This window comes from Capricornis sumatraensis, chromosome 3 (assembly GCF_032405125.1).
Source record: "Capricornis sumatraensis isolate serow.1 chromosome 3, serow.2, whole genome shotgun sequence".
Classification (NCBI taxonomy): domain Eukaryota; kingdom Metazoa; phylum Chordata; class Mammalia; order Artiodactyla; family Bovidae; genus Capricornis; species Capricornis sumatraensis.
Window position 1 is genome coordinate 117812285 of NC_091071.1, and position 71833 is coordinate 117884117.

A 71833-nucleotide genomic window follows, 5' to 3' on the forward strand; every position below is an offset into this window, starting at 1 on the left:
ACCTAGAGGGTAGCCTCTGCTCACTGCAATGAGAAAAAATCTTGCATAGCAACAAAGACCCAGCACAGCCAAAAATTAATAAATAAAATCATTAAAAAAAAACCAAACAACTTTCATGGCAGAGCAAAATCTTCAGAGGTAGTATATGGGGTAGACTGAGCCCACCATCTCTAGATTGCCTGCATTCCAATTAAAGGCAATTTTCCTTTCTACCTACATTTGGCTCTCTCTTAAACATTTATTTATTCTTTTTATGGCTGCACAGCTTCAGGATCTTAGTTTCCTGACCAGAGATTGAACCCATGCCCTCAGCAGCGAAAGGACAGAGTCCTAACCACTGATCCCCAGGGGATTCCCTCAGTCATTGATTTTTGAGCAGCAGCAGCCAGACTTGAATTCAGGAACATCTCCAGGCAGTCTGATGGGCACCTCTGACTTCCACCTGGCATGTAGCTGCTGGTCCCCGACCTTCCTTGAAGCACCTTCTCACAGGTTTCCTCATCTCAGTCAGTGCAGCTCTTTTCTTCCAGATACTGTGGCCAAAACAGTTGGCGTCGAACTCGACTCCTTTTTTCCCTTTCACACAATGTCAACATCAGCAAATCTCTCTGTCCATCTTTGAACCATCTCCGAAAGTCGAGCACCCCTCGCCTCCTTCATTGTATCACCCTGGTCCAGCCCACTATGGATGCCCGCTGGATGAAGGCCTGGGCATCAACTTCCTCTTGGTGGTTTTTCAGTCTGTTTCAGTATAGCAGGGATCCTTTGAAAATGTAAACCCAACCAGGGATTCCCTGGAAGTCCAGTGGTTAGGAGTCAGCACTTCTACTGCCTTGGCCAGGGTTCAATCCCTGGCTTGGGAGCTAAGATCCTCCAAGCTGTGCCACACAGCCACCCCCCCCCCCACCCAACCCCCTACTAAATGTAAATTCACCAGTGCTCTGAGGACCTGCCCCATCTGGCATCACTTTCCTCCCCCCTCATTCCTCCCACTGCCCTCTTCTGTCAACTCTGTGCTACACTGAGACCAGTGTAGCTGGTCTCTTTTTAAAATTTAATTATTTAGGGCTACACTGGGTCTTCATGCTTTGTGCAGGCTTTCTCTAGTTGTGACAGTGGGGACTATCTCATTGAGTTAATGAAACAAATATGATGTACCAGCATTGTTTCAATCACTGGGGTATAACCATTACTAGGACAAAGCTCCTACCCTTAGGAATACTGGTACTTGGGATGGGCTGTTGAAGCTGAAGCTCCAGTACTTTGGTCACTTGATGCCAAGAGTCGACTCACTGGAAAAGATCCTGATGCTGGGAAAGATTGAGGGCAGGAGAAGGGGGCGACAGAGGATGAGGTGGTTGGATGGCATCACCAACTCTATGGACATGAGTTTGAGCAAGCTCTGGGAGATGGTGAAGGACAGGGAAGCCTGGAGTGCTACAGTCCATGCAGTTGCAAAGAAATGACTTAGCAACTAAACAACAACGAACAGACAACAAAGAGGAAACAAACAAGGCTTCTTTTTTCCAGAAACTGGGCAGCTTCCTGGGGAGGCAGCACCCCAAGAGGACGAGGGAGGAGCACTTCTCCAGCTGAGGGATATGGCTGGTGGGGTGGAGCCCAGCGAGCAATTGAACAGGATGGTACAGATTGATGTTTCACTCGGAACAATTCGAACTTCTGTACCTTTGGCATGTAGTACCTATTCAGACAATAACTTAAATTGAAAAAAATAAAAGGAAAAAGTCACCAGAAAACCTTAAATAATGAGCTAGGTAACATGCCTTTATATGGCTGATTCTACATTAACATTAAATCAGATAACTAGCTATGAATAAATATGCAAGGTAGGAAACACTTCTACAATTTGCATTTACTAAACAACTTGCTTGCATTTTTTATTGTACCAGACATGCATTGGCAGTCTTTTTGTAAAGCTAATTAGAAAAAAGCCACAATATTTATCATCTAGCTAAGTGTTAAAGCAGAAATAGAAGAAAAATTGACACCTTCCTTCAGAAGAAAAAAATCATCAGTGATGATCCTGTATCCCTGCCAAAAACTATCTGAATAGTTTCTCTTGGACGGACAATTCAGGTTGTTCCCTTGGTTTCTCGCGCAAAAGCTGTGCTTCTTCTCTTGAGCCAAGGCCACAGCTCTTCCCTCTGGTGCTCGTCATAGGAGAACCTGTGAATGGAGCCACCAGAGACCAGCATCGTCGCTCAGGGCACATCTGTTGTGGCAACTATGTTTGGCAAGTATCAAATGTCTGAACTTCTTTTCCTGGGCAGCGTAGGGGTTGACAGAGCTTATTCATAATGGGAAATTCTAAACTTGGCCACTTATGAGCACAAAAATGTAACTTCCATAACACAGAACACATTTCCTTCTGTCAGCACACACACAGAGGCAGAGCAGGCCACCCAGATACTTGGTGAGCAATTTGTTTCTAAAACTGATTGCTTCCTGAGTCAGGAGAAATTTGTAGATAAGCATGTGAAATATTCTCTGGATCAATGGAGCAGTAACTGAAACCCTGACTTCCCAAACAATTATGTTTTGTTTCTGTTTTTGTTCCTAAGAGGAAAATGGCCAGAAATATAATACCTAGATAGAACTTGAAAATAATTTCAACATGTTGAGATTCACTAATTGAAATAGAAAAATGTCCCAGGGAATTTCCTGGTGGTCCAGTGGTTAAGACTCAGAGCTTTCACTGCCAAGGGCCTGTAAAATAGGGTTCAATTCCTGTTTGAAAAATTAAGACCCTGTAAGCTGCATGGTGCGAAAAAAAGCCCCAATCTGAATATTTTGTGCTTTTAATTTGGGCCTCATGAATAAAAAACCTAAATGAGCACAGAGTGTGGACAATAGGAAGTACTCTGAATAGAATGGGCTAAAGATTGTGTTTACAGTGATGACAACAGTAAAGCTAAGTTCTCTTATATGAACTTTTCTTGTTAAATACAGCCACCAAATTCTAATACACACTGGGGAACACCAAATCATAAAACCATTTTCCCATATTTATTGTCCAATAACCCTAAGCTATGCTTATTCATAACTATATGCAATTTTATAAGCTAGAAACTATCATGCTTCATTTCATCAGTATGTTGTATTACTGGTTATCTGACATCCTTTTGCAAGTATGTTTTTAACAATAACCAATTACCCAAAGAATGTTACTAAGCACCCAGTTGCTTGAGTCATTTCATAGTGGCAGTTTCTATCTTTAGTTGTCTAGAAATTGGTGCTGTGTGGGGGGAGGGGTGTAAAAAGATGCTTCTCAGGGAGGTCATTTCTTTTAAATTGAAATGTAGTTGATTTACAATGTTGTGTTAATTCCATCCATACAACAGTGACTCAGTTATACATATGTATTTTTAACATTAATTTCCATTAAGGTTTATCAGGATATTGAATACAGTTTCCAGTACTATTCAGTAGGACCTTGTTGTTAACCCATTCTATAGTTTTTAGAATAATAGTTTCTCTCAGGGAAGTCTTGTTTAAAAAATAATTAGGGTATAAACCCCTTTAATAATTTTGCATTTTGCTAGCCCCTTAAATGGAGAGGATTGTAGATCTAAAGTGCCTGGGATCTACTGCCATCTAGTGTTAGGTTGCTGACAGCTACTTCAAAACAGCTCCGAAGAATGGAACTTCTCGCCTCCTCCCACGCCTGCCCCAGTGCCCCACTTCTGCCTTCGTTCCAGAGTCACCAGCTCATGTCAGCACAAGGCTTTTGCGTCTTTCCTTTTTTCCACTGTCACTAACAATCTAGCTTTCATGCCGATCTTGTTGGAAGGATGTCAAAAGAAGTCAATTGAATTGGCTCACCATATGCTATTTCTGGGCAAGTTCTTTAAGCTCTCTGGGCTTCAGTCTCATCATTCGGACAGGAACAGAAGTGTCTAACTTCATAGGTTGTCCTGATTAAATGAACTAATACACATGCAAGGATTTAATAAATGTTCACTATCATCACACATCTATCATGCATGAGTCCTTAATGGAAATACAAGTATTGAAAATAGTCTGGGGAATTCCCTGGAGGTCCAGTTAAGTTAGGACTCAGCACTTTCACTGCAGCAGCCGAGTCCAACCCCTGGTAGGGGAAATAAGATGCCACAGAACTGAAAAAAGGAAACAGCTTGTATTACTTTTCATTTTATTATCAGAAGGCAGAAATTTGGTTCCATAAGACAATTCAGGCTGCTTGTTTTTCAGAGGTCCATTCTGGATAAAAAGTTCTTTGCAAATATTTGCACCCAGGCTATAGCTTCTCCTCTTCAAAACTCTGCAGCGGGTTGGATTGGGCAGCAGGATAACTGGTCGCTTTGAGGGCCACAGGCTGACCCATGATGTAGTTAGGTTTGGGCCTTGTGATTTTTTTCTGCCTATCAGTTCAGTTCAGTTCAGTCGCTCAGTCGTGTCTGACTCTCCATGAATCGCAGCACACCAGGACTCCCTGTCCATCACCAACTCCCGGAGTTCACTCAGACTCACATCCATTGAGTCAGTGATGCCATCCAGCCATCTCATCCTCTGTCGTCCCCTTCTCCTCCTGCCTTCAATCCCTCCCAGCATCAGTCTTTTCCAATGAGTCAACTCAAGAGGTGGCCAAAGTACTGGCGTTTCAGCCTCAGCATCAGTCCTTCCAATAACACCCAGGACTGGTCTTCTTTAGGATGGACTGGTTGGATCTCCTTGCAGTCCAAGGGACTCGCAAGAGTCTTCTCCAGGACCACAGTTCAAAAGCATCAAATTACTTGTATACACTCATCACACTTGTGGGCTGAGAGCAGCCACGGGCATCACTGCACAGGGGACAGAAGCCCTGCTGTGCCTACCTGTGTCAGTCTTTGAACAGCTTTTGCCGTATTGCAGTCAGAGACTCATGATCCATCAGCCACGGTTATAAATTCCAGATTCTTGATTTTCTCCCTACAAAATCTGAGGATCAACCCCACACTACTTTGGCAAATGCTCCTAATATAGTCCCCGAGAAAATGTTAACTTCAACTCTCTCTCTGCCATGATATATGCTAAAAATCACTCTCCCCATTCAGCTCCAGGGTACATCAAAAAACTCCTCACACATCAAGTGATGATGATCAGTACCATGCTGGAAGAGGAGTGTCTGGGCAGTAGGTCAGGAAACGGAAATGATAAAAATCTGTCAGGCTGCACTGATAAGCTTATCTGGTGCTTTCCCAGAAAAGGAAACCAGATGGATTTCAACCACCACAAATTCAGACATGGTTCAAAGAGGTAGGCAGTTCTGTTACTCATTCAATTTAATTAAACACAATGAACATAGTCTGTATAGGGACTAATCTAGAGCTAAGATGTTCTTTGGATGGTTTTGGGTGCGCTGTGGCTTTGTTGGTACCTATGGGCTTTCTCTCGTTGCAGTGAGCAGGGGGCTGGTCTCAGGTTGCGGGGCACAGGCTTCTCACTGCAGTGGCTTCTCTTGTTGCGGACAATGGGCTCTAGGGGCGCAGGTTTAGTTGCTCTGTGGCATGTAGAATCTTGGGGACCAGGGATAAACCTGTGTCCCTTGCACTGACTGGCAAATTCTTAACCACTGGACCACCAGGAAAGTCCCTATGCTCTCTGTGTATTAAAACTGATTCACCTAGGTCAGTATTATCATCATAATATTAAACAAATATTACATGAAAAAATGTTTGGTGGTAATGAATCCTTTTAATGAAACTGAATTAGCTGATCCCTTGTAGCTCAGCTGGTAATGAATCCACCTGCAATGCAGGAGACCTGGGTTCGATCCCTGGGTTGGGAAGATCTCCTGGAGAAGAGAAAGGCCACCTGCTCCAGTATTCTGTCCTGGAGAATTCCATGGACTGTATTGTATTAGTCGTTGGGGTCACAAAGAGTCGGATACGACTCAAGAGACTTTTACTTCACTTCAAAAGGGAAAACCCAACAATTTTTTATTTCAGGATATCCAAGTTCCCCTTGCATACAAAAAAACCAGAAAAAGTTTATCTGGTGGTCACTACATGAATCTTGAAACCAAATTCCTGATTGATGATACTGATACAAGATGGTAGTTATTAATTAATCCATGCCAGCCCACCACAAACTAATAATTTAATATTGGTAAAAATGACTGTATATACATAAATGAATCTCTTAGTACTGACACCTCCTTCTCATTCCCCATAGAATCCGACTTCTAGTTTCAGCCATTTGATGGGTTAAATGTGCTTGGTCTAACAGAGAACTATTTTGATGGTCAAGCAAGATTTTCTTTATTTGATGGTAACAACAAAGGTTACAGTTTAGTGCTTAAATCAGCAGTTAATAGTGATCTTCTCTCCAGGCAGAGTAACTAAAAGCAGCTGTGGAAACTGCTAAGAAAACTAGAGACAGGACAAGAGGCAGTGGAAGCCTGGCTGCTGTAAACTGGTGTGCACCTCTGCACCTCAGCAAGGGCAGGGAAGCCAGAATCACCGACTGCTTTCCTCAGTGACTTGAATTGACAGTTTTTTCCCAACTATCTTGTTACTGGTTGCATTCCACTATATCTAGTTAAAAACACAGAATTAGTCTTCATAATAAAATCTTTTCAGAAGAACTATACACAATACATAAAAAAAAAAAATCACTGATTGTGTTTTCTTCGTCTTTTTTTCTTTGAACTTGCAGGTGGTTGAGTCTCCTGTGTTTCTTCTTTTACACCAGATACGGGATGTTTGAAAACTATTTCATTATCTTTATCATCATCATTCATTTTAGCCACTTCAGATTTTCGTTTCTCCAAAAATGTTGGTGTACAAACTGGTGTGGGACCCTGGGTTCAAGTGAAAGATTATAACATATAAATGTGGGAAGATATTAGGAATGACCCTCTCCCACCACCTCTCCTCTATTTTTATAAGTTATGCGTATTATTTTAGGCCTGTTTCCATCATTTGATGATATAGCTGCACATGATCAAGCGCTTAGGTGCTTATCACACTTCGTCACAAGACTGAGCAAGCAAAGTGACAGTAGCAGCAACTGCCTGTCCTCCTTTAAACTGTCATACCGGATTCCCAGAGTACTGAAGACAATCTTACCTGGCTATCCACAGCCTTCTCAGGAGTCTTAGGAGTGACTGAAGCGGCTTTCTTCTTCTTACGTAAAGCCTTCAATAAATTTTAAGAGACTACATCAATCTGCGTGTTGACTAGACATAGTAGTCCTGGATGGACTTCCCCATTTATCTTTCTCTAATATCAAGTAGGTAATATGATAAGTGAAAGTTTTACCTGGTGCTTTCTGGAATTTCGAGGACCAGTGTTTGAAGCATTTTCCTCATTTTTATGTAATACCTTAACCTAAACAAGCATAAAGAAGTAATAGAAAAAGAAGCTGTAAAACTAGCTGTCTCACTTATGTATATTTTAAAAGTTACCATTAGATTATTATACATATACTTATTAGTTAATTCTGACATAAACTTTTAGGACTATTGCCAATTTAAAAGGACCATGAAACAAAATTTTAACTAAAATGGCATAAAAAGGATGGTCACTTTACAGTCTTGGTATTTACTGGTAACATACAATAAACCAAACATTTAATCCTGGCAATGACACCTTTATTAGTAATCTATAAGCATTATGGTTTTCGGTCAAGTAAGGTTTCACTGATTCAATCATCTAAAACTGTTAAATCAGGTACGGGTTGCAAATTGGTTGAATCCCTTTCAGGATTTCCTCCCCTGTGTAGTGTAACAGGAAATACCAGGACAGCTTGACAAACCTACAAAGACAAGCCTACAATGACTGCAGTTTCAAAAAACCAGTCAAAACCTCGTAGGGGGAGATACTGGGTTAGACATTTTATACAAAGGAATACTCACCAATGAAGGGAAATCATAATCAATCCCCTTTTTAGCCAATCTCTTTCTGAGTAATTTTTCCTTCTTTTTAAACCGCTCCTCCATCCGTAGCTTTTGAACAAGTGACCGATCCTGATTGTACCGTTTCACTGCTGGATATGATGGCCTTTTAAATGGCATATGCCACTCTCTAAAAAGTTCTTCATGTACCTTTTCAGGTGGTATAAGATGACCTACAATTAAAAAAAGAAAAAAAAAGTTCTCAACCGAGTAGGAGGGAAAGGCTTTTAATGAGAACTTCAGATTGTCCCGTGTCACCTTGTGTCACTTGTAGCATAATCAAATTGATGTGTCCCCCACTTACATGGAGCAGCCTGAAAGAATAAAGCAGGTCCCCAAGGGCAAGTCAGACAGCCCACAATTATCTCCCACTCACTCACTGTGTGCCAACAACAACTCCAGGACTAGAGATACACGAGTGAATAAGACGAGTGCACAGAGGAGAGTGTGGTAATTAAGTCTTAGGGTTCCCGAAGCTAAAAGGACTCCCACTTTTAGACTGTGTGACTCACAACAGCAGAAGCTCTTACCTTCCAGCTCATATCCTCCAGGCACCTGCCCAGGACTAAGGCAGCTCACTGCTTATTTGTATCTCTCTGCTTAGGGATGCATACTGGGCCCCTTATGCAGGGAAGCCAAAATCCCTAGGATCTACCCTCCACCACTGATATATGGTACACAAATATCCCAGTTTCTGTGCTTGTCAGCTGGGATAATTCTGTTTCCCAAGGTGGCCAGCAGGAAGGAGCCCAAATGCCTAAATAACCTGCTTGCTAACATACCCTTTACTGACTTCCTTCCTCCCTGTCAAATCTCCACTCCTTACAAGTATTTCCCCGGGATCACCTCCAAGACAAAAAAAAAAGGTGGGGAAGTGGCTAACACCTCATATCAGAGTTCGGAACTGTTTGTGTCATCCTTCAGAAGTCAGGTGGAGCACAGCAGGGATCTCATACACGTGGTCACCCAATCACCCACTTTGTCCTGGCAACAGCCACAGTTTTCATGTGCAAATAACACCCAGGATCTCAGGGGGCTCCTGACCCCTCTCACAGCAATAGGAACTAAGATGAAGAGGTGTGACCTGGGTGCTGGCTCCGGATGGGCTGCTCTGGGGAGGCGGGTAGGTGGGAGCTCCATCTCCTGCCGGATGAACGTCTGCTACTGTCACCCTTGCCCTTCCGATGGTTTCTCTGCAGAGGAGCTGCAGCCAAGGCCATGAAGACTGGCTGACACGTGACTCCTCACCCTGAACATCATCCTGTCCAGGACCATTAGTGGTTTCCGCTGTCCTCAGCATGTACTCTAAACTGTGCTTTACATGGCTTCTGGTAACCTGACCTCACTCGCCTATTTCTCCTCCCTCATCTCTTGCTATGCTCCTTGCAGGCAATTACGTTTGTCACTGGTTTGGCGTTTGCTGTCCCCCCACCAAATTCTCAGTTCCACCCCTTCACCTGGCGGTTATTTAACCTTCAGGTTCCAACTTTAATGACTTCCTCAGGGAAGCCTCCCATACCCCACCAGGAAGCCCTTCTGTTCCAACTCCGTCTCAGCAGAAAACAGCTCTCACTCTGGAAATCTTAAAATTCCAGTTCAAATCTATCTTGAAAATGTACTTAAACTGTTGCACCACTGCTTAGGAGACTCATCCCAGGGACGAGGTGGGACGTCCAAACAGCTAAGCACCTCCCACCACAGCCACTGTCAGCAGGAGCATTCCTGAAATCCCACAGGCTAAGAATTGGGTACTTACACTTCAAGAGTCTTTCACCAAAAAGGTAGTTGTTCATTGTTTCAGCAGCTATTTTGGCAACATCTTCAGATGCAAACTCCACAAAGCCGTAGCCTTTGCTATTTCCAGTCTGCAATGACAAATCCACCACAAAAAGCAGAACAATTACATTCTAATGTGCCATCAAACTCCTAAAATGTCATTAAATAATGTACATTAGCTGTGTCTGACTCCTGCGACACCATGGACTGTAGCCTGCCAGGCTCCTCTGTTCATGGGATTTTCCAGGCAAGAATGCTAGAGTGGGTTGCCATTTCCTTCTTCAGGGGATCTTCCCAATCCAGGGATTGAACCTGGGTGTCCTGCACTGCAGGCAGATACCGACTGAGCTACCAGGGAATTCCCAGTAGGAACAGCATTAAGGAATAACATTAAGACACCTTTAATTTTCAACTTCAAATCACATAGTGTGCAGAGTGTTACAGGGAAAGAAAAGATCCAAAACAGTCTAAATTTGCCACTGGTTTTGAAGATTTCCTGGGATTTTGATTACATATGATAAATGATTACAGTTGGAATTTATTCAGCAGCAACAGCCAACATAAAGGAATCTGGTAGGTCCCATAGTCCTTTACTCATTGATCTCGTATTATCACATTATCCATCTACTTGGGAGATGGAATAAATGAGTCACAAAAAATACAGGTAATGTAATTCCCATTTATATGAAAAAAACGAAAAGAAATTAAGCCAGTGTCTCTCAGCCCATCAATAAAACATCGCATTCACTGTCATGTTTAACAACGACCGATCATCTCCACAGCTGAGGGCACAGGACCAGGGGCCACTCTCTCAGAGACACACATGCTGGGTTCTGGCCTCCACACCATAACAAACTGAGCTTGCTAACAAGAGTTCTAAAATCCAAATGCTCAGGTTTGGATCTGAGCTCTGACACTCAGATAAGCAATGTTTAAGCTTCAGTTTTTCCTTCTAGAAAATGAGGACAAAATAAACACTCTCATAGAGTTGCCATGAAAACACAAAATAACTTGCAAGTGCTCCACACTTTTGTCAAGTATTTAATACATGTTACTTTAGGGTGGCAGGGTATGCCTACCCCACATCTGCTCCTTTGGCAAATAATTATTCTGAGCTGAAGGTACTGAGAAATAGAACAAGAAACTCTGCCCTCCCCTTATTCACCTAAAAACAGGACACAAATTTAGAAAGGTGTCCTCTCCCCTCTATCAGAAAGATGTTAGAGGAATCCACACAACAAACTTTACTAAGCAGATTTTATCACTGACATCCAAACCTGGGCATTTGGACTTTAGAGTTAGCCTCCTGCATATCTGCCTCCCCACAACTGGCAACCATATAAACTCAAAGCACTGTTCTCTCATCTTGTCACTCCTCAAAGTCAAAGTTCTAACAACCCTTTGAGCATTCCCATGAGTAAGCATACATTTCAGTCTTTTTAATCTCTCAGTTTTTCAGTCCAATTTATAGGGTCTCAGCCTAGGGCAGTAGAAAAAGAACTTTTCCTCCTCTACAGTTCCAATTCTTAGTGACAACTAGGAAAACTTTACAATCTTGCATTAAACAAATTATTTTCGGATATGGCTCAAAACTGGGCATGTGATCCTGGAAATAAGAAACCATTCACAGGCTGTGTGGCTTAACAGGAGTTGGGAGCCAGGAGGCTGACTCCTAGCTGTGCTAGTGGCTAACAATCAGGACACAGCCACCACCTAGAGTCTCAGGTTAGTTATCTGCAACAGGATGATTCTGGTAAAACTTTAAATGTCTGACAATCCTCCTACCATCCCAACTCTCACTCAGGAGGCGAACGATGGTGGGGTGTAAGACACTATAATAAATCTTTTGAAATCTGATGTGAAAATACATGTCAAGTGTCCCCAAAACTAAACACTCAAAAGCCAAAACCTTGACATAGTAATCCAAGAAAGTTAGAAATACCAAGCAGATAGTCAAAACTGGGGTGGGTAGCTTTGTAATATGCAACAAAGCTGGAAATGTTACATTTCAGTGCACCGCATCAAGGAGCAGACTTTCTAAGACAACCGGCCTCAACTCTTTAAAAGAGCCAATGTCAAGAAAAACCAAACAAGCAAAACAGGGATAGAGAGACTCCTACATATGGTGAAGAGCTAAACGATCAGGTGCAACGCATAAACCCTAACTGGATCCCAGAATGGCAGGGACAATTGGGGATATTTGAAGAGGGGTAGTAAATGAGATTATCATACTGTAATTACGTAGCAGTATTATGTCTTTATTCTTAGATTTATGATGATGTATTTATATTAAAGTATTACAACTGTCACTTTCTTCAAAAGGTTAAAAAACCCAAAAAGGTATGTAGGTTTTTATAGATACGACAACAGATGAAGCTACTGTGTCAGGACATTAACAATGAGTGAATTCAGGGGAGGATGTTCATTACACTTTCCTTTCTACTTCCCTGTCAACATTTTCAAAACACAAAGCTGGTGAACACAACTGCACTTCATTATGGAAAAACACTTACAAAATAACCACCCACAAAAGGCAGAAAAAAGTCTGAGGCGGATTCTTGTTGATGTATGGCAGAACCAATACAGTACTGTGAAGTAATTAACCTCCAATTAAAATAAATTTATATTAAAAAAAATAAAACAGAAAGTTGACCTTAGTAAAAAACAAAGATATAATAAACCAAAAAAAAAAAAAAAAAAGTCTTTGAAAAAGACAACAATAAGGACAAAAACATGAATAAGAGTTTCACAGAACACCAAAGGCTGATAGACAAATAATGATACTCAATCTCACTACTGCACTCATCTCACAGGCTAGTAAAGTAATGCTTAAAATTCTCCAAGCCAGGCTTCAGCAATACATGAACCGTGAACTTCCCGATGTTCAAGCTGGTTTTAAAAAAGGCAGAGGAACAAGAGATCAAACTGCCAACATCCACTGGATCATGGAAAAAGCAAGACAGAAAAACATCTATTTCTGCTTTATTGACTATGCCAAAGCCTTTGACTGTGTGGATCACAATAAACTGGGGAAAATTCTGAAAGAGATGGGGATACCAGACCACCTGACCTGTCTCTTGAGAAACCTATACGGAGGTCAGGAAGCAACAGTTAGAACCGGACATGGAACAGACTGGTTCCCAATAGGAAAAGGAGTACGTCAAGGCTGTATATTGTCACCCTGCTTATTTAACTTATATGCAGAATACATCATGAGAAACGCTGAGCTGGAAGAAGCACAAGCTGGAATCAAGACTGCCGGGAGAAATATCAATAACCTCAGATATGCAGATGACACCACCCTTATGGCAGAAAGTGAAGAAGAACTAAAGAGCCTCTTGATGAAAGTGAAAGAGGAGAGTGAAAAAGTTGGCTTAAAGCTTAACATTCAGAAAACGAAGATCACGGCATCTGGTCCCATCACTTCATGGGAAATAAATGGGGAAACAGTGGAAACAGTGGCTGACTTTATTTTTCTGGGCTCTAAACTCACTGCAGATGGTGATTGCAGCCATGAAATTAAAAGGCGCTTACTCCTTGGAAGAAAAGTTATGACCAACCTAGATAGCGTATTCAAAAGCAGAGACATTACTTTGTCAACAAAGACTAATCAAGGCTATGGTTTTTCCAGTGGTCATATATGGATGTGAGAGTTGGACTGTGAAGAAAGCTGAGCATCGAAGAGTTGATGCTTTTGCACTATGGTGTTGGAGAAGACTCTTGAGAGTCCCTTGGACTGCAAGGAGATCCAACCAGTCCATCCGAAAGGAAATCAGTCCTGAATATTCATTGGAAGGACTGATACTGAAGCTGAAACTCCAATACTTTGGCCACCTGATGTGAAGAGCTGACTCACTGGAAAAGGCCCTGATGCTGGGAAAGATTGAGGGCAGGAGGAGAAGGGGATGACAGAAGATGAGATGGTTGGATGGCATCACCGACTCAATGGATATGGGTTTGGGTGGACTCCGGAGTTGGTGATGGACGGGGAGGCCTGGCGTGATGTGATTCATGGGGTCACAAAAAGTTGGACGCGACTGAACTGACTGAATCTCATTAAAAATGAGGCAGATCATTCTATACTCATCCAGAGGATATGCTATAAAGTGCTATTTTTCAAACTCAGAGTTTGAAAAGTTTAAAAGTTACCCTTTTAAAGGGCAGCAGAATCAATTTATTATGTCAGAAATGTATTTTTAAATAAACTGAATGGGAAAGTTAAGTATCATCTTCCTAGACTTTTATTTCTGTTAATGTTTATGTACAGGTCCATGTGTGCTGGCTTGTGCTGTAAAACTTCTTATTATGGATTCAAGGTCTGAAAAATACTATTCAAGAGAAAGTCACCTATACCTGCACAAAGAATGTTCCCAGCAGTTTCATCGACAAGACTGGAAAAAAGCTAACGTTCAACAAGAGAATGGATAAACAAACTGCAGCATATTCAGGCAGTGACAACAGAGCAGGGACAAAAAATAGTTAACTCTGTTCTGTTGTAACTTAAGTGGTAAAATGTGAACAAACTGTATCAAGAAAAAAAGAGATTCCAATAACAAGAATTCTGTGGTTACAACCAATAGAAGTATGTGTATATAGGAAAAAAATAAAGTTGGCCACACCCTATTACTGAAAGAAACCACACAAATCTTTATTAGGAGGTAGATATGATACAGTGACATTTTTACAGTACTTTGTGTATCAGGCATTGTTCTAAGAATCTTATACTCATTACCTCATTTAAGCTTTGATTCAATACTCCTGAGAGGCTGGTGCAATTTTGCTCACATTTTATAAATCAGAAAACAAGCATGCAGGTTATAGAATTTGTCCAAAGTCACACAACCAATAAGGTGTAGAGTCCAGCCTCACACTTTAGTTCATGAACCCCTGGCTTAGTAGTTACAGGATAAAAAGAACTCACTAGGATTGCCAATTTAATTTGAGGGCTTGAGGCAATTACCTTAAAAAAAAAAAAAAGTAAAATACACATTCACAGGAATACTAATCTTGTTCTCCATCTGCTTCAGGTTCTAGACCTAAACCAATCCTCTTCTGGAATGAAGTGTGTGATAAGCAATAACATGCAAACATGCTCCAAAACCTGTCAAGGATGATATGCTTTTGGAAAATAAAACAATCTAATTCAAATCAAAAACCTTACCTTTTTACTCCTGGACAGTCTGAATCTTGTAACAGTGCCAAATTGGGAAAAATATGCTCGGATCTGGGTTTCATAAAGGGACGGTGGTAAGTGGCCCACATAGATTACTCCAGGAGTAGGTTTTCGTTTCTCCTGTTGCTGAAAACATAAAGACCAGGGAAACATATATATATATATATTTTTTTTTTAATTAAAAAAAAATCACACTGCAACAAAACTTGTGAAACCCTGCTCTTAGATTAAGACAAGAGATCAAGAACCTACCCTGTATTTCCACTTACCACAACAGAAACGAATTAGCTGTTTAGATATAGTGAAGAGACTTACGGTTGTCAAGAGGGAGGCGGGGTGGGCGGTGGTGGTGGTGGGAGTTTGGGTTTAGCAGATGCAAACTATTATATAGAAAATGGATAAACAATAAGGTCCTACTGTATAGCACAGGGAACTATATTCAACACCCCAGGAGAGATTAACACAACACTGTAAATCAACTATACTTCAATGAAGAAAAAAAAAAAAGGGTGTCCCCACGAGACAATCGCCAAGCAGTAGCCTGTCTTCTCAGCTTCCCTCTCTGAGCACGAATACACGCTGAATTAATAGATTAAAATCTTCTGGCCTAAGAACTCTAACAAACATACCCTTCAATATTGTTTGCAGATCACCGTTTACTCGCACCCAATAAAGAAACAATTTTAAGACGTCAGTAAACCTTCACGAAGCCTACTAACCTTTTAGTATCTCTGCCCTCGAACCCCTGCCTTCGGTAATACAGACTTTTAAGCTTTCCCATGTACATTTTATGATAAAATCTTGGGCAAATATTATTGAACTTGATATCAGGGCCCCCAAACAGCAAATAGAACTTGGGTAATACAGTCTTTTACGAATTCCAAAACCACTAACCAGGCAAACAAACCTCCCCAGTTTGGGAGCCCAGCCGAAGTAGGACTGGAGCTGATCCGCGGGACGAGGGCCGACCCAACAGCTGGCTCTCCTCTCTTTAAGTATCCCCGCGATACCCACTCCTTACCTTACCTCCATAAGGACCCTAAGGCCCGCGCGGCCCAAAGCCGTCACTTCTCGGTCCTCCCGAGAAAACCTCGGCCCGCAAGCTCCTAAGGTCGGGGTCCGAGCTGGGTGACGCCGGACGAAGCACAGGCTTGGGGAGGCCGAGGCGCGCGGGCGGGACCCTCAGACCCGGTCCGCGACCTCCCCTCGCGATCGGGTTCGCGCCGGCCGCTCACCTTGGTCGCACGCCGACGAACCTGAGCCACCTCCTTTTTAAATTTGGCATCCTCCTGCGGGTTTAGGGACAGGAGCGGCTTTGCCGGGCCATCGAACGCCGCCATTCCGCCAACTCTTAAGAAGACGAGACCCACGCGGTACACCCGGAAACGCCAGACCCTCTGCTTCCCCAAACCGGAAGGGAGGGCGGGGCCTGTGGCACGGCTCCGGGGCGGAGCCTGGGTGGACGGCGCGGGGGCGGAGCCTGGGCGACAGCTCAGCGCGGGGGCGAGGCATAGGGCGTGGCGCAGCGCGGTGAAAGGGCTCAAGGGGCTTCTCGACTGGTAAATGTCTTTTGGCACGTTCAGAGTTGCTTCCGTTTGGAGCTGCTCATTCGCCTGGCTGCTCAATATTTAAATATCCTGCCTGACAGTGATTCTACCTGCCAACGAGGTCAGCTCTGTGTCCAGGAGCTCCCCTTGGGAGGGCTTTTCTAAGGTGATCTGATGCTTTAGCAAGGGCGTCGTCTTCTGTTGCCTGCAGGAGATGGCTTTCACTCCTTGCATTGTTGCAGGGCTGGCCTCTTGGCTGTTCTCAAAATTAGATGTTTGATGTATGAGTCAGATACTGGTCTAGGATACAGAGCAGGTTCTACGGTTCCCTGAGGGTCCCTTCCGTGTGTGTGTGTGAACAGCCCCCTCTATTCCTGACTTATCTCTCAGTTCCTATGGGGAGGGAAAAGGAGGAGCAGAGACGGGAAGACGGCAAACTGACAGTTTTCTTCTGGGAGATCCCCTCTCAGATTTCCCCAACCCGTTCCAGGAATTCCTAGCCTCTAAAGGATCAAGTGGTGACCCAAGTCTTATCAAAATTGATTGAGCGTGTGGATTGCCAATTCTGATTCCTAGGTGGGGGCAGGGCCTCGGGTTCTGTGTTTCTAACAAGCTCCCAGGTGAGGCTGATGCTCTGTGGATTACGCTTTGATTATCAGGAGTAGAGACATGGGGAACTGATCACTGAACTGTTGAATTGCTGTCCCCTCAAAAGATATGTTTCACCTCAACACCTGTGATGCAGACAGGATCTTTGCTGATGTAATCACGTTCAGATGAGGTTGTTATGGAATAAGGTGGGCCCTAATCCAATGATTAATGTCCTTATAATAAGGAAATTTGGACACACACAGACGGAGAATGCCACTTGATGACGGAGGCAGAGATTGGAGAGATGTCATAAACTGAGGAACACCGGGAATTGCTGGAAGAGGTAAGGGACTCGTCTTCCCTAGAATCTTCGAGAATGGCCCTGCCAAAATCTGGGACTTGGATTTTTAGCCTCCAGAACTGTGGGAGAAAACATTTCTATTGTTTCCAGCCACCCAGTTTGTGGTCATTTGTAATGGAAGCCTTGGGAAACAGATACAGTTACCACTTTGGTGCAGCCTGAAATGATGTTCTGAGGAAAACACTTTGATTAATCTTGGGGCTGACTTGACACCTTACAGCGAGGTAGTGGAGGAACTCTTGGATGTTCACAGAAAGCTACCAGGACACCCTCCCCTTGGCCTTTACCTGACCATAGAAGTCTGCCCTTAACTGGGGACAGAGTCTCAGCCCTTGAATCCTCACTGCATCCCAGACCTGTTTCATTTTCCCCTTTTTGAGCTTGAGTCAGTCACAGCGCCTTCAGTGACGTATGCTCTGGCCCTGCCAGGGACCATCTCGTTCTCTGCCTTTGCTGCCTAGAGCCCAGGGATCATTGGAGTTGTGCCCTTCTGGTCAGAGAATCCAGAAACCCACTAGACCCTTGGCCATGTGCCTGGGGGAAAATCCTCCTCCTCTCAGGCGGTACCTCTCAGCCGTAAATAAGATTTTGGGTGAGATGATTGGTAAGTTTCCTGGATGGAGGTGGGGGAGTCTGTACTGTTTAGTGGCAGCAGCAACAGTACTAATGATCAGAATGGCAACTGGCCTTCCACATGCCCAGGTAATAGACTTGAGCTGCCTATATTTGTTTTTTCCTTCCTTCTCTCCTTCTTAACTTCTTTCCCTGTTTTCCTCCCTCTCTTCCTTCCTCCTGATTTGCATGTAGAATGGGGAGGCTACTTGGGTGAGATGGTTCTCACTGAGTTGGACTGTCCCATACACACTGCCTTGGCACCTGTCCCCAGCACTCATTGCCAGTGCCGCCCTACCCCAGTCACTTAACAACGTCACTTAACAACGTGTAGCAAATGCCTCCCAGGCCCTTCCCCAGACCAAGTGGACTGTTGAGTGAGCTCACTGCAGTTCTTCCCCATCTTTCTCCCCCTCTGTCTTCCCATGCCACCCCTCACTTGGGATAGAATAGGGGCATGTCTTTCCCATGGTGCCAACATCATCACCTATGGGCTGGGGGCCCAGCACAGCGAGGGCTGCTTGCTGAGATTGATGGCAGGGGGTCGGGGGTGGGGGTGGATGGCAGAGTGGGACCACCTGCAGGGCAAGGCAGGATGTGCTGAGCATCTGGGGGGCTGGGCCATGGGAGGAGAGGGTTCTGTGGGGTGGGGCTGAGGGCTGGAGGAGAGGAGACCAGGTGGGTACCGACAAGGTCCAAGGCGTCTGCCCAGCTCTGCCCACCTTCCTCTTCCCCTGTTCTCCTCCCCTTACATCTCTCTGCCTGACCCCTGTGAGGTCATCCAACATGTCACCCTCAGGATGAGAGCCCAGCTATGTGAGCCCAGCTGCTGCCACTAAAGAGGGCAGACTCCCCCACGTCACCCTTGGCCCTACCAGACTGCCCCTTGCTCAGTTACAGGGCTTCTCATGTGGGACTGAAAGGCACAGTTTTAGGGGAAGAAGTGGGGAGCGATTCTCATCTGTGTTACCAGCTTCAACTGTGCAGCCTCAATGCATGTCACCTGACAAACTAAACATTCAGTCTGCAGACCACTTAGGGCCCCATGACCTGAGGCTGGAAGGGAAATTTTCTTCCTCTGTCCTGTGGATGTCTGTCACCTGGGGCACACCCTGCCCTATGCTGTGTTTAATGTCATACACAGGCCCCAAACTGGGTGGGCCTCTGGGAGATAGGGGTGGGAAGCATGGAGAGTGGGTGCTGCCCAGAGGGTCCAGATTCCCTGGGAAAACTACTGGGCTGACTCACCAATGCCCTCTTTCATCCCAAGATCCTTTCCAGTCCTTCAATGAGGGACGCCCAGGGTGTCCTGCGTCCTGAAGGGCCTGTAGTCCACATCCTGGTGCCCCCTTCCTAGCCTGTATTAATCATGTTTGTATTTTCTCTATTTCTATTTTGACACCTTAACAAACTTGCTGGCAGTTTGGGATTAGCAGATGCAAACTATTATATATAGAATGTATGGACAACAAAGTCCTACTGTTTAGAACAGGGAACTATATTCAATATCCTGTGATAAACCATAATAGCAAAAAAAATATGAAAAAGAATATCTATATAACTGAGTCACTTTGCTGTGTCCCTACAAGATGGTAAATCAACTATATTTGATTACAAAATAAATTTTAAAAAGTCCAAAAAGCCAGCTGGCTGCAGAGGGACTGTTTCTCCCAGGGCTAGCAAAGGCTCAGCTTGGAGCATCTCCTTACCTGAATCTTAAGTACAAAGCCAATATTGGTTCCCTGCCCTAAGTCATGCCAGGGCCAGGTATGAGGTGACTTGAGACCACTCCTATAGTCAGAAGCCCACCAGAAGCATTCAAAGTACTCACAGACACAGGCTCTGGCTTGGCTTTCCTTGCTCCTGCTTCTGCCTTCTGAGTAAACCTGGAGCTTCCCCATGTGGCCCTGCATGGCATGGTGTGCCCTGTCCTCTCAGGAAATGTAAGTAATAAATTCTTCTTTCAGTGGCACTGGCCTTTCCAGTTGTCACTATGTCACCTCTGTAAATTAAAACCTCATGGGGGCTTCCCTGGTGGCTCAGTGGTAAAGAATCTGCCTGCCAATGCAGGAGACATGGGTTCCATCCCTGGTATGGGCAGATCTCACATGCCACAGAGCAATGAAGTCCAGGTGCCACAACTATTGAGCCTGTGCTCTAGAGCCCAGGAACAGCAACTATTGAGCCCTCTGGCAGCAGCTGCTGAAGCCTGCATGCCCTAGAGCCTGGGCACCACAAGGGAAGCCACCATACTGAGAAGCCCACACACTGCAACGAAAAGTAGCACCTGCTCTTTGCAACTAGAAAAAGGCCTTGTAGCACAGCCAAAAATAAATCGGAAAAAACCCCCAAACCAGCATGGGTACACAGCTCCAGGCCCATCTCGTTTTTCTCTCTTTGCACTGACTTCCTAACCCTTTCTCCTGTCCTCAGACTGCAGGCCACAGCTCCCAACCACGCTTCTTTCTGGCCTCTCTTGCCCTTCTAAGAACCTTGCAGACGTGCACCACCCATCACACTGTCCTCAGTACTATTAAAAGAGGTATAATTTCACCCTCAAATTAGCCCCGAATGTCTACAGTGTTAATATTCACATTGGGGAGAGTGCAGGCAAACTGGCTGCTTCAGGCCCTGGTGGGCAGGGCAATGGAAATTAGTTCAATGTCTTTGAAAAGTGATTTGACAAAATATGTCAAGAATTTTAAAAATAGGACTTAACAAAAGAATGATCTTATTAAATTCTGACTTTTTCTTTTTTATCGAAGTATAGTTGACATATTAATTACAAATATAATTTAGTAATTTGGTAATTTTATAGATATCCATATAAAATTATTATAAAACATTGGCTTTTTCACTGTGCTGTACATTATGTCTGTTAACTTATCTATTTTATAACTTGTAGTTTGTACCTCTTAAAATCCTGTCCATTTGCCCCTCCCCCACCTCTCAACTATCTTATCATTTATAAGATAAAAATAGTATCAAATTTGCATAAGTATAATGAAGATAAAATATGATCCTTCATGTAAAGTTTTAGAATAACATGTGGGACAAACCAAACAATAAGTTATCATTTACTTGATATAAGTAATCATTTTAACTCATTTGGAGTGCACCCTACACACACATATCTGTAGGGTTGTTGTTTAGTTGCTAAGTCATGTTGTGTGACTCTTTGCAACCACATGGACCGTAGCCAGCCAGGCTCATCTGTTCATGGGATTCTCCAGGCAAGAATATTGGAGTGGGTTGCCATTTCCTGCTCCAATCTGTAGGGTACATGTATGGAATTTGGTCAGACAAAAAGGCTTGCTTCAAGGAAGGAGAATGGAGGAAGGTGTTAGTTGAGACGAAGAAACTTCACAGTTGAAATGCTTAAAAATTCATATAATCTTAAAAAATGCAATACAATCCTACAGGGATGTTAAACTTAAAAAAAAGTACATAGAGAAAATTTTTACTCTTCATCTATCCTGTTATTCCAGTCTTGCATAACTTTTATTTTTCCCGAGTATTTTTTGCAGAGACGACTGTTTTTCCAAAGATTGGAAATCTGCTTCAGGACTGAAGCATCTTCCTGCCAACTGCTGTGGGACAAAACACCTTGTACAGTCAGCCCTCTGAATCTGTGGTTCCACATGGCCAGATTTAACCAACTTAGAAAATACTGAATTCCAGAGTTATGAAAAGTAAAACTAATTTTCTGTGTACTGGGAACTATTTACATATTATTTATGAACAACCATTTACATAACACATTTTATTAGATATTAGAAGTAACCTCAGTAACCTCAGATACAGCAGATGACACCACCCTTATGGCAGAAAGTTAAGAGGAACTGAAGAGCCTCTTGATGAAAGTGAAAGAGGAGAGTGAAAAAGCTGGCTTAAACTCAACATTCAAAAAACGAAGATCATAGCATCTGGTCCCATCACATCATTGCAAATAGGGGAAACAATGGAAACAGTGACAGACTATTTTCTTGGGCTCCGAAAATCACTGCAGATGGTGACTGCAGCCATGAAATTAAAAGATGCTTGCTCCTTGGAAGAAAATCTATGACCAACCTATACAGCATATAAAAAAGCAGAGACATTATTTTGCGGACAAAGGTCCGTCTAGTCAAAGCTATGTTTTTTCCAGTAGTCATGAATGGATGTGAGAGTTGGAGCATAAAGAAAGCTGAGCGCTGAAGAATTGAAGTTTTTGAACTTCAAGTGTTGGAGAAGTTGAGAGTCCTTTGGACTGCAAGGAGATCAAATCAGTCAATCCTAAAGGAAATGAGTCCTGAATATTCATTGGAACTCACGCTGAAGCTGAAACTCCAATACTTTGGCCACCTGATGCGAAGAACTGACTCACTGGGAAAAGACCCTGATTGAAGGCAGGAGGAGAAGGGGATGAGAGAGGATGATGGTCGGATGGCACTACCGACTGGCTGGACATGGCGTTTGAGCAACCTCCGGCAGTTGGTGATGTACAAGTAAGCCCGATGTGCTGCAGTCCACGGGGTGGCAGACTGGGACACGACTGAGCGACTGAACTTAACACGATTTCATATAAGAGACCTCAGGTTTTGGTATCGTGCACAGCTCCTGAAACCACATATCTAGCATGACACTGACGGGGGAAACCACTAGCTAACAGCAGGATGGTTCCACACCTCTTAGCCGAAGTCCCCACCTGTCTCAGGCCCACGTGCTCCGAGGACCCCTCCCGGGTGGTTTCCAGCGATGCCTGTCGAAGAGCCCCGCCCATCATGCTTTGCCTTCTGGCCAGCGTCTCAGGCATCGCGGCGGACAGCCCGGCATCCTGGGCGCCGCGGGCCTGGGAGGACCCCAGCGACAGGCTCAGCGTAGGGCCCGGTGGACGCAGCGGCAGCGGCGGTAGCGGCGGGACGTTGCAACTGAAGGCGCCGGTTGTCTCCCGAACGCACTCTGCCGGCCACTCGCAGCCCTGGCTGACGGTCGTGCGGCCGGCGCCATGTCTGTGAGCGAGATCTTCGTGGAGCTGCAGGGCTTTTTGGCTGCCGAGCAGGACATCCGAGAGGCGAGCCCCCGTCTCCCCATATCCCTTCCCCTCTCCTTGCCTAGCTGGGCCGCGACGCCCGGTCCTCCTCCGTCGCTCTGATTCGAGCGGTGGGGAAGCCTCCGGGGGTGGGTTCCTACCCTTCACGTTTCGGCTTAGGGCACCTCCTTGACCCCAACCCCGATTCTGCTCCCAGGTCCTGGTTCCCCGTGTCCTGGGCTCGGCTCTTCTGCATCACCTACCTCATTTGGGTGTCAGTTTTTCTCATTTTTAGTTCATTTTTATGTCGAACCCTCAGCGCTTGGGACTCAGACAACACGTGTTTCTTGTGTGGGTTATTGGTGTCTTAAAAGCACGTGTGGCCATTTCTCTTTAAAACTCTCCTGTGGCTTCTCATTTTATGTAGGATAAAAATCCAGACTCAACTGTGGCCCACGGGTCTCTCCAGTCTCTTTTTATTCCTGTTGTATATTATGGTCACGCTACCTCCCTTTAATTTCTCCAGTTCCCCAAATAGCGTCCTGCCTCGGGACTTTTGCAAGCACTGCTTGCTTTTCCTGGTATGCGTTTGTTTTCCACTCTTTTTTTTCTGGTCATCTTCTTGACCTCACAATCAAAAGGATCTTTTTCCTGTTATGTTTACTTACAGTAGCGCATTAATTTGTGCGGTCGTTACTTTTTAAACGCCTCCCGCTCGACACAACTGCCGGAAAGAAGGGACCGTTTGCTTGGTTCCCTAGTAATACAAGTGCTCAGTGAATATTTGCGAAATGAATGAATGAAAGATACGCAGTCCTGTGTTGTGTTTCGTTTTTCTCTTTTTGGTTTATGTCTGGATACCTCGTCTCCTTCAGTGTTCCAATGGGATATTTGGGGCGAGTGGGTGGCTATTACTGTTTGAAATCTGTATGAGGAATCTCAGGTTTTTAAATAAGTTCTTGAAGGTCTCATAGAGAAGGTAGAGAAGTCAGAATTCAGTTCTGAATAAATCTTGTGCACCATTTATGTCATTGTAAAGGTTGACAGTGTTTGAAATGTAAGTGAAGGTGTCAGATCAAATATATTATCTAGTATATTTGGTTTGAGGCTATTATAATACTTATGTTGAATTTATTTGATATTTCGATCTATTTCTTTCTAGGAAATCCGAAAAGTTGTACAGAGTTTAGAACAAACAGCTCGAGAGATTTTAACTCTTCTGCAAGGGGTCCATCAGGGTGCTGGGTTTCAGGACAGTAAGTTCTTTGTTTTGATTTGGAAGGTTTTATCCACTCTGTCAATCTTTCATCTAAAGAGTTAATTTACATTCAGAAGACATATCAAATCTGTAAGGTTTAACTGTGAAAATTGTTCCTCATGTTTCTATGGTGAGTAAAAATTGGAGAAATAAGTGAGTTGATCATTTCATAGGTTTGCAGAATTCTCTGTATTTTTGTTGATTTTCTGCTTTCACATAGGTTGAATTAGGAATGTTTTCTCTAGTGGTGTACTTCTACTGATGATATTTGTGGTAGTTCCATAGTTCTCTTGTGTATATAGCAACTTTTATTTGGCTTTTTCTTAACACCAATCTTTCAGTCATTGAATGTGATGTAATATGTACTTTTAGATAGTAAAATGGCCACTGTAAAATGTTGTCACAGTGTTTACAGTCAGTCTCTTGAATGGAGATACAGAGTATAAGAAGGTTAGAAATGGAATCTCTATTGTAAAAGATAACACAGTTAAAAGAAGTGAAATGTGTTTTCAGATTAAGAATTATATCATAACATAGCTAAAAGGTGTCAGGGGCAAGTCATTTTTGTGAGAGATAGGGAGTTGGTCAGCCTGATTGAGAATAATTATAAAGCTGTTAATTTTTTTTTTTTTTAATTTTTGATCACATCATGTGACATGTAGAATCTTAGTTCCCCAAACAGGGATGGAACCCTTGCACCCTGCAGTGGAAGCATGGAGTCTTAACCACTGAACTTGCAAAGAAATCCTAAAGTTGCTTTTTGACCAAATATAAGTGCTAAGTGAAGTCGCTCAGTCATGTCTAATTTTTTGCAACCCCATGGACTGTAGCCTACCAGGCTTCTCCGTCTGTGGGATTTTCCAGGCAAGAATACTGGAGTGGGTTGTCATTTCCTTCTCCAGGAGATCTTCCCAACCCAGGGATTGAACCTGGGTCTCCCGTATTGTAGGGAGATGCTTTACCGTCTGAGCCATCAAGGAAGTCCTTGACCAAAAATGAGAGCCTTCAAAATCCAATTTTAGGCATCCTTTGGGGACTGACTAGGAAAGGTGCTTAAAGATTAGTTAATTTATAACAGTTTGCCAGTGTGTTTCCTGACATACCCCCTTTTAGCAATTTTTTGTTGTTTATTTTTCAGTAGGGAAACTAGATATGAAATTTTGAGAGCCAGGTTGATAGCAGAGATGCATGCTCTACATTTCCTCATGAGATTAAAAAAAATTGATTTATTTCCAGGTAGACTGCATAGATTGTTAAGCAAGAACTATATTTGAAATTTGGTAAGTCTTTCATTATTTCATTTGACTATCTTTTTGTGATCAGTTCCAAAGAGGTGTTTGAAAGCTCGAGAACATTTTGGTACAGTAAAAACACATCTAACGTCTTTGAAGACCAAGTTTCCTGCTGAACAGTATTACAGGTTTGTAAGATAAGTAGCATCTTGTTTAACGTTAAGTAAAAGAAGGCAAGAGAAAAATCTGCATGGACTAAATGATTGCTTAGATTTAGTTGACAATCCTTCTACTTAGAAGAAACAACAGAGAGGACAAGGAACTGTTAATAGTGGTAGTATTTTAATCGTGACAAAATTGCTGACTTTTTTTTTCTCCCTTTTACTTTCATAATTTTCTTAAGGAACATGTGTAATTTTTACAATGAGAAAGTAATTAAAAAGAAAATATATATTATGTGAAGGTCAAATAGAGAATTTTTTTTTTAGTTTATTGAAGTTACTTGTAAAGTTAGATGGACCGTATCTATACTACTAAGATTATGGAATTAAGTGTCAGTGTATGTGTATAAACTGAAGATTGAATTTTGCTGCCAAGTAACATATGCAGGTAATATTTTATGCCATATTTTATTAAATCTACAGCACTATTAATTTTAAGAAACAATGTTATGTTTTGTGTCATTAGGGAAAAGATTGTTATTAATCATAATTATGAAATATGTAGATTGTTTAATACTTCCTGATTTCACAGGTGTTAAACTGGGAAAAGCTGAGTGTTGATGAAATATGGTAAATAGGAACCTAAACTTTCTATTTAGACTTGCTTTCTCACTAGAGACAATGTTCTTTTAAGATATGTTAGGGCAAGAAATACTTAAGACAGGTATGTGGGGAGTGGGTAGTGTAACCTCACAAGATTGTTGAAAGATAGGGGCTGGCAAATTACTGTGACCTTTTATATTTTATATAAATATATTTATATTTTAAAGAGTTAACTAAGAAAAGGAAAAAAAAACCAAATAAGAGTGTGACAGAGACTGAATGTGACCCAGAAAGCCTCAGTCTTAGAAAAGGTTTGCTGACCCCTGCTGTAAGGTTAATAACGGACGCTTAGAGATAGGACAGGAGAACTGGCAGGGTCTTTAGAGAGCATGGAGTTTGGAGTTCACATACAGACTGCCCTCTGGCTGATCTGGCCCTCAAAATGTTTGGTTTGACCTAGGTTGTGTTGAAAGATGTTTTTGAATTTGTTGCCACATTTGAAAATCAGGAGGCATAGCATAAACATCTAGGGGTTATAAAATTTCTTTTTGCTTTTTCAGTCTCCTAGCTCAGTTTAACTACTGTATCTCAGTGTTTAAAGGTCACCTGTTTAGTGACGGTAGTTCTTTCTCATGTGTGTGAAGCTGGGGTTTCTTGATACCCTGCATTCAGTTCAGAGTGTAGGACTGAGATGCTGAGGCTGATATACATTGCAGTTCTCATCAATTTGCATTTGCCAGCATTTATTTTTCTCAGAGCAGCATCATTGTTCACCGATTAAACTTCTAAAGCACAGTTGCTCTTGTCTATAACATTTGGCTGTAAATTTTTGCATTCATCAGAATTGGACCATGCTTCTTATATATTAAAATTATAATAAATAATTGTTATAAATTTGGACTGGCAAAATTTACACTAAATCCATCTATATAAAATACTTAAATGTCATATTGTTCTTAACACATTTTATATTTTGGAGTTTCACATAAGGTTTTGTTTGAAAAAGGGTCCCGTGCTGCACATGTTTGGCCGTGACTGTCCTGTGCCTGTCTTTCTAACACCTGGTCCCTTGCACTCACTGCAGGTTTCACGAGCACTGGAGGTTTGTGCTGCAGCGCTTGGTCTTCCTGGCAGCATTTGTTGTGTACTTGGAGTCCGAAACCCTAGTGACTCGAGAAGCGGTTACGGAGATCCTTGGCAGTGAGTACCCTCAGTCGTGTCCATCCACACGATCAGTTTAATTTTTGGTGGGAGGGACTTTCTGTTTATGGAAACAAATGAGAACTAAGTGGAAAACTGGTTTCTTGGAGAGATGAAAACTAAAAATGTGTAGGGGCTTGCTCTGTTTACTTGGGTGTTTCTTGTAGTTTTTCAGAGAAGCTGAAAGTGAAGACCTGTGTGCTGCACTTAGATCCTCTGCTTGGTCACATTTTGCCCTGTCTGTGTCATCTCACTGTGTGTTGGGGGCATGTTTGAACTGTTCGGAAGTTAAGCGTAGATCCCATGACTTCTCCTTAAATGTTTCATCACATACCTTCTAAAAGCTATTCTCATGCATAACAGGATACTATTCTTGGTGGTATTACTTTAAGAAAAATAAAACGAAAGATTGAATTCTGCTTGAGAACTCAAGAATTCCACAGTGAGGTCTGTTGCCAAGGATATATCCACATTCAAAAGATAGTTTTGAAAGACTCCTTTCTTTACTTTGAGAGAAATTGTACTTGTGTGTATGTGTGTGTGTTTAAAACAGATTTTAGGTGTAAGTTATGTTTCCATCGTGACCTTGTCTTTACCGTGTCACATGTTTCAGTTGAGCCTGATCGGGAGAAGGGATTTCACTTGGATGTGGAAGATTATCTCTCAGGAGTTCTCATTCTCGCTAGTGAACTGGTAAGAAACTTAGTGATTTGCCATTTGCTCTTTTTGACGTTTCCATATCATTGTCAGTTTTTTTAAATGGGTACAAAAATTCAGATGTCCCATTCTTTTCTAAGCCATCTGTTGGTCACAGGGTAGTCATTGACTGGGTACTGTGTGTGTTAACGTTTTGCTGGGATGGCGTTTCAGACAATGAGGTGGCTTTGCACACTTGTTATTATGCGATTTAAAAAGATGAGAACACTTCTTCCTTTCAGAGCAGTGGCACAGTATATATTCCTGGTAACTGTTACTTTATATAGTTGTTTTGGGGAACAATTAACTATAGAACTTCTACCAGTTGTTATTGTCTTTCTCCCCTTAATTTCTCTCTGAGAAATTGTCCTATAAAAATAAATCAAAAGCAGAAGAAAGCTGTTATAAAAGAGTTCACTCTAACCCTATTTATAATTATGAGAAGTCAGGAGACCACAGAAACTCCACCAAAAGGGGAATGATTTCTTAGTTTTGAGTAAGTAAATACCGAGCAGTTGTCAGAACTGTAGTTATGAGGGATAGTGTGGAGAAGTCATGTGGCGCACCGGCCTCGTGGCTGTGACTTGGAGGAAGAGCCCTGCTGTGACGTTCTGCTTCTCTCCCACAGTCGAGGTTGTCTGTCAACAGCGTGACCGCCGGAGACTACTCCCGGCCCCTGCACATCTCCACCTTCATCAACGAGCTGGATTCCGGCTTCCGCCTCCTCAACCTCAAAAACGATTCCCTGAGGAAGCGCTACGATGGCCTGAAGTACGATGTGAAGAAAGTGGAGGAGGTAGTCTACGACCTCTCCATCCGGGGTTTCAACAAGGAGACGGCAGCAGCCTGCGTGGAGAAGTAGGGGGCTCCCCCCACAAGCCCTGCTGACTCCAGTGGTGCCCACCAGGCCCAGCCCAGCGCCTCCCATGGTAGTTAGGATGTCCCGTCGCTAAACACCGCGCTTCATTTTCTTAACCGGTTGTGTGGTGTATCAGAGTTGAAACACTTTTTAGGGAGTGACAGAATAGCCTTTACAAAGACAGGTTTTTGTTTGTTGTTTTCAGTGAATTTGCTCTGTAACTCAGTACACTTCGGTTTTGTCAGAAACGTACATGTTGATCTCTTGGTAAAGTTCTTTTCTTGCTACCCTGATGGTGTCCATGTGCTGACTGAGAACTTCATTGTCTTGTTTGTGATTCTTCCAGGAGTGATCCTTGGTGTTTTCTGTTTCCATACTAGCCATCCATATCCAGGTGTGGCCTGGATACAGTGTAAAAACAGATAATTAAACGGATGGTTGCCAAGTGAAGGACAACTTACTTTATATTTTCCTTCCTTATTTTAAGCCTTGTGAGTAAATCAGGTGTTCAATTTTTTTGCAAGGCAAGTATAGCCCCAGGGTTCTATCTCACTGCCATCAAAATGTCAGAGATTAAACTGCAAAGACAAATTCAGCAGGTTATTTTGGGAGAATTTTGTAATAAGGATTGAGTAGCATCATCTGGCTTTGTTTACCAGGTGGGGAGTAGGGGTAGGGCTCCAAAACACCCATTTTCTGATGTTGCCTTAACATTCTGCTCTTGCAGAATGTAACATCTTCTCCACATGCATCTTAAACATTTCATATGATACATTTCTGAGTGTGAAACCTCTTACCTAATAGCCAGGTAGACCTGTAGGTCTGGGAGTGTGAAGCCACTCAGTCAGTTAATTCTCAACACCCTGACTGGTGATATTCTGAGAGAAGAATGCTGTGCTTTGTCTGGAAGAAAGAGAAAACCTTGAATTAAAAGGCAAAAAATAGCTGACTTGGTCATATTTTTAAGAATAAACAATCCTCTCAGGTTGTTAATTATTCCAGTTTTGGGCAAGTCACATATATCTTACTGGCACAGGGCCTGTCCCCTGCAACCCCCACCCTCCTCCATCCCCCATTTTCAGGTAGTACTTGCCATGTAACTTACTGTTGAGTTGAAATTATTAAAATGGTGACTTCAACCACAGTATCTTGGAGCTCACTGAAAGGAAGGTGCCAGTGTGTCCAGAATAATAGGAGCTACTTAGAAGTGTCACCTTCTCACGCCTAATACGAGTTTAGGCTTCCTGTTTGTAAGTAGGATTTTCAGCATGGGCATTGGAGCTGTTAGCAGGCCAAGTTAAGGACTGACCAAATTTTCCATCATGAGGAAAGAAGTAGAAATAAGGCATAAATTGCTGTGCATTGTTGGATTTTAGAATAATTTTCTTGACAGCTCTTTCTGCAAAGAATTTGCGGAAAGAAGAAAGTTGTTGGAGTCGTAAAGTACTTAGGATGCCCATCTAAAATGTGCAGTAATAGCACTGCCTGGATTGAGCGTAAAAGGTTCTGAATTATGCGATCAGACATATTCAGTAAGTTTGGTACTAGTTTTCTTTGCTTCTTTAAGTACTGATTCTGCTTGAGAATAGTAAAGTTCTTGGGAGAAGTTTTGGATTTCAGTTTTCACAAATAGATTTTAAGTGGAGGAGCACATTCTGGTTTTATACACCATTTGGGGATATCAAGTGTTATGTGTGATTATTGTGTTGTGTCTGTTGCTGGCTTGTTGTAAAGCAATAAAAACAGTTTCTTTTCTTTTTTGGTCTTTTTGTCACTTAGTGTGTTGCTATGAGAACTCTTCTATGTGGGCAGTAAGTTCTTAGTGTTTTTTTCGTTTTAAATTTTTTTGCCATGCCGTTTGGCATATAGGAGCCCCGTTCCCTGACCAGGGATAGAACCCACACCCCCTGAGTTGGAAATATGTAGTCTTAGTCACAGGACGACTACAGAAGTCCTGAGTTCTGAATATTTTTGCCGCTGAAAAAGACCAGGGCAATGAGCACACACTACCCTGTGATAGTTAGAAGTCAGCAGCACTGAGCTGTGTACTACAAAGTATAGGTAATGGTGGTGTGCGCTCCCCTGGTTGGGAAATAACAGGTATTTTAACTGAAGATGTTGAGAAGCCTTGGCTATGGTTTCAGGACACCAGGATTGCTTTTTCTAACTTTAGAAAATCAGGTTAGAGAAAATAGAGATTAGTGGATGCTTTCTTTACAGATTTATTTATTTATAAGGAGAAGAAAAGAGCTCCATAAATACTTGACAGAATTTGCCCTGCCTTAAACAATGAGTGATGCTTAGGAGAAGGCAATGGCACCCCACTCCAGTACTCTTGCCTGGAAAATCCCATGAACAGAGGAGCCTGGTAGGCTGCAGTCCACGGGGTCGCGAAGTCGGACACGACTGAGCGACTTCACTTTCACTTTTCACTTTCATGCATTGGAGAAGGAAATGGCAATCCACTCCAGTGTTCTTGCCTGGAGAATCCCAGGGATAGCAGAACCTGGTGGGCTGCTGTCTATGCGGTCGCACAGAGTTGGATACGACTGAAGCGACTTAGCAGCAGCGGCAGCAGGGGAATATAATAAAGAACAAAAACTCCTTTGGCTGTATTTTGAGACCTTCACTCGGCTGAAGAGATGGTTTGGATATGGCTCTTTTTGCATTGTTTCGTGATTGTGTACTCAGAAGTTACAACTTTCTTCAACTTTCTTCTTTCATGTTCTAGCCTACACTGTTTGTCCCAGGTAGAGTATCACTGTCATGCCTCACACCAAGTAAGATTTTTTTCCTGAGCCTGAAATAATTTATTTTCTTAGTATTCATTGTAATAAGCATTAAGAGGGCATGTGGAGCTGAGGACAGAGCCCAGGTTACCAGCAAGGGGAGGGGACATGGAGGCCGAGGAAGTGGCGCCCATGAGAAGATGAAATGGTCAGAGAGCTTGACAGAATAGGGAGAGTGGCTCATCACAGAATCGAGGGGAGTAAAGTATCTTAGGGTTTTTTAGGTGAGAGATTGAAAACGTACACATTTCACAGCCTGAGCGCCTTGTGACTTTGTCGGGCTTGTGACTCTCCTAAGCTCCACTCATCCTCCAGCTCTCCTGATTTATTTTTGGCACAACATGCTTGGGTTCCCCAAAGCACTCTCCCCATTTCCCTCACACCCAGAGCCCTGAACATCTCAACTGGCTGCTCTGCAGGCACCACGAGTCCATGAGCCTTGTGACTTGGGCGAGGCTGGGTGAGAGCACTACAGAGCGCATGCATTTCCCACTCAGGCTCCCTGTCCATCACAGGTTAGCAGGGGGACCCACTCCATGCTGTCCTCACGTAGCTCACTCACAGAGCAGCTGCCAGCTGGACCTTCTGCTAGTTCCTCCAGGAGAGTCTTGTCCAGACACGTGCTCTGGTTTGGAAGTGACATGTCATTTTCTCTCATTCACTGGTTAGAACTGGATGTGTGGCCCTACTCATGCCAAGGGAGCCAGGAAATGGAATCCCACTTTTGTAGGATAAGAGGGTGGAGAGGCAGACAAACTGATGAAAACTGAGTGCTGTTCAGCTCCTCTTGTTAGACGATTAATAGTATTTCTGGTCACACATGCATTTCATTGGGCTTGGAAGGGAGAAGAGATGACACAGGCCACTTGCTGCCTGGTAGGTGACAGACGAGGGTGGGTCATCTGTAGTCATCCCCTGTTGTTGAAGGTGTTTCCTGTGTGAAGATTCCTTTGGTGTGTGTGTGTTTGTGATTGGGTTTTTTGTGTTTTAAATCAAGATTCAGTGAGCTGTAACATGTTCCAAGCACCATGCTAAAAGTTTTATTCAGATCATCTCATTTCATCCTCTGAACAACCTTATGAGGTTGCTACCACATTTTCCCCCATTTGCATGCATGTGTGCTAAGCCGCTTCAGTTGTGTCTGACTGTGTGACCCTATGGACTGTAGCCCATCAGGCCCCTCTGTCCATGGGATTCTCCAGGCAAGAATACTGGAGTGGGTTGCCATGTCTTCCTCCAAGGGATCTTCCACACCCAGGGATTGAACCCGCATCTTTTGCATCTCCTGCACTGCCAGACAAGTTCTTTACCACTAGCATTACCTGGAAAACCCTCTTCCTGCTTTAGACCTGGAGATTGGGCTCACAGCGGGCAGTTCTCTGAGTTCACGCCTAGAGGAGCTGGGATTCACATGCTGTTATTCTGCCAGTCCATGCACATGCACCCTTTCTTCCTTGATGCTCTTGATGATTACCATCACCCCATAGCCTGGCAAGGCAAAGTTGTATCCACAAATCGTTGTGAACACAGTGTGTGTATAGCTTTGGATTATATGTAATTTGTATTAAAATTTCATATAATATGTGGGAGATTTGGTCTTGCCCTCAAGATTAGGGTCTATTTCAGGGGAAAGGGTGGCTAGAAAATACATTAACAAGTAAGATTAATATTCAACTGAGTGTCTAATTAAAAAATTTTGACAGCTTTATTAAAATACATTTCATGTGTAAAATGGACTCATAAGTGAACTATTCAATGGTTTGATTTACCAGGCAGTGCAAAATGATCATAAATCACTTGTAGAATATTTTTATCTCCCCAAGATATTCCTGTTCCCATTCTCAGCCCCAGGTAGCCGCTGGTCTAATTTCTTTCTTTATAAATTTGCCTGTTCTGAATATCTTATTATAAGTGGGATGGTAGAGTATATGGTCTTTTCACTTCATGTTAGTAGTTTGTTCTGTTTTATTCCTGAATAGTGTGGATATTCTGGGGCTTCTTAGGTGGCTCAGTGATAAAGTCTGCCTACCCATGCAGGAGACACTTGTTCGATCTCTGATCCGGGAAGATCCCACAGGCCTCAGAGCAACTGAGCCTGTGTGCCTCAACTATGGAGCCTGAGCTCTAGAGCCTGGGAGCCAAAACTACTGAGCCCGCATGTGCAACTATGGAAGTGCATGTGTCCTAGGTCCTGTGCTCAGCAACAGGAGAAGCCACCAAAGTGATCCTGTGCACCGCAACTAGAGAGTAACCCCGCTCGCCACGCCTAGAGACAAGCCTTCGCAGCAGCAGAGACCCAGCACAGGAAAAATAAATCTAAAAAAGTGTTAAAGTAAACTTACTGCTGATTGGAGCTGTGGGCAGATAGATGCTGTGGCCTGGATGCTGTATGTCTCCCCTCAAATTCACATGCAGAATCCTAACCCCCAGTTGAATGATACAGTAAGTCCCCTATATACAAATGGTATCTGTTCCGAGAGCACATTTTAAGTCCAGCGAAGTTAGTCCGGGTACCCAGCCAACACAGTCAGCTATGTAGTACTGAACTGTAATAGGTTTATAATCATTTTTCACACAAATGCATAAAAAATAAAAATTTTTAAATCTTACAGTACAGTATCTTGAAAAGTACAACAGCTGGCATACAGGGGCTGACCTTGAGTGAACAGGCCAGAAGCGTTACTGACTGGAGGAGGGAGAGTTGGGAGATGGTAGAGCTGACGGATCGTCAGCAGCAGGAGATGGAGGACAAGCTGCAATTTCACTCATGCCTGGTGGTGTTGGCACAGATTCTGGGCCTGAAATAAAGATACTGCACCACTATACTATATACAGTATGATATAGTAAAGGACACAAAGACACATCGACGAGATAGCATGTGACGACGCACACCAGACACATGAACCAACTTACATGATTGGATGTGTGCATGCAGTTTGAAATCTTTGAAAGTTCACAGTTTGAAGGTTCGTATGTAGGGAACTTAACTGTATTTGATGGTGTGGCCTGTGGGAGGTGATTAGGTCATGAAGGTGGAGCCCTCATGACTGTTATTAGTGCCATTGTAAAAGGGACCTCAAGAGCCCTTTCACCCTCTGTTATGTAAGGACACAACCAGAAGACAACTGGCTATGAACCAGGAACCAGACCCTCACCAGACACTGAATCTGCCGGCACCTTGACCTTGGACTTCTAGCCTCCAGAACTGCCCGATGTCAGTTTCTGTTTAAGCCACTCAGCCTATGGTATTTTTGTTACCACATCCTGAATGGGCTAAGGCAAGGGAAGACGAGGTGAAAGGAGTCAAAGGTTCCTGAGTTTCTAGAAGAACAAACATGGGAATCTTGGAGGCAGCTTCTGGGGGAAGATGTGAAGTTCAGTTTTGCAAGTGTTGAGTTGATTATGACGTGGACTGGTTGCACAGGGGGGCTGTACTTTTTGGCTTAGAATTTAGGGCCCTGTAGATACAGTAGACGTTTGACTCCTCCTCTCTCTGGAGAAGCTATTGGAAGGGGGCTTCCCTGGTGGCTTAGATGGTAAAGAATCTGCCTGCGATGCAGGAGACCTGGCAGTCCCTGAGTCAAGAAGGCCCCCTGGAAAAGGGAATGGATACCCGCTCCAGTACTCTTGCCTGGAGAATCCCACGGACAGAGAAGCCTGGCAGGCTGCAGTCCATGGGCGCAAAGAGCTGGACACCACTGAGGAACTAACGCATTCACGCTTTTCACTTGGAAGGGAGGAGAGGTGTGGGGAGGTCTGCACTCGGAACTGGCCTGAGGAGCCAGTGTCTGAGGGAGCCAGTGTCTGAGGGAGCCAGTGTCTGAGCATAGAGAGGGTGGCCCATGTCACTCCCTCTAGTTTGGGTCTATCCAGGCAGAAACAGGGACCAACAGAAATATGATATACATATATTGCTTCTTCCTAATGCCATGGAAATCCTTTACTCACTATAAAGACTTTAAAGATTTTGACTGAAGGGAAACAAAACTGAAAATAAGTAGAATCTGCAGACAAGAAAGTTGGGCATGTTAGTTACTTCCTTTGTCACATTTCTTTTTTGGCCGCACCATGTGGGTTGCAGTATCTTAGTTGCTCAACTAGGGATGGAAGCTTCACCCCCTGCAGTGGAAGCGCAGAGTCCTAACTACTGGGCTGCCAGGGAAGTCCCTTCTTGGTCATCTCTCCTTATTTACCTTGCCCCTTCATGATCATCTGGTGTCATTTAATGTTAATGAACATTTACCGCAGAGACATTACTTTGCCAACAAATGTCCGTCTAGTCAAGGCTATGGTTTTTCCTGTGGTCATGTATGGATGTGAGAGTTGGACTGTGAAGAAAGCTGAGTGCTGAAGAATTGATGCCTTTGAACTGTGGTATTGGAGAAGACTCCTGAGAATCCCTTGGACTGCAAGGAGATCCAACCAGTCCATTCTGAAGGAGATCAGCCCTGGGATTTCTTTGGAAGGAATGATGCTGAAGCTGAAACTCCAGTACTTTGGCCACCTCATGAGAAGAGTTGACTTGTTGGAAAAGACTCTGATTCTGGGAGGGATTGGGGGCAGGAGGAGAAGGGGACGACTGAGGATGAGATGGCTGGATGGGATCACCGACTTGATGGACATAAGTTTGAGTGACCTCCGGGACTTGGTGATGGAGAAGGATGCCCGGCGTGCTGGAAACCATGGGGTCGCAAAGAGTCTGACATGACTGAATGATTGAAATGAACTGAACTGAACTGAGAGTAGTCAAATAGATAGAGACAGAAAATAGGGTGGATGCCAGGGCTGGGAAAAGGAGGCATAGGAAGTTAGTGTTTGATAAACACAGAGTTTCAGTTTTGCAAGATGAAAAAGTTCTGGAGATGGATTGCATAGTAATGTGTATGCCCTTAATGCTCCTGAACTGTATACTTTGTTGTTTAGTTGGTTAGTTGTGTCTGACTCTTTGCGACCTCATGGATTGCAGCACACCAGGTTTCCCTGTCCTTCACTATCTCCTGGAATCTCCTCAAACTCCTGTCCATTGAATCGGTGATGCCATCCAACCATCTCATCCTCTCTCATCTCCTTCTCCTCCTGCCATTAGTCTTTCCCAGCATCAGGGTCTTTTCCAGTGAGTCGGCTCTTTGCAGCAGGTAACTGAAGTTTTAGAACTTTAGCTTCAGAATCAGTCCTTCCAATGAATATTTAGGGTTGATTTCCTTTAGGATTGACTGGTGTGATCGCCTTGCTGTCCAGTTCAGTTCAGTTCAGTTGCTCAGTTGTGTTTAACTCTCTGCGACCCCATGGACTGCAGCACTCCAGGCTTCCCTGTCCATCACCAACTCCTGGAGCTTGCTCAAACTCATGTCCATTGAGTAAGTGATGCCATCCAACCATCTCATCTTCTGTCATCCTGTTCTCCTCCTGCCTTCAATCATTCCCAGCATCAGGGTCTTTTTCAATGAGTCAGGTGATCAAAGTATTGGAGTTTCAGTTTCAGCATCAGTCCTTCCAATGAATATTCCGGGCTGATTTCGTTTAGGGTGGACTGGTTGGATCTCCTTGCAGTCCAGGAGACTCTCAAGAGTCTTCTCCAACACCACAGTTCAAAAGCATCAATTCTTCGGTGCTCAGCTTTCTTTATAGTCCAACTCTCACATCCATACATGACTACTGGAAAAACCATAGCTTTGGCTAGACAGACCTTTGTTGGCAAAGTAATGTTTCTGCTTTTTAACATGCTATTTTGGTTGCTCATGGCTTTTCTTCTAAGGAGCAAGTGTCTTTTAATTTCATGGCTGCAGTCACCATCTGCAGTGATTCTGGAGCCCAAGAAAATAAAGTCTGACACTGTTTCCATTGTTTCCCCATCTATTTGCCATGAAGTGATGGGACCAGATGCCATGATCTTAGTTTTCTGAATGTTGAGCTTTAAGTAAACTTTTTCACTCTTCTCTTTCACTTTCATCAAGAGGCTCTTTAGTTCTTCTTCACTTTCTGCCATAAGGGTGGTGTCATCTGCATATCTGAGATTATTGATATTTCTCCCAGCCATCTTGATTCCAGCTTGTGCTTCATCCAGGCCGGCATTTTGCATGATGTACTCTGCATATAATTTAAACAAGCAGGGTAACAATATACAGCCTTGAGGTACTCCTTACCTAATTTGGAATCAGTCTGTTGTTCCATGTCCAGTTCTAACTGTTGCTTCTTGACCTGCATACAGATTTCTAAGGAGGCAGGTAAGATGATCTGGTATTCCTATCTCTTTCAGAATTTTCCACAGTTTGTTGTGATCCACACAGTGAAAGGCTTTGGCATAATCAATAAAGCAGAAGTAGATGTTTTTCTGGAATTCTCTTGCTTTTTCGATGATCCAGTGGGTGTTGGCAGTTTAATCTCTGGTTCCTCTGCCTTTTCTAAATCCAGCTTGAACATCTAGAATTTCAGAATTCACATACTGTTGAAGCCTGGCTTGTAGAATTTTGAGCCTTCTCCTAAAGTCTTCTCCAGCACCGCAATTCAAAAGCATCAATTCTTTGGTGTTCAGCCTTCTTTATGGTCCAAGTCTTACATCTGTACATGACTACTGGAAAAAGCAATAGCTTTGACTACATGGACTCTTGTCAACAAAGAGTAATGGTTAAAATGACTGATTTTATGCTATGCACTTTTCACCACAATTGAAAAAAAAAGAAATAAGTAAAACAATATGTATATAGATAAATATATACAGCTGTGTGACCACCTCCAGATTAAGGTACCAGAAATTTGACCCCTTGACCCCAGATGCTCTGGTCCATCCCCAGTCAGTACTCTGCCTACTCCTAAAGTAACTACTGTCTTGACTTGACAGTGGGTGTGTTTTGCCTCTTTGTTAACTTAAATAGAACAATTTCTATAACATTTTGATGCAGTCAGGAGTGTTTGAAAGCTTTCTTACATTCAAGCCTAAGATACTCCAGACTCATTATTCAGTCTCCAGGGTATCTGGTTTTCTTTTAATGAGAGATGGTGTTTAAAGACCCCAGTATGGGCACGAGGAGTTGCTGGTTGCTCCTGCTTTTCACTGCTGTTGGACCTTTTGAGTAGACACTGCTAGGACATATTTTTAAAACATTTATTTATTTGTTATTGGCGTATAGTTGATTCGCAGTGCTGTGTTAGTTCTGGTCTACAGCAGAGTGACTCAGTTATACATATATGTGTTCTTTTTCATATTCTTTTCCCTTATGGTTTATTACAGAATATTGAATATACTCCCCATGTTGTATAGTAGGAAGGGCCTTGTTTATCCAAGACATGCTTTTAAAATGGAAAAATAATTCATGTTTATTTTTATATTTCCAATTCAGTTTCTAGATTATCAGGTTTTAAATCTTCGAAAATTTTGCTTGTATCTCTACTCTCTTACCCTAAACTCTTTTGGGCCAGATGATAAAATCATAGTTTCTTATAGCCCTTGTCCTATTGTCTATGTCTCTATCTATTTCTCTCTCTGTAACAGTTTCACAATATTGATTCCAATGATGTTATTAATATTAAGTCCACTGAATGTGGTTTAATATTTTTTTATGTTTTTTCCCTTGTTCTTGGGATTTTAAGAATAAAATCTTTTAAAATAAATGTCAACATCTACACACTGAAAAGTGAAAGTGTTAGTCGCTCAGTCGTGTCTGACTTTTTGCCACCCCATGCATTGTAGCCCGCCAGATTCCTCTGTCCATGGAATTCTCCAGGCAAGAACAATGGGATGGGTAGTCATTCCCTTCTCCAAAGGAACTTCCTGATCAGGGGATCGAACCCGGGTCTCCTGTACTGCAGGCAGATACTTTACCATCTGAGCCACCAGGGAAGCCCATATACACACTACTATATATAAAATAAATAATATCAATAGATGTCAATGTCAACAAGGTCCTACTGTATAGCATAGGGAATTCTATTCAATATTCTGTAATAACCTATGTGGGAAAAGAATAAAGAATAGATACATCTGTATGTATAATTGAATCACTTTACTGTGTACCTGATACTAACATAATGTAAATCAACTATACTCCAATATAAAAAAAATTAAAAAAAAATTTTACCATTTAGAATTTTTTGATGTGGCAATTAGAAACTTTAAATTACATATGTGGCTCACATTATATTTCTATTGGACAATGGTTTAGTGCATTGTAAGCACTGTACAGAGTGTTACTAATCACTGGTTTATTAAGGCATATACTATACAGAATGTTTACCTTACAAAATCACATAAGGATAAAACGAAATATGTAAAGCTCTTAGCACAGTGTTAGGCACATAATAAGGGCTCAGTAAATGATACCTATCGCAGGTAAGTAGAGCAGTCATCATTTCTTGTGGGATGACTGAACTGGAAGGCTGTGTAGGGTTGCCTATGCTGAAAGTTTTGAAAATCTAGCTCTGAAGATGGGGCTTAATTCTCTGCACAACCAAGAACCACTGAACGACACATGATCCAAGATGTGTGGTATTATATTTAGTATATTTTATATGAATACACAGAAAAATAGAAAATATCAAATTTTACGGATTGAAAGATAAAGGTGGAAGAGTTGGTAAGAAGCCAGAACTGGAGAAGTCTGTTAAGGCCACCTTGACCTCCTCCTTTGGCTTCTTGCTTCTCTTTGGTTTTCTCCCCTTCTGTGACTTCTTTTTTTCTCTTCTTGGTCTTTATCCTTCTCATCTTCTGTTTTGATTCTCAGCTTTTTTGAAGTTGGAAGAGTTCTTGCAACTGCCTTTTCCGTCCTCATCAGAGTCAGAGAACTGTTCCTTACAGGCAATTTGTTTGTCTGAGGAACACAGTGAGATTCGCTCGTCAGGGTCGTCTTTACCCTCATCACCACTCTCTTCTGGGATGGCATCCTCAGGAACGGCCGGCCTTTGTACCCAGTTCAAGCCTGCAAGAAAGGAAGGCAGTATGCATATTCCCATATTCTTGTCTGACCCAAACAATTTATTTTCAACATAGACTATCACCTCTATATGAGATGTCTAGCTAAAGCAAGCACCACCAACAAGACCAAGGCAATATCTCCTCTTTGGAGGTTTAAGTTTTGCACAGAATTTTCTATGCAGGGAATATTCCATATTGAAGGTCATTGCTCCCACAACAAAGCCTGGGACTGCCACATGCGTGGCAGACACGTTAGTATTTCCTTTGCTCTTCAGTTTATATAATCCATATGTAACAACTGCTGCAAAACCCATCATTCCAATGGGACAAATGGTGCCTCTCTAGCTTTTTGGATAAGTTTAGATCCCTGACCTTCATCATATGAAAAAAGAGAAACATCTGTGTCGCTTGACACAGTGACTGAAGAATCTTCAGCAGCTATAAGATGTTTCAGGCTCCTACTGGCTTCTATCTGACTTTTTGATGATAGCCATCCCAGGGGTAGAAAGTGGCATCTCACTGTAGGTTTTTTTTTTTTTTTTCTCTCTCACTGTAGTTTTGATTTGCATTTCCCTGATGACTAATGATGCTGAGCATACCTTTTTGGCCATTTTGTCTCTTCCTAGAAAAATGTCTATTCAAGCCTTTTGTCGAGTTAAAAATTTCCCTATTTGTCTTTTAATTGTTGAATTATAAGAGTTTCTTTATAAATTCTGGACTTCCCAGGTGGCTCAGTGGTAAAGAATCTGCTTGCAATCCAGAGACACAGGAGATGCGGGAGACACAGGTTTGATCCCTGGGTTGGGAAGATACCCTGGAAAAGGAAATGGCAACCCACTCCAGTATTCTCACCTGCAGCATCCCATGGACTGAGGAGCCTGTCGGGCTACAGTGCATGAGGTTGCAAAGAGTCAGACGTGAGGAACGACTAAACACATGTATTCTAGATACAAGTCTCTTATCCGATATATGATTTGCTAATAATTATCTTCCATTCTGTTATCTGTCTTTTCACTTCCCTGGTGCTGTATTTAAAAAAATTTTTAGTTGGAATATAGTTGCTTTACAATGTTGTGTTAGTTTCTACTGTAGGCAAAATGAACCAGCTATATGTATACATATATATATATTTTTTTAAGGATTTCCTTCCCATTTAGGTCACCACAGAGTGGTGTTCTCTGTGCTATAAGCAGTTTCTCATTAGTTATCTATTTTGTATGTAGTATCAATAATGTATATGCATCAGTCTCAATCTCCTAACTCCTCCCGTCCCACCCCTTTTCTCTTTGGTATCCATACGTTTGTTCTCTATGTCTGTGTCTCTATTTCTGCTTTGTAAATAAGATTCTCTATACCAGTTTTTTCAGATTCTACATACGTGCATTGATATACAATATTTGTCGTTTGGTTGATGTCCAGTACATTTATTTTTCTTTGCTTGCTTGTGCTTCCATGTTTCTTTTTGAAAATATAAGCAAATGCAAATGAATGAATCTTCCACTTAGTCTTCTGCAAAACATAGCATACTATTCATCTGTTTTGTACTTTGATCTTTCCTCCCTCCCTGCTTAGCTAAATGCTTAAGATGACCCCGTATCGGTTTTAGAGATAGTTCTTATTCCTTTTTCCAGCTGCAGAGTACTTCAATGTCTCATGGTTGATCCAACTAATTTCCTGTTGATGAATATTTGGAATTTTCGGTCTTTTGCTCTTACAATAGTACTATGATTATAGCTTTGTGCAATGATCTCTTTTTCTCCTTCATTTTTGTTGACATTTCTTTGAGATAGAAGTGGAGTTTCTGGTACAAAAAGGAAGTGAAGTGAAGTGAAGTGAAGTGAAGTTGCTCAGTTGTGTCCGACTCTTTGCGACCCCATGGACTGTAGCCTACCAGGCTCCTCTGTCCATGGGATTTTTCAGGCAATAGTACTGGAGTGCATTGCCATTTCCTTCTCCATGGGATCTTCCCGACCAAGGGATCGAACCTGGGTCTCCTGCATTATAGACAGACGCTTTACCGTCTGAGCCACCAGGGAAGTCCACAAAAGGGAAATGCATATGTAATTTTGCCAAATTCCCCTCTGCAGGGATTGTTCCACAACTAGCCACGGAAGAGAAGTTTTGTTCCTCCATAACCTTATCATTAGTGTGTTTTGTTAAGTTTATAGATTTTCATTTATTTGGTATGTGATAAATGGTATTTCCCTGTGGGTTTAACATTAAAAGAAAAACTTGTAATGCATTGTTTAAAGGTCACTTTCCATTTACAGTTACTACAAAATGTTGACTATATTCCCCACATTGTACAATACATCCTTGAGCCTATCTTTCACCCAGCTTATCTTGCAGCACTATTTATAATAGCCAGGACATGGAAGCAACCTAAATGTCCATCAGCAGAAGAATGCATGAATACGATGTGGTCCATATATATGATGGAATATCACTCAGCCATAAAAGAACAAAATAGTGCCATTTGCAGAGACACAGATGTACCTTGAGATTGTCATACAGAGTGACGTAAGTCAGAAAGAGAAAAGCAAGTATTGTATAATATTGCTTATATGCAGAATCTAGAAAAATGGTAGAGAAGAACTTATTTGAAAAGCAGAAATAGAGACACAGATGTAGAGAACAAAGTGAGAAGATGGGATGATTAGAAGACTGAGATTGACTTATTCAGTTCAGTTCAGTTCAGTCGCTCAGTCGTGTCCGACTCTTTGCGACCCCATGAATCACAGCACGCCAGGCCTCCCTGTCCATCACCATCTCCCGGAGTTCACTCAGACTCACGTCCATCAAGTCCATGATGCCACCCAGACATCTCATCCTCGGTCATCCGTTTCTCCTCCTGCCCTCAATCCCTCCCAGCATCAGAGTCTTTTCCAATGAGTCAACTCTTCGCATGAGGTGGCCAAAGTACTGGAGTTTCAGCTTTAGCATCAGTCCTTCCAAAGAAATCCCAGGGTTGATCTCCTTCAGAATGGACTGGTTGGATCTCCTTGCAGTCCAAGGGACTCTCAAGAGTCTTCTCCAACACCATAGTTCAAAAGCATCAATTCTTTGGCACTCAGCCTTCTTCATAGTCCAACTCTCACATCCATACATGACCACTGCAAAAACCATAGCCTTGACTAGACAGACCTTAGTCGGCAAAGTAATGTCTCTGCTTTTGAATATGCTGTCTAGGTTGGTCATAACTTTTCTTCCAAGGAGTAAGGGTCTTTTAATTTCATGGCTGCAGTCACCATCTGCAGTGATTTTGGAGCCCCCCAAAATAAAGTCTGACACTGTTTCCACTGTTTCCCCATCTATTTCCCATGAAGTGATGGGACCGGATGCCATGATCTTCGTTTTCTGAATGTTGAGCATTAAGCCAACTTTTCCACTCTCCTCTTTCACTTTCATCAAGAGGCTTTTTAGTTCCTCTTCACTTTCTGCCATAAGGGTGGTGTTATCTGCATATCTGAGGTTATTAATATTTCTCCCAACCATCTTGATTCCAGCTTGTGCTTCTTCTAGTCCAGCGTTTCTCATGATGTACTCTGCATAGAAGTTAAATAAGCAGGGTGACAGTATACAGCCTTGACGTACTCCTTTTCCTATTGTATAGCACTGGGAACTCTACTCAGTGCTCTGTGGTGACCTCAATGGGAAGTAAATCTAAAAAATATGGGGTATATGTATGGGTATAACTGATTCACTTTGATGTATAGCAGAAATTAGCACAATGTTGTAAAGCAATTATATTCCAATAAAAATTAATAAAAAATTATAAAATTTTATTCAACGTTAAAGGTTACTTTTCATTTACAGTTACTACAAAATATTGGCTCTGTGTTGTACAATACATACTCGAGCTTATCTTACACCTGATAGTTTGTACCTCCTATTCCCCTACCCCTAAATTGTCTCTCCTGTCTCCCAATTGGTAACCACTAGTTGCACTCATCTCACACGCTAGTAAAGTAATGCTCAAAATTCTCCAAGCCAGGCTTCAGCAGTACGTGAACTGTGAACTTCCAGATGTTCAAGCTGGTTTTAGAAAAGGCAGAGGAACCAGAGATCAAATTGTCAGCATCCGCTGGATCATGGAAAAAGCAAGAGAGTTCCAGAAAAACATCTATTTCTGCTTTATTGACTATGCCAAAGCCTTTGACTGTGTGGATCACAATAAACTGGGGAAAATTCTGAAAGAGATGGGAATACCAGACCACCTGACCTGCTTCTTGAGAAACCTATATGCAGGTCAGGAAGCAACAGTTAGAACTGGACATGGAACAACAGACTGGTTCCAAATAGGAAAAGGAGTACGTCAAGGCTGTATACTGTCACCCTGCTTATTTAACTTCTATGCAGAGTATATCATGAGAAATGCTGGGCTGGAAGAAGCACAAGCTGGAATCAAGATTGCTGAATAACCTCAGATATGGAGATGACACCACCTTTATGGCAGAAAGTGAAGAGGAGCTAAAGAGCCTCTTGATGAAAGTGAAAGAGGAGAGTGAAAAAGTTGGCTTAAAGCTCAACATTCAGAAAACGAAGATCATGGCATCCGGTCCCATCACTTCATGGGAAATAGATGGGGAAACAGTGGAAACAGTGTCAGACTTTATTTTGGGGGGCTCCAAAATCACTGCAGATGGTGATTGTGGCCATGAAATTGAAAGACACTTACTCCTTGGAAGGAAAGTTATGACCAACCTAGATAGCATATTGAAAAGCAGAGACATTACTTTGCCAACAAAGGTCCATCTAGTCAAGGCTATGGTTTTTGCAGTGGTCATGTATGCAAGTGAGAGTTGGACTGTGAAGAAAGCTGAGTACCGAAGAATTGATGCTTTTGAACTATGGTGTTGGAGAAGACTCTTGAGAGTCCCTTGGACTGCAAGGAGATCCAACCAGTCCATTCTAAAGGAGATCAGTCCTGGGTGTTCTTTGAAAGGACTGATGCTAAAGCTGAAACTGCAATACTTTGGCCACCTCGTGTGAATAGTTGACTCATTGGAAAAGACTCTGATGCTGGGAGGGATTAGGGGCAGGAGGAGAAGGGGACTACAGAGGATTAGATGACTGATAGGCATCACTGACTCGATGGACATGAGTTTGAGTGAACTCCGGGAGATGGTGATGGACAGGGAGGCCTGGCGTGCTGCAATTCATGGGGTCATAAAGAGTCGGACACAACTGAGTGACTGAACTGAACTGAGTTTGTTCTCTCTATCTCTGAGTCTGCTTCTTTTTTGTTATATTCACTAGTTTGTTGTATTTTTTGGATTCCATGTATAAGTGATATCATACAATATTTATCTTTCTCTCTCTGACTTATTTCACTTAGCATAATACCCTCCGAGTCCATCCATGTTGCTGCAAATGGCAAAATTTCATTCTTCTTATGGCTGAGTAGTGTTCCGTTGTATATATGTACCACATCCTCTTTATCCATTCATCTGTTGATGGGCCCTTAGGTTCAATAAGTCTACAAATAATAAATGTTGGCAAGGATGTGGAGAAAAGGGAACCTTTGTACACTATTGGTGGAATGTAAATTGGTGCAGCTGCTATAGAAAACAGTATGGAGTTTCCTCAAACACTAAAACTAGAATTCCCTTATGCCCAACAATTTCACTTCTGGGAATACACCTGGACAAATTCTAATTCAAAAGGATACATGCACCCCTATGCTCATAGAGGCATTATTTACAATTGCCCAGACATGGAAAGAACCTCCTTGTGGTTTTAATTTATATTTCCTTTATTGTGAGCCTGGTTGAGCATCTTCTCATATATTTAAGAGCCATTTTACAACCTTAGAAAAATTAATTTCTAGGAGTCAGCTTAAATGCTCTTCCCTAGCCTCCTGTCCCTATCATAGAGGCTTGTCAAGTCTATATAAAAAATTATCTCAAATCACTTCCTTTTCTCCACCTTGCCTGACATTACTTAAATCGCCCTGTCATGATCTCTTTTCTAATCTTTCTTCATACAGCAATTCTGTTAGAAATCCTGAACTGCATTTCCATTGCACTTAAAATAATTGCTGAGGCTCTAAGGCCCCATACAGGCCAGCCCTGCCACTCTGTCCTCAGCTTCAGCTCGGCCACTGTCCCCCCTTGTTTACTGAGCTTCCCCCCAGCAGCCTACGTTTTGTGCACCTTGGTGCCTTTCTTCTTGCTCTGCTTTTGGGAAAGCTCACAGCCCAGCTTCCTCCTGTTCATCCTCTGGTCTCAGGGTAAATGGTCCTTCCTCACAGAGAGCTTCAGCCTCTTTCATTGTGAATGAGGCTCACTCCTAGCCACCAGCATTTTCCCCTCAGAGTGGTCATCACTGCTGTTGTGATTTGCCTGCAAAAGGGACCACATTTGTTCTGTTCACATAGTAGATGCTCAATTAACTGCTCATCGACTGAGTGATTGCTTACAGTGTGGGGGCTACACTAGACAGTGTAGGAAGGGCTGTTGCAAAACACGAGGCAGGAAGAGAAAGTGACCCGTGTTTGGAGGTCAGAAAGCCCTCCCTACTCCCAGATTTAGAGGTCATGATTCAGAAGCAGCTGTCCACTCTGATCAGTGGGAAATTGACTACAGAAAAGAGCTCATGAAAAAGCAGTTTTTCTGCTTGTGGACCTTTGCTCAACTGTCTTTGTCTTTTTCCTGCTTTCTGAACACAGTAGTTAGCATCAGGCAGAGAAAACTCACCACTGAGTCCAGAGCTTCAGTTGCTATGGGAACCTCTGTTTGTCACTGTTAGGTAAGAGGATGTTCGAACAAGGTTTGGCTTCCCAGTGCTTCAGCCTCTGGTCATAGTTAGATTTCCCATTGGAAGACAGCTGATTGCTGTTCTGTTGCTTTTCCTTTGTTGCTAACTGCTTTCGTGATGACAGGTAAGTGAAAAAAGTGGACCACGGAGGTGAGGACAGAAAGAGGCTGCCCTTGCGTAGTGCCTCCGCTGGGTCTGCCTTCCATTCAACCCCAGCCCCCGTGCAGGTTAGTGGGGGATGGCCCAGGCCCTCTGTCCTGGGAACGACAGGAGAGAACGGGCCTGCGGGCTGCTGCAGTGCACACACTCTGTCTCTGGGCAGCTATGCTGCTGCAGACAGGTGGGCCCAGAGCTTCCAGGCCTCCTGATTCTTGAGAGCAGCAGCCAAAATTTAGATATTGGTGATTAGAAGGTGGGAGTGTGGGGTGGTGGAAGGAAAGATTGGGAGTTTGGGATTAGCAGATGCAGACTATTATATATAGAATGAATAAGCAATAAGGTCTTAACTGTACAACACAGGAAACCGTACTCAATATCCTGTGAAAAAAATATCAAAAAGAATATGTGTGTGTGTGTGTGTGTATATATATATATATGTATAAAGAAATAAAAACTACAATGAAATGTCACCTCCCATCAGCCAGAATGACTATCATCAAAAAATTCACAACAATAAATGCTGGAGAGAGTGTGGTGGTGTTGGTGGGAATGTAAATTGGTGTAGCCACTATGGAGAGAACAGTATGGAGGTTCTTTAAAAACTAAAAATAGAAGTACCATATGACCCTGCAGTCCCACTGCTATGCATATGTCTGGAGAAAAACATTATCTGAGAGAATATATGCACCCCAATATTCACTGCAGCACTGTTCACAATAGCCAAGACATGGAAGCAACCTAAATGTCCAATGACAGCGGAATGGATAAAGAAGATGTGGTCCATACACACAATGGAATATTACTCAGCCATTAAAAAGAATGAAATGATGCCATTTGTGGCAACATGGATGGACTTCGAGAATGTCACACTGAGTGAAGTAAGTCAGAGAAGGAAAAATATATGACATCCCTTATATGCAGGATTTAAAAAGAAATGATACAAGTGAAATTATTTACAAAACTGAAAGAGACTCACAGACTTAGAGAACAATCTTACTGTTGCAGGGAAGGAGGAAGAATGGAGGAAAGGATAGTTCGGGAGTTTGGAATGGACATGTATACACTGCTATATTTAAAATGGATAACCAACAAGGTCCTAGTGTATAGAATATAGAACTCTGCTCAATGTTATGTAGCAGCCTGGTTGGGAGGGGCGTCTGGGGGAGAATGGATACATGTATATGCCTGGCTGAGTTCCTTCTTTGTTCACCTGAAACTATCACAATATTAACAGCTATGACACAATACAAAATAAAAAGTCTAAAAAATTAAAAAATATATATAATGTATATAGTATACACATATTGATCCTTCCCTGACCAGGGATTGAACCCATGTTTCCTGCTGGGCAGGCAGATTCTTACTGCTGAGCCACCAGGGTTGGGAAGACTCCCTGTAGAAAGAAATGGCAACATGCTCCAATATTGTTGCCTGGGAAATCTGATGGACAGAATAGCCTGGTAGGCTACAGTCCGTGGGGTCGCAAAAGAGTTGGACATGATTTAGAGACTAAACAACAGCAATAAATCAACTATATTTTAATTAAAAAAGAGAGAGAGAGAACTTAAAAAAAAATTGGCAGCTAATTCAAAGAAATCAAGCTAACCCTGCAGGGTAACACACAGCACTGTGTGGGCCAGCAGGGGGGAGCCACAGGCCAGTAGGACCTGCCCTTCCTGTCCCCCTGTTAGTTACAGAGATGATGCTAGTCCCTACTTCCCCATGTTCTGGAGCTGCAGGAGCAGTTCCCCAGCTGTTTCAGCCTTTGTGAAGGGGCACTGTGGCCCCTGAGGAGCAGGTGGGCTTCTTACTTGAAAAGAATGTGGTTTACTGAATGTAGTTTTATATCCTGGGAGCATGGAGGCCACAAGGCCAGGCCTGGGAGGCAGAGGAGCTGGATGATGACTTGTCTCTGCATAAATAACAATAAGGGCTCCGTTTCAAGGTGCTAGTCGCAGAGAGGACCCTGAGAGGTAGAAACTTCCTAGAGTTTTAGAGAGGACTTTAAGGGGAGGACGGTTTGGGGGTTACATGACACTCCACTCGGCATGATGTAATTGATTTCCAGATCCAGCATCTCTCTGCTGGACCCTGTCTTCGGCCAGGTCTCTTCTCTATTTTCTTCCCCCACTTCCCCAGCGTCCTGAGGTCCCTGCTGGTGGGGGGCCACTCAGCAAGACAAACTCCTGGCTGCCAGTGGAGCAATGGTCATCCTGGACCCCTCTCGGAAGGATGGAGGTTGGGGGAGGTGATGGGACAGACCCGCTGGTCTCCGTCTGCCTTCTCAGAGCTACCCTGGGGTTGTATTTGTCTCCCTGAGCAAGCCTGTTTTGTCCCGAGGGCTCACAGGGTGGGCACCAGTGCAGGTCTGCTCGAGGTGGTTTATTTAGTCAGGGCACTTTCTTGGAAGCATCAGGACTAGACACCGGCTAACCTGAGCAGAAAAGGTATTCCTTGGAAGGCCACTGAGTAACACTCAGAACTGACTGAGAAGTCAAGCTTGGACTTAGAAAAGAACTAGGTTTGGAAAATTAACATGAACAAAGGAATGTGGGTGCAGAAATTGTAGCCAAGATGACCATGTGCCAATAGCCTGGGTGGCAAGCAGCTTTGGATGCTGCATAGCGAAGAGAGGGCAGACATCTTATATTCATATTTTCTCCTTTGTACAGCGTTTTCAGCCAAAACTGTGAACTTCAAATTGGGGTCATTTGGAAATTGGTGTATTGAGTGACTTAAAAAGTACAATACTTTTCATATAATTTTTTCCCCTGGAATTATAGCCTAAGGAAATAATTCTAAATGTGGAAACTCTTTAATTACTAAGATGTTCACTGCATTGTCAAATAGATTGTGGTATATCCACAGAATGGAAAATTATAAAGTTTATGAGGATTAATAATGAGGTGGAAAATAATTTATGGTACAAGTTTGCATGAAGAAACAGGATAGACCATTACATACACTCTGATTCACTCTTAATGTTGCAGGTATTTCCCAGATGGCATCAGCCTGCGGGGTCAGTTGGAGACTGACCTGCAGCACCTTCCTCCTATCTCCCAACACATCCCCCACCAGCCTCATGGAAGGCCCCACCTCTGGTCCTGGAAAGATGCTGGCCTCAGAAATGGCTGTCTTTTCTATACATCTAGGAGGGCTGTGGTTTGAAGATTGACCTCCCAGCGCATGTTTGCTTACCTCCGACAATCTCTCCCACAACAGAAGATTTCTCCTTCCCTGTTTTCATTCCACTTCCTGGTCATCTGAGTTGGAGTAGCAACCAGTGAGCAGGATGCTTTTAGGGTGGAGAGCATCTGTCACAGGCTGGGTGGCCTGTCTAGGTCCTTCTCTGGGGCCCCTTCTCGATCCAGAGAGAGCAGCCCTCCCAAGAGCCTTGGTGTCTGGACAACACCCAGCTTCTCTCACCACCCCTGAGGTCATCTACTATTTCTCCACCCTTTCAATCTGCTTTCTAGGCAACCAGCAGTAGAAACTCCCCAAGGTTACCCAAATTCTTTTTTGGGGGGAAGGGGAAGAAGGTGGGCCATTCTTACATATCTGAAAGAGTGAAACTTAGAGAAAGAAGACTGGCAAGTGTGTTAACAAGGCTGGTACTTAGATAATAAGGTTAGAGGTGCTCTTTCCTTTTGTTTTTCTGCACTTTTCAATTTTTCTATAATGTGCATTTATTGCTTTTATAATTGGAGAGAAGAAAGAACAGGGACTCAAAGAGGTTAGTTAATTAGCCCAAGGTTGCATCAGCTGCAGATAGATGGTTGGGAGTCAGGAACGAGGGTCGTTTCCCTGAGTTCCCAGCACAGGGTATAGGGGCTTCTCAGCAATAATTCTTTTTTTTTTTAATTTTGAGATTTTTAAAAATTGAGATATAATTGACATATAACATTGTATTACTTTTGGGCATACAACATAATGATCTAATATGTGTATATATTCCAAAATGATTATTATAATAAGTTTAGCTAATACCTATCACCACACATAGTTACATTTGTTTTTTCTTGTGATGTGAACTTTTAAGATGAACTCTCTTGGCAACTTTCAAATATACAATAGAGTATTGTTAACTATCCTCACCAGGCTTTCTGTTACATCCCCAGGATTTTGGAAGTTTGTGCTTTTTGACCACCTGGGAGTTTTTCATGGTATAATCTGCTACATCTCCATAAAAATAGTCTTGATCCCCATCGATTTAGGGCACTGATTCCCCAGCTTTCCTGACGTATATCTGACTCACTTTTGAGCAATGATTCTTACTGATCCCTTTGCTCTGTCCCCACTGGGAGAGAGCTGTGGGGGAGGTCCCTGTTGCTCTGAAATCAGTCTGTGTTCTGCCCACACTCAAGATGTGAGGGAGAATTTTAAGCTTTGTATTCCTTGCTATCTAGTTGAAGGTGACTATTTTATTGTATGAACTGTGGACAGGACTGGCTATATAATTTACAGGGCCCAGAGCGAAATGAAAATGGGTTTCCAGGATCCAAAATGACTAAGGCTTTCAAGATGATGGTGTTAGAATGTTAAACCAAGCATGGAGGCTGGAGGTGGAGGGACTTCCCTGGTGGTCCAATGGTTAAGTCTTTGCCTTCCAGTGCAGGGGGTGTGGGTTCGATCCCTCGTTAGGGAGCTAGGATCCCATATGCCTTGTGGCCAAAAAAACAAAACATAAAACAGAGGCAATATTGTAACAAATTCAATAAAGATTTTAAGATGGTCCACATTAAAAAAAAAAATCTTAAAATAATCCAGTATGGGCCCTTCTACACTCTGGTCACACCCTCAGGAAGATGGCCCTGCCTGTGGACACTTACACAAGACATGTGTCAGCCGTGCCCAGGGAGGGCTGCAAAAGGACATTCAGAAGATGGGGACAGAGGGAGGCTTGGGCCTGAGAGGGGCAACAGAATTGAGAGATCCCCACTCCCTGCTGAGTCTCTGTGGTGAGTCTAATACCCAAAGTCCATCCCATTTGAGTTGCTGGGGATTCAGGAGGTTCATGATGTTTTCTTTTTTAATGTTTTGGTACTTAAAAGTTTATTTTATTGATTTATAATATTGTGTTATTTTCTGCTGTATGGAAAGGTGATTCAGTTAAATATAAATTTTCTTTTTCATATTCTTTTCCATTAAGGTTTATCACAAGATATTGAATATAGTTCCCTGTGTTATCCAGTAGGACCTTGTTTTTATCCATTTTCTATGTAATAGTTTACATCTGCTAACCCCAAACTCTTAATCCATCTCTTCTCTGCCTTGGCAACCAAACTTCTGTTCTCTATGTCTGTGAGTCTCTTTCTGTTTGGCAGGTGTGTTCATTTATGTTATATTTTAGATTCCACATATAAGTGGTGATAGCATATGGTGTGTGTCTTTCTTATGGAGCATAATAATCTGTAAGTCCGTCTATGTTGCTGCAGATGGCATTATTTCACCCTTTCTTATGCTAGAGTAGTATTCCATTATACACCCCCCCCCACTTCTTTATAGGAGATTCAGTTTTATTCTTTGCCACTTATGTAACTAGAATACATGACTTCTCTGGATCTTGTTTCCTCATTCATACAGCAAGAGCCGAGGGACTAGCAACCACAGAGCCTCAGCCAGCTGTAGTGCTGCTCGTGCTTAGGACTTCAGCACTTGTGTAGCCCATGGGCCAGTGGCTGTGTGGTGCCTGAGGGCCCAGCAACTTCTTCCAAGATGCCCTCAAGTGAATTGAACGTGGACCAAACACGAAGTGGTGAAGAAGCTCCAGAAGAGCTTTCTCAGGGCCACATAACAACCTACAGAAGGAGAGACTGGTGGAGACAACACTTAACATGATTACAAATAGAATATCTGGTATGTAATTGACATTTTATATTACAACCTTCGCAGAGATTTTCTGTGAATTTCCAGCCAGAAACAATATGGGTCCGAATCAAAAGGAAGCTGCTTCCTTGTGTTGAAGACTCTGTAAAAGGGCAGGAAGAGATGCTCAGTTTTGTGTTTGCACTGGTTCCTCACGTGAAAAGCCTGAAAATTAATTCCAAGGTCCTGTCATGTAGTTAGTTTGTATATGCTGATGCTCAGAACACAGTTCCGTGTGATGGTGAAGGTTCAACTGCTCATAACTCATTCTTCTGTCGAGTTCATGCGATCCTGCGCTAATGAGCTCTTCCAGGTATTGCGGAGATATATTCAGAGCCCGGGACGAGATACTGGCATACAGACAGCTACGGGTTATGGGTGTGAGACACGCTGTACCTACAAATCAAATTTATTTCGTGCTTTGATGACATTTTATGTGAAGATAAAAGAAAAAAAAACAAGCAGTGGCATGAGACAAGTGATTTACATGAGTACATCTTGGAATTTTCAGGGAGCTTTTGGTTGGCTACATGAATAAGTTTATTTAACAATATTTGGAGTTTGTATAAAAGAATTTGTGTTTAATATTCTTTAAAATTTTTCCTTTTTTGAAAACAAAGATTTTTTGTTTTTGTTGCACACATGGGCCAGTAAAGGACCCTTTTCAAGGGATGACCTTCTTCTTATCATTTGTGTGGGTCACTCATTTCCCCACCCTCTCCTGTAACTTGTGTCCATTTGGGTTCAATAACCTAGCACTCATATCTCTTTTCCTCAGGTATGATGTAATTCCCCTTTCACTTGTCAGTCTTGGGCTTTCCTAGGGTTATACTGAGAAAAGAGCCTCATATTTGACTCTTGACTCTTATTTTCCTTTCCATCTGGTAGAAAAAGATGGGTCAAAAGAAGTGTTAGGAACAAATTCAGCCAAGTCTCTTGGTTCTGACCTCACTGCAGAAGTAAAAGATCACTAGTTAAAATTTACAACTTGGTGGTGGAGGGGAGACAGATGTCCATCTAAAAATTTTTTTTTTGGCTTCATCATGGAGCTTGTGGGACTTTAGTTCCTGACCAGGGGTTGAACCTGGGCCCTGGCGGTGAAAGTGCTGAGTCTTAGCCACTGGACCACCAGGGAATTCCCCCCAAAACATTTTTGATTGAAAGCATTTGTGAGGCAGTGGGAGCCATAGACTCTCACCTTTGGAAGGGAATTTTAAAAGGCAACACTCTAACCCAGCTCCCTTTGGTCAGGCAGACCCCAGTATCTCCACTTTACCAGCAAGAAAGTGGAGGCTGGCATAGGCGAGGGGATGAGCACACAGTGGCGCAGGGAGAAAGTGGGTCTCCTTTGTCAAAGGGTATGGGGCTGTGGCAGATGGACAGCCAGTATGGCAGCAACAAGATGACCATCTCTCCCATCAAGGGGGAAGTCTGCTTCCTTTTCCCCTTGCGTCTGGGCTGGCCCTGTGGCTTTGATCAACGGAATATAGGTGAGACACAGTGGGACTCCTTGGCCGAGACCTTCAGAGGCCTTGCAGCTTTTGTGTGGGTCGTCTTAAGATCCAGTTGTTGTGTCAAGAAGCTGAGCCCAGGGAACCCACAAGATCACAAGAAATAACAAATTGTTTTAAGTAAGCAAACTGGGATAGTTTGAAGTCATAGAAAGTGAGTGAAATAATGCCATTTGCAGCAACATGGATGGACCAACAGATGATCATACTTAGTGAAGTAAGTCACACAAAGGCAAATACCATATATTTCACTTATATTTGAAATCCAAAATGCTGCACAAATGAACTCATCTATGAACCAGAAACAGACAGACATAGAGAACAGACTTATGGTTGCCAAGGGGAAGGAAGGGTCTGGGCGGGATGGACTGGGAGCTTGGTGTTAGCAGATGCAAACTGTTACATACAGGATGGGTAACCAACAAGGTCCTGCTGTATAGCACAGGGAACTGTATTCAATATCTTGTGATAAACCATAATGGAAAAAGACATAAAAAAGAATATATATGTGTGTGTGTGGGGGGGGGGCGGTGCTTTGCTGGTAGCTCAGCAGTAAAGAATCTGCTTGCAATGCAGGAAATGCTGGAGACTTGGGTTTGACCCCTGGGTTGGGAGGATCCCTTGGAGGAGGGCATGGTAACCCACTCCAGTATTCTTGCCTGGAGAATCCCATGGACAGAGGAGCCTAGCAGGCTGCAGTCCATGGGGCTGCAGAGTGAGATATAACTGAAACGACTGGGCATGCGTATATATACGTATATGTATGTGTGCATATGTGTATATATATAACACACTGTAAATCAACTATACTTCCATAAAATAAGTTTTTTTAAAATGGGGCCACTTGTTCTGCAGTCATTGATAACTGAAAGTCATGACCAAGTATCATTTGGAAACATTTATACCTTCTTGGATAAATTCTTTAAGTAATCTTGCTTGACGCTCCTGCAAAGTAATGTAATCTCTTCTCCTGATAGTAGTCACAGTAATAATAATAATGATAAACATTACTATCATGACACAAAAATTTGTAACTAAAGATATATGGAGTGTGAAGTAGGACAGAAAACTTAAAAAGCAACAACAACACATTTTTATCAACCGCAAATCCCACATAGATGTTATTCATTTCCATTGCTGTGAGACAAGTCAAGGGACTGGCCCACACTTTCCCACAGAAGTGGGTATTGCGTCAGTATTCACCTGTCTCCCTAATGACCCAAGGGATTCTTACTCCAGGGACTCACAGGACTTGTGGGAAGGGCAGGGTAGGTGGCAGGCAGGGTTTCTGAGGTGGTGTGATTCTCCTTCTGTCTCCTTCTGTCTCCCTTAGTTGCTGGAGAGTCTCAAAGTGACCGGACCCAGTCCTGGGCCTCCCTCCTCAGGAGCGGGGTGGGGCCCAGGGCGGCACCATGGTGGTGGTCGAGGGAGCGGCCTGTCCAGTTCACTACTCAGCCAGCAGGATCTGAGGCTACTTCTTTGGCTGTCATCCCACTTTCCGGTGGCGACAGCCCCCCAGCCCCAGGGAGACGAGGTGGCTGCATCCAGGGTTGATTTACTGCCCTTCTCCTATTCTTTACGGGGCCAGTTTTAATGAGTACCCGAGCAGAGACGCCTTTGACTCCCGGGCTGTGAATAACTGCCATTAATAAAGGGGCGAGCTGCTGGCCGCAGCACCCTGCATATTTCCATATTAATAACGCCATAAACTCCCCCAGAATGATGTCTTAGAACTCACAAGGTGGAGGCTGGCTGGCTGTAGGCTCAGGTCTGTGGAGGGGGCACGTGATCCCTGGAAGGAAAAGTGGCCTGGGACCTACTCAGCTGCCCACGCATCTCTGCCATGGGAGTTGCCTCTGGGGAGCAAGTTGCTGATTTCATGGGGTGTCTCGAGGTGGGGCAGGAAGTTCTGTCTGCTTTCAAACATCTCCCGCAGCAGTCTGTCAATTTGTCTGAGATCCCCTCACTTAAAGACAATTAATTTGAGTATTTAAGTTACTCTAAACTTCTGTAGGCTTTGCCAAAGATTCAGGAGGGGGAGGAGGAGCGGTTTACTTTTCACTGTCCATGGACATTGCTTACTCTCTGGGTATTTTGTTATCCCAGGGGGTTAGGAGAGAGATATCCTGCCAGAGTTGCCAAACCTGTTACCTGAAAACTGGGTTGGCCTCTTGGTAAGTGTTGAGCCAGTAGGCACAACCAAACCAAAGCTCGGGAGAAGGAAGGATTCATTACTTGTGGAAAGCAAGGAGAACACCAGGGATCTTCCTCAAAGCAGTTTCTCCCCGAACAGTTTTAAGCTAAGTATACGTGCATATTCAGGAAGCAGACTTGAGCAGAGGAGAATTCAGCATAGAACTGGGGCCAAGGTCAACAGAGTCCAAGCTTTAGTTGATTGAAATCAGGAGGGTCATCATCATCATTCCATCCTCCACCTTGGTGGGGGCCTTAGCTCTTGCAGAACTCAAAGATAGATTGTTATGTATATTCCTTGAGGAACCAGGATGGTGCCCCAAGACTCCCTTGTCTCAGCATCTCCTTCCTTCTCTGATTGGAAACTGCTTCAGTCTGCCCTTTGGAACTCAGGGAAGGTCAAAGAGGCTGAATAAAATCTATTTCCTACAAATAAGAAAGAGGAGATACAGAAAGATTTGCACCTGGGAGCCCCACAGAGTCCTGCCTAATTTCAGTCCCATCTTGGCCCTTCTACTACCAGGCGTTTCTTTTTTAAATTTCAATTGCCCATCTTTACCCCTGATTTTCCAGTCTCACTAACTTTTCTTTTCCTTTCTTGCTTCCCCAAGTCTATTTCTGGTTGCATCCCTCCATCCCTGTTGGCCTCTGGAAGCTCCAAGTACTTCTTCTTGATTACAGGGCACAGCCTCCCCTTCCTCTAACAGATAGATGTTAACTGACACCAAAGTGTGGGGTTGGCTTCCTCCCAAATAACTATCTCAATGTTTTGCCAGCAGCCCAGCACACTCCTCCTCAAGGACTTCTAGTGCCCACCATTAGAAAAATAGCATCTTCACTGCTTTACTCGTGGAAGGCACTGCTCGTTCTTACCCAATAGCATTCTCCTTTCTCCTTTACCAATAGAGTCTGGTGTTATCACAGAAACCATAGCCCAGTGAAACACGCTTATCTCCCAAGACTCCCTTGCAGCTAGAGGCAACCATGTGACGTCATCCTGGCCAAGAAGGTTGGAGTGGAGGAAAGCGTTGAAAAGGGGCATGGTGTAACTAGCATAACCTTTGGCCCTTTGCCTTCTGCAGCCTCCTGCTTGGAGTGAAAGTGTGACTTTGAGGTTGAAAACTAAATTAGGGCAGGAGGGTGGGAAGATGGGAGGAACAGAGTCCTTGCTCACATTTTTGAGTACCAGTCTTGAACAACTACTTCTAGATGTCTTGTTACATGAGACCCTGTTGAAAGATACGCTTTCTTGGTGGCTGTTATAGGCTGAACTATAAGGTGAGGTGAAGTCGCTCAGTCGTGTCCGACTCTTTGCAACCCCATGGACTGTAGCCTGCCAGGCTCCTCCATCCGTGGGATTCTCCAGGCAAGAATACTATGTTCCCTCCAAATTTATATGTTGAAATTCTAATCCATAGTACCTCAGAATGTGACTATATTTGGAGATTGAGCCTTTAAAGATGTAACTATGGTTAATTGAAGTCCTATGGGTGGGCTCTAATCTAACCTGAGTGATGTTTGTATAAGAAGAGGAAATTTGGACACATGAAGACACACTGGGGTGTATGCACATAGGAAAGATCACATGAGGACACAATGAGAAGGTGGCCTTCTTCAAGCCAAGCGGAGAGGCCTCAATAGAAACCAAACCTGCTACCAGTTTGACCTAGGACTTCCAGCCTCCAGAACTGTGAGGAATTAATTTCTGTTGTGTAAGCACCCCTGTTCTGTGGTATTTGTTACGGCAGCCCTAGCAAATGAGTTCAGTGGCTCTCAGCTAGACGCCAGCCTGACTCCTCCCCCATAACACTGGGTCTAGCCATCTGTGGCTCAGTGGGTCAAGGCTTAGATGTAGAGATAAGAAGAAGTCTCCAAGGTTTCCAAGGCTAATTGTGATTAGGTCCTAATTTAAGTATCCCCCTGAGGATGGTGCCAGCATCTTAGGTACCAGGTTCAAAACGTCCCATCTCCCTGGTCGGGGGTTTTCACATTTCTCTCTCCCTTCCCCAAAGCTATGGTTGCAATGTACCTGCTCATCTGAACCTTCCTGTCTTCAAACATTCTCTTCTCAGCATCCAGAAGTGTCAGAACATTTATCCAGCAACCAGTCTGGGTGAATGTGGCAAGAGTAGTACCTGGTGTATAGTTGGCTCTCAGGAGACATTAACTGAATTCATGGATAGGAGATGACCATAGGAACCGTTGCCAGGTAGCATATATACTTACTATGCATTTATTTATTCATAAATTTAAAATAAAGTTGATTTTCTCCCATTATAAAAAATAACATAAACTGGTCTTCAGTTGTGTACTAGATGCTGTCTTTGGTGCCTTGCATTTGTTTATCTTCACAAGAAGTCTGAAAGCTAGATACTGTGCCAATTTTATAGGGCTTCCCTGGTGGCTCAGCAGTAAAGAATCTGCCTGCAATGCAAGATGCACAAGAGACACAGTTTTGATCCCTTCGTGGGGAAGATCCCCTGGAGGAGGGTGTGGTAACCCTCTCCAGTATTCTTGCCTGGAGAATCCCATGGACAGAGGAGCCTGTGTGCAACAGTCCATGGGGTCGCAAAGGACACAACTGAAGGGACTGAGCATGCATGCGCATGCTACTGTTACAGAAGAGGAGGATGAAACTTAGAAACCAAAGGTGATTTATTGTTTCAGTTCAGTTCAGTTGCTCAATCATGTCCGACTCTTTGTGACCCTGTGGACTGCAGCACGCCAGGCCTCCCTGTCCATCACCAGCTCCCGGAGTTTACTCAAACTCATGTCCATTGAGTTGGTGATGCCGTCCAACCATCTCATCCTCTGTTGTCCCCTTCTCCTCCTGCCTTCAATCTTTACCAGTATCAGGGTCTTTTCAAATGAGTCAATTCTTCACATTAGATGGCCAAAGTATTGGAGTTTCAGCTTCAGCATCAGCCCTTCCAATGAATATTCAGGGATGATTTCCTTTATGATTGACAGGTTTGATCTCCTTGCAGTCCAAGGGACTCTCAAGAGTCTTCTCCAACAACCACAGTTCAAAAGCATCAATTCTTCGGCACTCAGCTTTCTTTATAGTCCAACTCTCACATCCATACATGATTACTGGAAAAACCATAGCTTTGATTAGACAGACCTTTGTTGGCAAAGTAATGTCTCTGCTTTTTCATACGCTGTGTAGGTTGGTTATAACTTTTCTTCCAAGGAGCAAGCATCTTTTAATTTCATGGCTGCAGTCACCATCTGCAGTGATTTTGGAGCCCCCCAAAATAGTTTGGAGCCCCAAACAATAAAGATTTATTGTTTAAAAAATAATAAAAAGCATGGTGGCTTTTATGGTTTTTTCTATAACAAGGCTGGCAGCTTCAGTGATATAATCCTTCCAGGCTATCTTGATGTTCTCTCTATCTGGGTTCTCTTCCATAGTCCTGACAATCCTTTCCATATAGTACTGGGTGTAATGAGCCTTAAAGGTCCTTGTGCTACCCTGATATGGAGGCTGAATTAGAGATGCCGTATTTGTATACAAGCAGACCACTTTGATGCCGCTGGTGTTGAGCTTATGGGTTTCTGGGTGGCCAGGAGCATTGTCCAATATCAAAAGAACTTTTAAAAGGTAGTCCCTTACTGACAAGGTACTTACTGACTTCAAGGTCAAAGCTCTGATGAAATCAATACAGAAAAAGTGCTCTCGTTATCCAGACCTTCTTGCTGTCCAACCTAGAGACTGGCAGCTGGTGTTTTATCTTTCCCTTGAAGGTTTTGAGGGGTCAGTGGCTTTATAGATAAGGTCAGTCCTGATCATAAACCCAACTGCATTTGCACAAAACAAGTTAGCCTATCACTTCCTGCCTTAAATCCTGGTGCTCACTTCTCTTCCTTACTGATAGATGTTCTTGGTGGCATTTCCCCCACTCCTAGAATACGGCACTTTTGTCTGCATTAAAAACCCATTCAGGCAGATGTCCTTTCTTCTCAATGACTTTCTTCATGGCCTCTGGGTACTTGTCAGGTGCCTCTTGGTTGGCAGAAGCTGCTTCTCTTGTTTTCTTTACATTTTAAAAACCAAACACCTTTCTAAAATTATCAGACCACACTTTGCTGGCTTTAAATCTCCAGCTTTGTATCCTTCACTTTCTTTTTGCTTGAAGTTTTCCTGTAATGAGGGCTTCCTGGTGGCTCAGACGGTGAAGAATCCACCTGCAATGCAGGACACCTGGGTTCAGTCCCTGAGTTGGGAAGATCCTCTGGAGGAGGGCATGGCAACCTATTCCAGTATTCTTGCCTGGAGAATCTCCATGCAAAGAGGAGCCTGGCGGGCTACAGTCCATGGGATCTCAAAGAGTTGGACACGATTGAGCGACTAAGCACAGCACAGCACAGTCCCATAATGACTTTTTTTTTCTCCAGTCGTACTAGAGTCTATAGATTTGTCTTTCTTATAGCCATCCTATACCCCCATACAGTTGCATTTTCAATGTGAGGTTTAAAAATATTTTGCTGAAAGTGCAAAGTTTTAATGCCTGCTGGTGTAGCTATAGCGATGGCTTCACAAATTTCCTTTTGTTTTTTATAATGATCCTTATATTGGACTCATTTATCTTGAAATGGTGGTAACTGCAGCTGCAGACCTCAGTCAATGGTCCATATCAAACAATTCAGCTTTCTCTTGTAACATCATGACTTTTCTTTGCTTCTTAGGGTCACTTCTAGCATCACTGGTGGCACTTTGTACAGGTCTCTTGGTGTTACTCAAGGTTTATGGCATTGTACTAAACATGATGAAAAATACACAAGACCTGTGAGGCATCACTTTTTACTGTGGCATGTAATTTACCTGAGAGATTAATGTCTCATGTGGAGATGATTAGCGTCACATGGAGTTTCAAGTGGATACTCAGAATACTTGAACTCACCCTCCAGAGCCACAGGAGGTGACTATAAAAATGTTATACCAGTACAGTATGTGCTTCAGTTAATTTTATGCAGTTATGATTTAATTCTGCATCTTTACATTTGTTTACATTTCTCTTGGCTGCAAATGGTGTCATTTTTGATAAGTGTTTGTGTAAGTTTTGATAAATCTTAACTTTTAATAATATATTTGTGCATATTTTGTGATAGTAAATGATACAATAGACTAGTATTTATGTAAATCTCATGCATTCATGACATATGGAATGCTTTCTTTTTTCTTTTGGCATTTCTAGGCTACATGGTTTGTTTGTGGGGTTTTTCAAACTGTTGCAAATCTCCAAAAATCTTTCCAGTATGTTTATTGAAAAAAATCTGTATATAAGTGGACCTGTACAGTTCAAACCCATGTTGATACAGGGTGAGCTGTATTCTTTTTAAATTTATTTTTTAGTTGGAGAATAATTGCTTTACAATGTGGTGTTGGTTTCTGCTGTACAACAATGCAAGTCAACCATGATTATATTATATATCATATATCACCTCCTTCTTGAGCCTTCCTCCTCTCCCCGCATCCTACCCCTCTACGTCATCACAGAGCACCAAGCTGGGCTCCCTGTGTTATATAGCAACTTCTCACCAGCTATCTATTTTACACATGGTAATGTATACATGTTGATGCTACTTTCTCTGTTCATCCCACTCTTTCCTTCCCCTACGAGGGTGAACTGTATTTTAAAATTGATTGTGATGAGGAATGCACAATTCTATGAATAAAAAGCATTAAATTTTATACTTTAAGTAGGTAAATTCTATGGCATGTGACCTATATATATATATAGCTATATATATACATAGTTAAACAGCTATATCTCAATATAGCTGTTTAAAAAAAGAAAAAACTGAAAATATCAGTAAAGCATCTGTGTTTTACAGGAATACTGACAGGAATACCACTTTGCCTCCTTCTACTGACAGCTTTTTAGGAAGGTCTTTAGGACACTTGGTATGTGATAGTCCAGGTGTTCCTGTGTCCGTGTGGCCAGCAATCTGGAACTATCAACAGGCATAACCAGAAAAAAAACCCCATAGAAAGCCTGCTCACTCTAACCAAAGGTCTGAAAAAAGGGCAGCCCAGCAGCTAGTACCCACCCCACTGCAGCCAAATACCAAGGGAAAAATTCCCTCTGAGTTTCTGCTGAATTCCCCCATTCCTGTTGGTGCTGGTGGGGCTGAGTGGTGAGCTGGATTTCTGGCCCCATCTGGAGGAGGCATGTTTCCATCATAACCTGGAGACAATGAAGTGGTGTGAGTCTGTGTTCTGCTTTTGCTGGGATGGTGTCCATGGGGCCCAGTAGGGAACTTCTGCTCCATTTAGACCTGCATATCACGCCTAAAAGGGTGACTGTCTGTAAAAAAGAAGGTTAAGTAGAGTCCATATTGTTATAGAATAACACCCAAAACGTACATACAATTAAAATCATTCCTCAAACCAAGAACCAAGAATATTTCAATCTGAATGAGAAAAGGCAATCAATAGACACTGATATGGAAATGATTAAGAATTTAGATTCTAAAGTAACCACTATGAAAATGCTTTAATAAGCAGTAGCAAACATGTTTGAAACAAAGGAAAAAACAGTCTCATTAAAGAAATAGAAGATATAAAGAAAAACCAAGTGGAAATTTTAGAATTGAAAAATACAAGAACTGAAATAAAAAAGTCATTGGATGTGCTTAATAGCAGAACAAATATAAAAGAGGGGGAAACATCAATGAACTTGAAGCTAGAACAATACAAATTGCCTGATCTGAATAACACAGAGAAAATAGGCTAAAAAAGGCACAAAAAGAGTCTCAGGGACCTGTGGGGCAGTAACAAAGGATCTAACATTTGTATCATTAGAGTCCTAGAAGGAGAGGATAAAATGTGGGCCAAAAAGATTTGGAAAAATGGTTGAAAACTTCCCAGCGTTGGCAAAAGACATAAGCTTATTGATTCTAGAAGCCGAGTGTATCCAAATAGGATAATACAAAGAAATCTATGCCAAGACACATCAAAATAAAAAACTAAAGACAAAGAAAAAATACAAAGAAAAAAATCTTGAAAGCCGATGGAAAGATGGGAGGCATTATATATAAACACAAAATGATTTAAGTGACAAAGGATTTCTTATAAGAAACCACGCAGGCCAGAAGGAAGACTCACACAATTTTTCAACTGACAGGCCAACTTCAAAATTTCTTTGCTCCTTCCTAAAATTCATACTAAGTCCCTTCTTTAAGCATTCTTTCTCAAGCATTACTCATAAAACACAGCCTCATCTCTCTAATGAAAATGTTAATTTTTTTCATTATAGACATATCTCCATAAGTAAAAAATTATTATTGTGATTCAATGTTTTGACTTGTTTAATTAGTTATTACCATGCTATAGAAAATCCATTATTTTGACTATTTGACTTTTAGCAACTTTGTTGAATTGTTACTAATTATAATAATTTTAGAGCTTATTCTTTGTAATTTGTAGCTAAAACATCTGCCAACAACGTGATTTTTTTCTGTGCTATTCTAAAAGTTCCAATTATTTCCATTTTCATGTGTTATAGTATTGGCTAAGAAAAAATAATCTAGAAGAAGCATATATAAATTGTCATAGGACTTCCCTGGTAGCACAGTGGATAGGAATCCACTTGCCAATGCAGGGGACACAGGTTCGACTTACAGTCTGGGATGATTCCACATGCTGTGGAGCAACAGACCGTGCACCACAATTACTGAGCATGCTGCAGCTGCAAAAGCCCGTGTGCCCAGAGCCTGTGCCCTGCAGCATAAGAAGTCACTGCGATGAGAAGCCCACACATCGATATAAAGAGCAGCCCCTGCTCACCGCAACTACAGAAGCCGCGCAAAGCAATGAAGACCCAATGCAGCAAAGAAAAATAAGTAAGTAAATAAATAAAATTTAAATCAATTATTTAAAAAATGCAATGTATCCTAAAGTGTGTTCCATAGGATTCTGGGTTCTCAGGATGTTTTGGGTAATGCTTGATAAAATTTTTTAAAAGTGTTTGTTTGTTTGCTTGTATTTTGCACAGCTTCTGGGTCTTAGGTATGACAGTTTTCATTGCATGTCTGAGAAGTGGGTGTTGGGGGACCCCTCCTTTCTTTGGTAGCTCCTTTCATGTATTGGTGCTCTAGGGACTCACTTTGGGAAATGCTGCTTTAGAATTTCACTGTAATGGATGCTATGGACAGTTGGGTTGAAATAGCCATTCTTTGTAATGCTGAAGAAGTATCTTCCTAGTCCTGAAATATTTACTGCAGTCTTCTTAGATGATGGGATTGAGTTTGAGTGGGGCAATGATTAAATAAAATTACTTTTTTAGTCTCATGTTATCAAACTGTTTGTAATAAACAAGTATTAGCTTTGTAATTAGATAAAACCCCATAAAATGCAAATACTTGCTCAGTAGTTTGATCAGAGTTGCTTTCTCTGTGGGGAAGGCAGATGCCATATGAGAGTCCTGTGTTTGGGGGAGGGAGCCCTCTAGGATAGGGTAGGGCGGGGTAGAGACCTGAGACAGGTCTCTGGAGGTGGGTGATGTCATCTGCTTCCTGATTGGCTGCCAGCTAGATGCCATCAGGGGCCTGAACTTTTTCCTGCCCATTTCACTTGTAGTCAAATTCACCATCAGTAAAGTTGACTGAAAATCTTCCAGGCCAGCTGCTGCCATATTTGCAGGAGAATGTCAAATATTCTAATCACTTTTCCTGACATTTAAACAAACTCAATTTTCATGTAAAATTATCTCCTAACCCTCCAGAAAGCTGTTTATTTTTCTAAGGAGGTACAAGTTCAATGCTCCTTTTCAAATGGATATAATTTCTTGAAAGCCAGAAATTATAGCTCTTAATGGTATCTTTCTTCCATCGTGATTAAATCCCTTTGATGTTGGGTATTTGAATTTTCTTCCTCCCTAGTCTTAAGCTACCCTCCTTAGCTTCCTCTTTTTCTTCTTTCTTTCCTTTCTTCCTAGAAGAAGGACATCAATTAGGACAGGAAATTTTGTCATCTGAAATGACATTTTCAAAATGCCTTTATTAAAATCACCAAAAGTTAGGATATAGGAGATCCACCAAAAAAAAGAATAATAATAACAACATTGTATATAATGATAATGGGGCTTCCTGGGTAGGTAAAGAAACTGCCTACAATGCAGGAGAAACAGAAGACTCTGGTTCTACCCTTGATCGGGGAAGATCCCCTGGAGGAGGGCATGGCAACCCACTCCAGTATTCTTGCAGGGAAAATCCCATGGACAGAGGAGCCCATTGGGCTAGAGTCCATGGGGTCGCAAAAAGTCATCATGACTGAAGTGACTGAGCATGCACATGAATAATGATAATGATAACAGTTAAGGGGCTTCCTTGGTGGTCCAGCGGTTGAGACTTCATGCTCCCAGTGCAGGGGGCACAGGTTTGATCCCTGGTTGAGGAGGTAAGATCCTGGATGCCACATGTTGTGGCCTAAGAAATAAACTCTAATGAACTACTTTTAAATTTAAAAATGTCAGTTTTAATTAAGTGCTTGCTACGTGGGAGGCACTATTCTAAGTCCTTTTCATTTCTTTAAGTCTCGCAATATTCCTAAAAGGAGGAATGATCTGTGTTTTAGGGTTGGGAAATCAGAGAGGTTAAGTGATTTGCTCATAAGAACACAGCTGGTAAATGACAGAGCCAGAACACAAATCCATGTTTCTTCCACTATCTGTTCAAATCAGATGAACTTGTGAAAATTAGAAATAATGAGTGTTTTCAAAGTGTTTTCTTTTGGGGGAAGAAAAAAAAGATGAAACCGTTGGTGCTCTTGAAGAAAATGAGAGAGCAGGGGAAAGAGGAAGGCGTTTCAGAAGAACTGAATAGACGAAGGATCTGATATCAGAAGCTGGGGGGCCTCAGCTCCTTCATTTTGTTGCTGTTGTTCAGTCATTAAGTCGTGTCTGAATCTTTGTGACCCCAGGGGCTGTTGCACTCCAGGCTTCCCTGTCCTTCACCTAGCTCCCGGAGTGTTCAAATTCATGTCCACTGAGTTGGTGATGCCATTCAACCATCTCATCCTTCATTTTACTGCTGAAAAAACTGAGGCCCAGCCAGGGGAGAGAGGAGGGGGGGAGGGGGGAAGAGGAGAGGAGGAAAGGGGAGGGGCATGGGAGGAGGGAGGGGGAGGGGAGGAGGGAGGGGGAGGAGGGAGGGGAGGAGGGAGGGGGAGGAGGGAGGGGGAGGGGGAGGGGAGGAGGGAGGGAGAGGTTTGCAGATGTTGGTACAGAGGATGGATGGGAGTCCAGGTTTGGTGGCATCCAACCCAGTTCTCCCCTCCTTCTGTTTCACCGGACTGTCTTCCAAACAGTAAACCTTTTTTTCAAGCGGTCACTCATTTTTAAAAAAAAAAAGTCAAAACCATCAGAAATGCTAAGTGATGGGATAAAATTAAGAGCCTATCTGCCCTTTCAGATGGTGGGAGAAGCTCCCCAACTTGCTATTAAAGCCTGAGGGCATGACTTGTGATTCTGTTTATGTTTATAGCTCTGCCTGGGGAAACATCTCGACCCTGATAAAAGCTTAGGAGCCTAGTTCCTTCCATAATTCAGAGATTATGTCTGGCATTTTGTGTTATCTTCTTGGGCAAGGTCAAAACCAATAGACTTGTAAATCATAAACACTTCCTAATTAAGGAAACCAGATAGATGCTGCTGGGTCTGTTGCAGAACCAGGAGAAACTTTTTCCCCATCTGGGATTTTCCCCTACTTGGGGCTTTTATAGTTCCTATGACATCTGGGCTTTTCTTTGTAATGGAATCAAATCTCAGGTATATGACATTTTATATGTGTGTGTTTGTGACTTATTAATAACAGTAGCTAATCATGATGGTGTGATCACTCACGTAGAGCCAGACATCCTGGAATGTGAAGTCAAGTGGGCCTTAGGAAGTATCACTATGAACGAAGCTAGTGGAGGTGATGGAATTCCAGTTGAGCTATTTCAAATCCTGGAAGATGATGTTGTGAAAGTGCTGCACTCAATATGTCAGCAAATTTGGAAAACTCAGCAGTGGTCACAGGACTGGAAAAGGTCAGTTTTCATTCCAATCCCAAAGAAAGGCAATGCCAAAGAATGCTGAAACTACTGCACAATTGCACTCATCTCACATGCTAGTAAAGTAATGCTCAAAATTCTCCAAGCCAGGCTTCAGCAATATGTGAACTGTGAACTTCCAGATGTTCAAACTGGTTTTAGAAAAGGCAGAGGAACCAGAGATCAAATTGCCAACATCCACTGGATCATGGAAAAAGCAAGAGAGTTCCAGAAAAACATCTATTTCTGCTTTATTGACTATGCCAAAGCCTTTGACTGTGTGGGTCACAATAAACTGTGGAAAATTCTGAAAGAGATAGGAATACCAGACCACCTGACCTGCCTCTTGAGAAACCTGAATGCAGGTCAGGAAGCACCAGTTAGAACTGGACATGGAACAACAGACTGGTTCCCAATAGGAAAAGGAGTACGTCAAGGCTGTATATTGTCACCCTGCTTATTTAACTTCTATGCAGAGTACATCATGAGAAACGCTGAGCTGGAAGAAGCACAAGCTGGAATCAAGATTGCCGGGAGAAATATCAGTAACCTCAGATATGCAGATGACACCACCCTTATGGCAGAAAGTGAAGAGGAACTAAAGAGCCTCTTGATGAAAGTAAAAGAGGAGAGTGAAAAAGTTGGCTTAAAGCTCAACATTCAGAAAACGAAGATCATGGCATCTTGTCCCATCACTTCATGGCAAATAGATAGGGAAACAGTGGAAACAGTGGCTGACTTTATTTTTTGGGCTCCAAAATCACTGCAGATTGTGACTGAAGCCATGAAATTAAAAGACGCTTACTCCTTGGAAGGAAAGTTATGACCAACCTATACAGCATATTGAAAAGCAGAGACATTACTTTGCCAACAAAGGTCCATCTAAACAAGGTTATGGTTTTTCCAGTGGTCATGTATGGATGTGAGAGTTGGACTATAAAGTTGAGCACAAAAGAATTGATGCTTTTGAACTGTGGTATTGTAGAAGGCTCTTGAGAGTCCCTTGGACTGCAAGGAGATCCAACCTGTCCATCCTAAAGGAGATCAGTCCTGGGTATTCATTGGAAGGACTGATGTTGAAGCTGAAACTCTAATATTTTGGCCACCTGATGCGAACAGCTGACTCATTTGAAAAGACCCTGATGTTGGGAAAGATTGAAGGCAGAAGGAGAAAGGGATGACAGAGGATGAGATGGTTAGATGGCATCACCGACTCAGTGGACATGGGTTTGGGTAAACTCTGGGAGCTGGTGATGGACAGGAAGGCCTGGTGTGCTGCAGTTCATGGGGTCTCAAAGACTCGGACACAATTGAGTGACTGAACTGAACTGAACTGAATAACAGTAGCTAAACTGTTTGCCATCCCTGGTAGCTCAGATGGTAAAGAATTCACCTGCAATGCCAGACGGCCTACATTCAATTCCTGGGTCGTGAAGATCCCCTGGAGAAGGGAATGGCAACCCACTCCAGTATTCTTGCCTGGAGAATTCTGTGGACAGAGGAGTCTGGCAGGCTACAGTCCATGGAGTTGCAAAGAGCTGGACACAAGCGAGTGACTCACACTGTTGCTTTCACACACATACAGCATTATACCAGATGGAGTTCTCTAGTCCTCCCTTTATTTTATTTCATTTATGCTTATTACAACCTTCTTAGGCTGAATAATGCCCCCCAACCCAAGATGTTCACATACTAATTTATGGAACCTGTGAGTATGTTCCCTTACCTGGTAAGAGACTTTGCAGACGTGATGAAGGATCTGGAAGTGGAGAAGTTATCCTGGATGATCAGAGTGGGCTTGATGTGATCATGAGGGACAGAGATAGGAGATTAAGGAGGAGAGAAGACGGAGGAAGGGGGAAGAAGCAAGAAAGGTCAAAGAGGTGAGGCCCAGATTTTTTGCTGGAACCTCCAGCAGGAACCAGCCCTGTGGATGCCTTGATCTCAGCCCCATAGGAATCATTTTGGACTTCTGACCTTCAAAACTAAAACAAAAAATGTGTGTTGCTTTAAGCCAGCAAATTTGTGGTAATTTGTCACAACAGCAATAGGAAACAAATATAGATAGGTGCTATTAATGTCTCTGTTTACATATGAAGAGACTGAGGCACCGAGAGAGATTAAATACTTCATTCAAGGTCACACAAACGGGAAGCGGCAGAACGGGGAATCAAATAGCTCCCACTGACTTGACTATTATGCTGTTTGACCTAAGACAAGGCACTCTACTTCCCCGATTCTCAGTTTTCTCATCTCTAAAAAGTAGCTAATGATCCCTGTACACCAGTTTGTTAGGGGGATTAAATGAGATAATACTTAATATTCTAGGTGGGAAGATGGTGGTAATGATGATCGTGATGATGGTGATGACGATGGTGGTGATAATGATGATAATGGTGGTGGTGATTATGACACTGATGGCGATAATTATGGTGAGAATAAAAGATGCCCATTGTGAGATGCAGAAAGTCAGCAGTGTGCCTTTGAGAGGGAGAGTGTAGAGTGGATAGGCCAAGAGAGTTCTGGAGGAGGATGTTTTTGCTCTTGCTTCTGCTCTACTTTTGGCTTTGTTCTTAGCCTTCGAATGTCTTTTATTCAAGCTACTGCCCAAACAGCCCTCCTCATCATGCCAACCCCTGGTGCCAGCTGCCCTCCTGCCGTGCCACATGGTCATATGTGGCTTGACATTTTAACCAGCTCCTTTGTAATAACAAGGACCAGAGCAGAATCCAAAGAGGAGACTGCTGTCAGCCTAGAGAAACCATCAGAATCTCCCACGTGCTGTTCCTTGGTCCAGCTGTCAACTCAAACAAGAGTCAACAGGGAAATTCTCAGCGGGAGTTGGGAAAGTGGATTTTGAGAGATCAAAGTAGATACATATGCATATATGGAATTTTTTTCTGAATATAGAAGGTCTATATAAGATTATTGTATAAAATAGAGGAATGGATAAAGAATAATATTCTTCTCTAATCTTACCACCGGAGAGAATTACCATTGTATTATTTTGTTTATTACCATTGTGTAGTTTCCACTGTATTTTCAGTGTATTTTATATCCACTGTATTTTCCACTGTGTATTTCCAGTGTATTTTCCACTCATCTTTTTTCCCTCTGTGTTGATAAATACTGTGGATAGATTTGTATCTTTTCCTTTTAAAAAATATTTTATTGGAGTACACTGTTGGGTTAGTGTATCTTTACGCTTTTCAGTTAATAATCTATTGTGATTTAAGGTATTAGTAAATCTTGTTCAAAAGATGTATTTTTATTATTTTGTAAGATATTCTATTTGCATTCTATTTTCTTTCTTACTAAAAATATTTATTTACTTGGCTGCATTGGATCTTACTTGCGGCATGCGGGATATTTTGGTTGTGGCATGTGGGATCTGGTTCCCTGACTAGGGATCAAACCCGGGCCCTCTGCTTTGGGAGCTTGGAGTCTTAGCCACTGGACTAGGGAAGTTCCTCTAGTCTCTTTATATCATATGTGTCTGAATGGATATGGAGGATGAATCTCATCAGCATTTTAAAGATTTTGAATAACTTCCTTGTTGATTTTTTGGGTCCATTTCTGGGTAAAGCCAGCCCAGCAGTGACGGTGGTCTTG

General features: G+C 42.7%; 2 protein-coding genes across 3 annotated transcripts; one reads left to right on the plus strand and one right to left on the minus strand.

Moving 5' to 3' along the window:
• Positions 1-6180: 6180 nt before the first annotated feature.
• On the minus strand, positions 6181-16253 carry NIFK (nucleolar protein interacting with the FHA domain of MKI67). The gene is made up of 7 exons (XM_068968776.1): positions 16103-16253; positions 14856-14993; positions 9675-9783; positions 7880-8091; positions 7284-7352; positions 7092-7160; positions 6181-6823 (listed from the first exon to the last, which is right to left on the minus strand). Exons 1-7 carry the CDS (start codon positions 16205-16207, stop codon positions 6635-6637), a joined length of 891 nt encoding a protein of 296 aa, XP_068824877.1. The 5' UTR covers positions 16208-16253; the 3' UTR covers positions 6181-6634.
• Positions 16254-22857: 6604 nt separating this feature from the next.
• Positions 22858-30690, plus strand: TSN (translin). 2 transcript variants are annotated; one of them, XM_068967922.1, is made up of 6 exons: positions 22858-23031; positions 24152-24245; positions 25571-25667; positions 27328-27443; positions 28057-28136; positions 28768-30690. In XM_068967922.1, the coding sequence occupies exons 1-6, from the start codon at positions 22966-22968 to the stop codon at positions 28999-29001; spliced, it is 687 nt and encodes a 228-aa protein (XP_068824023.1). In that variant the 5' UTR covers positions 22858-22965; the 3' UTR covers positions 29002-30690. The 2 variants fall into 2 exon arrangements, with proteins under 2 accessions (XP_068824023.1, XP_068824024.1); XM_068967923.1 differs by lacking the exon at positions 28057-28136.
• The last annotated feature ends 41143 nt before the right edge of the window (positions 30691-71833 follow it).

What these genes read in the sequence shown, in the direction of transcription:
- NIFK (XM_068968776.1), bottom strand. Translation starts at nt 16,207, where the DNA reads ATGGCGGCGTTCGATGGCCCGGCAAAGCCGCTCCTGTCCCTAAACCCG. An exon ending in GACTGTCCAGGAGTAAAAAG is followed by an intron (nt 9,784 to 14,855) that starts GTAAGGTTTTTG and finishes TTGTCATTGCAG; the next exon opens with ACTGGAAATAGCAAAGGCTA. An exon ending in TGGTGAAAGACTCTTGAAGT is followed by an intron (nt 8,092 to 9,674) that starts GTAAGTACCCAA and finishes TTTTAATTGTAG; the next exon opens with GTCATCTTATACCACCTGAA.
- TSN (XM_068967922.1), top strand. Translation starts at nt 22,966, where the DNA reads ATGTCTGTGAGCGAGATCTTCGTGGAGCTGCAGGGCTTTTTGGCTGCC. An exon ending in CCGAGCAGGACATCCGAGAG is followed by an intron (nt 23,032 to 24,151) that starts GCGAGCCCCCGT and finishes ATTTCTTTCTAG; the next exon opens with GAAATCCGAAAAGTTGTACA. An exon ending in GGTTACGGAGATCCTTGGCA is followed by an intron (nt 27,444 to 28,056) that starts GTGAGTACCCTC and finishes CACATGTTTCAG; the next exon opens with TTGAGCCTGATCGGGAGAAG.